The sequence below is a fragment of the Schistocerca cancellata genome, chromosome 4 (assembly GCF_023864275.1).
Source record: "Schistocerca cancellata isolate TAMUIC-IGC-003103 chromosome 4, iqSchCanc2.1, whole genome shotgun sequence".
Classification (NCBI taxonomy): domain Eukaryota; kingdom Metazoa; phylum Arthropoda; class Insecta; order Orthoptera; family Acrididae; genus Schistocerca; species Schistocerca cancellata.
Window position 1 is genome coordinate 83,837,922 of NC_064629.1, and position 72,089 is coordinate 83,910,010.

Sequence of the window (72,089 nt, forward strand, 5' to 3'; positions counted from 1 at the left end):
GAGTGTCTGGTAGGCGTTCTCTCTGTGCCATACTGCACCGTCTGTGACTGCGGACACAGAGATTGTAGATGTGAGACTAGCCGGCAAACACTATCCTGTTTCACAGGTGCGCTGACGTCAGTGCTAGCGTGGTTTTTGGTGGACCGGAATGCTGTCTTCCGTACAGAACACGATCGTACGGACATCTATTGACAGATTGTATGATTATACCGTGAATAAGACACAGGATGGGGAAATAGTGGTTTGTTGCTTTAATTTTGGACACCAGTGTATATATGCTAGTCTCAAGGTCAAATACGTTTAGACAAGATACAGCAAAACTAAAGGTAACACAAATTAGCAAGAATTGAGAACTATTTATTAAGAGAAAATATGTTGGGTTGTCCCATAAGTCCCAGCGTTTTTTAAGTGAAAATTTTAAAAGTTTTAGGTACTCATCTTTTGTTGCGTTGTCTTCTTCAAGTAGTGTTGTGTTTCTAAAATTCAAAGCTCCATGTAGTGTTTTGGTATTAAGTTCTGTAGTATTCTCGTCGACACTGTTGAGTCTTTTACCGTAGGAAACAATGGAGAGGATGTTGCGGCTGGCCAGTTTCCTCTTCCTACAACACAAATGTACACATCTATTAATATGGTTCTTTATTTACATGGACTGTAAGTTTTACTTAACTTTAATAGAGTCCATATGTTGTTGTACAAGCTCATCAATAATATTCCACATTATACTCACTGCTAATGAAGTACAAGTCCCGCTATAAACATTACTGTGGTCACTATGTACTGTCATAGTCTAAGCCTGTTCTGTAAATGAATAACAGATGCCAAACTGGAGTGCGAGTTAGTGCATCAGTGACTGGGCGAGTGACTGAGCTAATGACTGCACCCTCCAGTCAGTGGCGGCGGCATAAATACTTGCGGTCGAGAGGGCGTTGGTGGCGTGTTGCTCGTGTGTGTGTCTTTGGCCTCTCTCCTGATAGACACGCTTGATCCAGCGCCTACTATCGATCTTCGCGTTACACCTTTGCTGACCAGTGTGCCAACGACAGTTTATGCCAGCACAATTCCCTCTGTTGTCTCTTAATGAAAAGACCGTTTTTGCTGTTAGACATATATTTACTAATAGGATGATAGTTACCCAGTATATTCATTACACCACTTCCACCAGAGTTGCACAGTAGTCATATCAACAAAGCTACTTTCACATTCGTTTGACCTTCAGTACATACACATTTTAATCACGTTTTACTTCAGAAGAACTTAAAGTCTTTCACAAACTCACAGTATTAAACGATCTCTTACAATGTTATTTTCTTATATATGCCTTTAGTGAAAAATAATATTAGTGTTAAAAACATAACAGATATTAATGATTCTTTTAACTAACTTAAATGTTGCTTAAAAATGAAAATATATTTTTACGATATCGGTCACCAATAGTACAGGTAACATGACAAGAAAGTTTGTTTTGGTAAGTGGCTCAACAACATTATAATTTAAAGTAGTTTTCCTTGAAGCTGTGACTTTTCTAGTGCTCTTCGATTTATTTAACAGAGTAAAAATATGTGTCGAATTTTAGTATTGACATGGAGATGAATAATTTGCATTTTGAAGATGTTATTTACGTCGCAATTTATTTCTTCTTACTTCAATAAAACCTTAATAAAACAAAACGAAATATGGAATATTTTCTGGATTCTACGTCACTTGAGCTTTGTAGTGAGACATACATTTTAGGAAAGGTAAATACTTTTTGAATTCCGTAAAATATCTTGAATTTCAGTGTTGCATCCATGTTTTGGTAACTTTGAAGGTAATTTATGAGTTGTGGTTAATAACGGACTAGGTTAGAATCGTTGTGCATTAAATTGATTTACTATTTATTAGTATTCTTGTATTATGTTGTTTCAAGTATGATAGAAATTTTGGCTTGTTATCAAACTTGTTAAATGGGACAGACTAATTTATCTGTTGCGTCAGCAAGTACATGCGGTATTCTGGATGGCATAGAGAAAGTTTTTAGTCCAGTTACAAATGTTAATCTTTAACTCATCGCGTAAAATTGTCAGCTGGAATTCTCTATCCACAACCCTTTGACTTTTGGAGTTCGCTCACCAATCTGGCTATAAAGTGAAACGATCAATACCATGCAAAAAGTGTTACAACTTTCTGTTGTTCTCAGTCCATTGTAATGGAGCGTTAAGTCGACACAAAAGAAAATTTTTGACGGCTTCTGCTTTTTTGTTTTCAATCGAGGTAACAAGGCTACACAAGCTGCTTGAGAGATTTGTGAAATGTGAAGAAGCGATTCCTCTTAGGACGGTCCAGATCGGTTTAAGCGATTCAGAGACGGCAATTTGGAACGCAAAGACAATCGTGATCCATAACAAAATGCTCGATCGGAGCCAAACAGTGAATGCGGAACATTTCGTCCAACGAATGCAACGATTAAACAACGCTATCCAGCATAAATCAGCCGATCGGTGATCTGGCATTTTACAACAAAACGCCCTCACAACGCAAGGAAGCCATTCATCCGCTTGACCGGCCCGTGCTGCTACATCCTCCGCGTTATCCCGACTTCGCTCCTTCCGATCTCTGTCTGTTCAAATTCCACTCGTATGCACTGCATGGCGTTTCGTTCAATAGTTACGTGGAACTGAAAGCTTGGCCGGACGATTTCTTCGACCAGAAACTAGATGATATCTGCTGTCGAGACACTGAGCAGCTTGTTGAACGTTCGGAAGAAGTTTTAAACAATAACGGAGAATATATTATTGATTGATCAGTTGTTCATTTCCTTTTTACTTTTATGGAAACCTACCCATTAAGAAAAACGCCAGCACTTATGTGTCAATCGCGTACATTACGTATCTTGAATCTGAAGATGATGTGTGGCAATTCTGTTAGAAATCTGCTTGCACTGATTTGACTTTGAACACTGGCGTAGTCCTGAATCCAGTGAGTAATGTCTAATACAATAAGTGGAATAGCCAGTTGGGCTCTTCTTGGTGTCGACTGAGATAAGGTATGATGCTGTCTAGAGGCGTGGTGTTTATACTGGTGAACTAACAATGGATACACTGTGTCCGAGTGGAGCCGTGCGTCCTCTTATATCCGCGTTTGGCGGATGGGTGTTCGCTCGGGAACTACACTCCTGGAAATGGAAAGAAGAACACATTGACACCGGTGTGTCAGACCCACCATACTTGCTCCGGACACTGCGAGAGGGCTGTACAAGCAATGATCACACGCACGGCACAGCGGACACACCAGGAACCGCGGTGTTGGCCGTCGAATGGCGCTAGCTGCGCAGCATTTGTGCACCGCCGCCGTCAGTGTCAGCCAGTTTGCCGTGGCATACGGAGCTCCATCGCAGTCTTTAACACTGGTAGCATGCCGCGACAGCGTGGACGTGAACCGTATGTGCAGTTGACGGACTTTGAGCGAGGGCGTATAGTGGGCATGCGGGAGGCCGGGTGGACGTACCGCCGAATTGCTCAACACGTGGGGCGTGAGGTCTCCACAGTACATCGATGTTGTCGCCAGTGGTCGGCGGAAGGTGCACGTGCCCGTCGACGTGGGACCGGACCGCAGCGACGCACGGATGCACGCCAAGACCGTAGGATCCTACGCAGTGCCGTAGGGGACCGCAACGCCACTTCCCAGCAAATTAGGGACACTGTTGCTCCTGGGGTATCGGCGAGGACCATTCGCAATCGTCTCCATGAAGCTGGGCTACGGTCCCGCACACCGTTAGGCCGTCTTCCGCTCACGCCCCAACATCGTGCAGCCCGCCTCCAGTGGTGTCGCGACAGGCGTGAATGGAGGGACGAATGGAGACGTGTCGTCTTCAGCGATGAGAGTCGCTTCTGCCTTGGTGCCAATGATGGTCGTATGCGTGTTTGGCGCCGTGCAGGTGAGCGTTACGATCAGGACTGCATACGACCGAGGCACACAGGGCCAACACCCAGCATCATGGTGTGGGGAGCGATCTCCTACACTGGCCGTACACCACTGGTGATCGTCGAGGGGACACTGAATAGTGCACGGTACATCCAAACCGTCATCGAACCCATCGTTCTACCATTCCTAGACCGGCAAGGGAACTTGCTGTTCCAACAGGACAATGCACGTCCGCATGTATCCCGTGCCACCCAACGTGCTCTAGAAGGTGTAAGTCAACTACCCTGGCCAGCAAGATCTCAGGATCTGTCCCCCATTGAGCATGTTTGGGACTGGATGAAGCGTCGTCTCACGCGGTCTGCACGTCCAGCACGAACGCTGGTCCAACTGAGGCGCCAGGTGGAAATGGCATGGCAAGCCGTTCCACAGGACTATATCCAGCATCTCTACGATCGTCTCCATGGGAGAATAGCAGCCTGCATTGTTGCGAAAGGTGGATATACACTGTACTAGTGCCGACATTGTGCATGCTCTGTTGCCTGTGTCTATGTGCCTGTGGTTCTGTCAGTGTGATCATGTGATGTATCCGACCCCAGGAATGTGTCAATAAAGTTTCCCCTTCCTGGGACAATGAATTCACGGTGTTCTTATTTCAATTTCCAGGAGTGTATTTGCGTGACGTAAGGTGCAGGCATAACATAGTCCCTATTGCATGCGCCCTCTGCGGGGACTGACCGTAACTATGGTGCGCCTCTTTACAGCTTGGACTTGCTATGTGGCGCCCTCTCGGTGTATGGCTCGGTGCGTACCTTTCGGTGAACACAACAGGTAACGTGCGATCTTGCGTTATTTTGTCGTTAAATAAAGTCGCGTACACCTCGAAGGTGGAGCACAGTCAACAGCCTCAGTAGGTCAGACATATAACGGCAGCTGTCCAAATTAGAGACTGTGAGAACCATACGTGAGCGTTTTGTGTACTCAATGGCACATCATTTCCGCCACACCAGGTGCTAGTCCTGTATGATGATGATGATGATGATGACGATGATGATGATGATGACGAAAGCGATCTGATGATGGCGTTCTCGGAGGCTCCACTCACGGATACGTCCATCGTGATGCTGTACACAGAATCAGAACCCCTGTGAAAATAAGGCGTCGTGGCAATCACTTGCCCAGTGTTGTGGGAAGGTGCACCACTATCTGCATCCGAATCAAAGGAGCCTGCTACAATGGTCACTGTGTTGACAGTCCTTCCTGTTCGATATATTGTTCAACCGTCACTGTGTACATTTGTATTGCTGCAGTCAATCCTATTTCTCAAGTCAAAGTATTGGTTGTAGCTATACGAATCTGCACGGCCGAGAGAATCACGCTTTAAGCATGGCGGTATCGAACAGTTTACAAACTTGGCCGTTTCGCAAATGCTTCCACCTGTGGCCCAAAAGCCAATGATAATGCTCTTTTGGCCGTCACATAAATTGCTCCTTTTGGGCATTACTAGAACTGATTCGGATTTATCTCGATCACCAGTGAAGACGCACCTGGAGACCCCCCATACAGCGGTGAGATACTCGCCAGCTATACGCGTCGGACCAATAGTGATGGTCTGGGGTGGCACATGTTTTCACAGCAGGACCCCTTCGGTTGTCATCCGCGGCACCTGACAGGAAAGCGGTATGTCGAAATATTCTATGCCCCGTTTCGTTGCCATTCGTGGCAAACCATCTCGGTCTTACATTTCAGCGAGACAATGCCCGCCCGCACACGGCGAATGTTTCTACTGCTTGCCAAACTTTCCTTTGGTCGGCAAGGTGGCCGGATATCCTCCAAAATGAGAACATTTGGAGCATTGTGGTCAGGGCCCTACAACCAGCTCGGGATTTGAACAGAATCTGGCACAGTATTTCTCTGGAGGACATCCGACAACTCTGTCAATCAATGCCAAGCCGAATAACTGCTTGCATAAGGGCCGGAGGTGGACTAACGCATTACTGACTTGCGCAGTTTGTGAAGCTCGTTCTCTCGAATAAATCATCCAACTGTTCTGAATTTGTAATCATTTGCTTGGATGTGGCGTCACCTCAAATAAGACTTGCACACGGCGGCCGACCTTCCCCGGCCAACAATGCCACGCGATCATTTCATTTTCTGTGTGCACATGTACATCGTGCCTACCGATTTCCATCCCATTCGGATACTTCCTTCGTGGTACGTCGTTTCTTTTTTTGTCTTACAATGCAGATGCAAATGAACTTCTGCGTGTATCACAAGAGGTATGAGTGACAGAGCCGGCCGAAGTGGCCGTGCGGTTCTGGCGCTGCAGTCTGGAACCGTGAGACCGCTGCGGTCGCAGGTTCGAATCCTGCCTCGGGCATGGATGTGTGTGATGTCCTTAGGTTAGTTAGGTTTAACTAGTTCTAAGTTCTAGGGGACTAATGACCTCAGAAGTTGAGTCCCATAGTGCTCAGAGCCATTTGAACTATTTTTTGTACCATTAATGAGTGGCAATTGCCGCCACTGCCTTAGTTACGGAAGGCATAGGCAGCACCTTAATCGATTGCAATGGACACCTGTATGCGACTGTGGCGCAGAAGAATTCACTGACAACATCAATACAGGGTGAAAAGTATTTAAACCGACAAACTCTGGTAGTTTGTAGGGGACATCAAACTAAATATTTTTCCCTAAATGTCATTTTTTTCCTATGAGGGTTATTTAAGCCGGTGGAGGCCGTATTACGCTCTCCAGTTGTAGGCAACTGCTGTCCACCAGTGTAGTCGTGCATTCTCTCTGTTTACTAACGGAGCGATACACCTGGAGTGAGTACACTGATATGGTTGGTGCGTACTATGAAGCACACCACAACGGAAGAGCTGCACAGCGGGTTTATCGACAACAGTATCCTAATCACCGTATCCCGCATCGTACGACCTTTGCTGCTGTGTACCAATGTCTGCATGAGACCGGGTCATTTAGTAGATTACCTGGACAGGGACGCCATCGCATGGTAAGAATGCTGCAATTTGAGGAAGCTGTCTTGCAGCATGTGGGCGGGATCCTTCAATCAGCACTCGTGCCATTGCACGTAACATGGGGACCAATCAGACGAACGTAAGAACAGTCCTTCGAGAGCATTTGTTACGTCCATTTCACTTACAGCGTGTCCACAACCTGGAACAAGTTGATTATCCACCCAGAGCACAGTTTTCGCAGTGGTACCTGGAACAGTGTGAAATGCATCCTACATTTTCATCCTCTGTGTCGTTTACCGATGAAGCAACGTTCGGGCGTGATGGAATCTTCAACATGCACAATTTGCATGTTTGGAGTGAGGATAACACACATGCCATAGTTACTAGCGCTCATCAAGTGCGGTTCTTCGTTAGTGTGTGGTTCGGTGTTGTTGAGGACTGTATCTGCTACCTAGGCCATTAAATGGCAGGCACTATTACAATTTTCTCACCAGAGCATTGCCAGGATTGCTGGAAGACGTCCCGCTCCCTACAAGACAACGCATGTGGTTCCAACATGACCGGGCGGCGGCACATTTCAGTCATCGTATGCGTCGATTCCTGGACCGACGGTTCCTAGAAACGTGGATTGGCAGAGGTGGTCCTGTACCATGGCCTGCTCGATCCCCAGATATGTCCCCTCTGGACTTTTTGTGTGGGGAGAGATGTGCAACCTTGTTTACGCAACTCCTGTTGCATCAGAAGAGGATCTGGTTGCCCGGATAGTAGCAGCAGCAGGAACAATTCAGGATACTCCTGGGGTTTTTGCCCGTGTCAGACAAAACATGATCCGACGGTGTAACCTTTGTTTACGTGTCAATGGAGGCATTTTTGAAAATATACTGTAATTGAAATTGTGTTGTGTTAATGTGTTGTCTCTTGGTTATAAAAAAATGGAAAAGTGTTTGTTGGTTTAATTAATTTCCCGCCAGAGAAATCTTCCTTTACCGTTTTAAATACTCCTCATAGGAAAAAATGACATTAGGGAAAATTATTTGTATTGATGTCCCCTACAGCCTCTCAGAGTTTGTCGGTTTAAACACTTTTCACCCTGTATAAGCTGTGATTTGCTCGGCAGAAGCAACTATAGAAACCACGGTAGTGTGGACAGTAATCATTCGTTACTGTGAAAACTTTGATATTAACATACTTAACCTTTTAACCATAGCGTAAATAATTATATGAAATTTGAAGCTTACTGTACCCTACCCGTACTTTCTATATACAGGGTAAATGGAAATGACTGTTTGGCGTTATTGGCCGGGAGGCCCCTTACGGGGCAGGTCCGGCCACCTCGGTGCAGGTCTTATTACATTCGACGCCACACTGGTCGACCTGCGCGCCGGATGGGGATGAAATAATGATGAAGACAAGACAACATCCAGTCCCTGAGCGGAGAAAATCCCCGAGCCAGCCGGGAATCGAACCCGGGCCCCTTAGGACGGCAATCCGTCACGCTGACCACGCAGCTATCGGGGAGGACTACATACAAGGTGATCCAATGTTATTGTCTGAATGTTGCTTGCTACATTGTACTTATATTTTTCCCACACTGTTTATATTCTAAAATTGCAAATTTATCTCTTCAATATCCAGGAAAGACATCCTATGATCAACTTTAATCAGTCGACAGTCGAGCCAAACACCACTGCAGTGTGTTTGCATCTTCGGTAAGCTCCTTTTCGCGTTAGCCAATGCGGGGAACACAGGCCATGTGGCTGTATTGCGCTCGATTCTGATTTGTCTTCTGAAATCGCCATGAGGTAATTCGGAGATCTGCATTGTAGGAGATTGCGGTTGACATCTTTACAATTACTTTGCGTGGTAGTTAGTAGACACTGTGTTGGTCATTTCAGTCGTATGATCTAAATATTCACACAGCTATTTTATAGTCATTCTACATGCAGAATTTACAGTGAATTATAACAAAAAGTCATATCCATGCGCTTAGTTGCACAAACCCTCCCAGGTCACTCGCCTTGGAAGCTGATTTATGTGACTGAGTAATATTCATTCAATTCATTGTATATTGAATCTTATCATCCTCACCTGCGTATATATAAGTTTTTGTCTTTCTGGGGGACGTATATGGAGAACATGTAGTTTCGTCGCTTTTGCTAGAACGCCAGTTTACGCTATATGTACTGAGAATCTACATGATTCTCATGATCTGTCTGCACAGTTATGAGAACAAAACATCTATTATATTCAGTATTCCTGTTAATCATTTTACTCAGTCCATGTCATATATTTTTATTGAACTTAAAACAGCTCCTTGCTGGAATGTCGCCACCTTGTATACACTTGTTGCTACAGTCATTGGTTCAAATGGTTCAAATGGCTCTGAGCACTATGGGACTTAACATCTGTGGTCATCAGTCCCCTAGAACTTAGAACTACTTAAACCTAACTAACCTAAGGACATCACACACATCCATGCCCGAGGTAGGATTCGAACCTGCGACCGTAGCAGTCGCGCGGTTCCGGACTGAGCGCCTAGAACCGCTAGACCACCGCGGCCGGCTGTTTATTTATAATTAGAGGTTATGAAGAATGAAATAACTCAGGACTTGTGTTAATACATACAGCGTGTTCTTGCAGGCAGTAGCCATCGGCAAAGGTCTCAGTGCTTCAGGCTGCACATGTGTGTGTATGGATTGTGCAGTAGCAACTGCGGAGCTTGATTCCACACTCGTTGCTGTGCTGGGAACGTTTTCCCCAACTGGGTTCGTAAGAGACACAGAAAGTGGAGTTTCATCTTGTTTGAATGGCCTGTCCGTCACAATAGAGGGCAAAAAGGCATAGTCTGTGAAAATGTCTCTGTTAAATGGCCATATTCCAGTTACCAGAAATCCATCCTTGATGTTCACTAGCGTAGCAGCTCTAAGCAAAGATTGCTTCGCTATAAATGGAATGTCAGATTGTCACAGTGTTTGCAACAGTGTTTTTCATCCACGCGTCCGATGCAGAGTTAATATACTTCTTAAATGGGCCAAATACCGCTCTATCTAAAGGTTGCAGTTTATGAGACTTGTGCAGCGGAAAAGGAAACAGGAAAACATCGTTTTCTTTGGCTTTGTCTAACACTGGTATATCAAGGTGCGACTGATGATTCTTCAAAAGGAGAACCGGTCGCTTTCTTGTAGGCCTGGAAAGGTGAATGAATTGATGCAGGAACGAGCGAAAGTCTTCCCCCGTCATCCACCCCTGAGTTATTTGCAGACGCTGAGCTTCCTTCTGGCCTATTTCGGAGGAAATAATCCCCAACGTTCTTTCTTGAAAACAGAAAGAAAGGTGGAATTCCATTTCCAAACGCATTTACAGGCAGGGCAACAGCAGTTACGGTTCCTCTTTCCGCAGAGTTACAGCACCGACGTGTTTCAAGCCCTTCCTTGTTACAATTCTGGCAGGCGTTTGTACCGTAGTGACGGCAGCCTCTTCCACGTTATACACGTCTTGACAATGAAATTTGTGTCACTCATAAACTTCGCTCAGACTTGCCTGCCTACATTGTGCCTGTTGAAACTTGTAGCTCTGCTTACGTTCGCAGCCTCTGGTGCGCGGATGGAAAGCGTTTTCTTTCTTATAACGAATCCTCCAAGGCAGTCAGCGGAAGCTAGTTCTGCGTCACTTCAACCAATAGGAAATTTGACATTATCGTTCATGGCATATTGATATGCGAGACTTCTCACTTCTTCGTGGAAAGTCCGTAGTAGGGCTTAGCAGCTTTCTGAACGTATTCTTCAAGCTCTGTTTCCTGTTCGTCGGAGATCTGCTGAGATCGCTTATAACCATTGCTTGGCACAAGATCCCTCCAGGTTCTGAAGGTAAACAGACAAGAAAAAATTTTAAAAGGCCCGTACTCACTTTTTTGTGGGCATCGATTATGATCATGGAGATTAATTTACTTTAAATATATTGATGGATTTGCTCGTGATATTACAGCAATAATCTACAATGCCCTAGTGGGCGACGCTAACAATGCAAAATTAGCTGCCTACCTCCCTTTGTTCCTTCCATTCGCTTATAAAACCTCTGCAACGTCATATAATTGATACCTGTAGATAACCATAATTGTGTAAATTAAGAGAAAGCAAAAACACTTCGAGGCAATGTGCTACACCGTAACAATTTTCCTCTGCCCCCTTCGTAACAATTGACCCCATACTACGCCATTTTGTCTTATGGTGGAAAACATTAATCTAAAATTTTTGTTTGTAAGTTTTACGTTTGAAATCCGCAATTTTCTGCGAACTACGGAGAATTATACACAGCGTAAAAAAATTACTCCAGCATAAGAAAAAGACGTTTTCTTTCACTATCGCCTTATTACCAACTGACGGCCGATATGGAAAGGATGGGAGGAGAGCCCCAGTGCTACCATCTGGTGGAGAAACAAGGAAACTGCTCTAACGCTTAAATTTTTATTGTCAAGTACGTAACAACTTGCCTCTTGTAGCAACAAGCCCCGGTCTCCGCTACTGTTAAACCAATGTCTTTACACCATCTCAGAGATGATCATTTTCATGAATTTAAAGAGAATTAGAGTTTATATGCGAAATCAGGTCAAGATATGTGGATGTCATGCATTATTAACGTATGTTAAGAGATTTCTTAAGAAACAGCCAGATGCATTAGTAACATTGGGGCAGAAACTCCGTGGTGTACAGTCACTGTAAAGAAACTTCTAAGGAAACAGAGATTACTGCATGACAGGCGTAAAACGAATCATAGGGCTATAGATAGAGAGATGCTGAATGAAATTCGTTTGGCTGTCAAGAGAGAAAATGCGTAATGCCTTCTATTTCAACAATAGCAGACTATTGGCAAATGATCTTTCACAAAACCCGAAGATATTCTGGTCGTATGTAAAGGCTGTTAGTGGCGCCAAAATTAGTGTCCAGTTCCTAGCGAATGAGACACGAACTGAAATTGAGGATAGCAAAGAAAAAGCTGAAATGTTTAACTCCGTTTTAAAGTATTCTCGTACAAAGAAAAACCCAAGAGAATTGCCTCAATATAATCCTTGTATCAGCGAAAAGATGAATGAAATAAGTATTAGCATCAGTCGTGTTGAGAAGCAGCTGAAATCATTAAAACTGAACGAAGCCCCATGGACTGACGGAATCCCTGCCAAATTCTATAATGAATTTGCGGCTGAGTTAGCCTCTCTTCTAACTATAATCTATCGTGGATACCTCTAACAGATAACCGTGCCCAGTTCTTGGAAAAAAACACAGGTCACGCATCTACAAGAAGGGTGGTAGAAACGATCCACAACACTTCCGTCCAGTATCCTTGACATCAATTTGTTATAGAATCTTAGAAAATATTCTGATCTCAAACGTAATCAGGTATCTTGAACAGAATGATCCCTCAATGCCAACCAGTATGGATTCCGGAAGCATCGATCATATGAAATCCAGCTCGCACTTTTCTCACAAGACATACTGAAAGTTTCGATCAAGGCAGTCAGGTAGATGCAGTATTATTTGATTTCCGAAAAGTATTTCACTCAGTACCACACCCACGCTTATTGTCTAAAGAACGATCACATGGGGTATCAAGTAAAATTTGTGACTGGAGTGAGGAATTTTTCGTAGTGCGAACGCAAGATGTTATCTTGGTCGGAGAGTCATCGTCAGACGTAGAAGTAACTTCGGGTGTACCCCAGGGAAGTGTGCTGGGACCCTAGCTGTTCACGTTATATATTAATGACCTTCTAGACAATATTAATAGTAACATCAGGCTTTCTGCTGACGATGCAGTTATCTGTAATGAAGTACTGCTTGATAGAAGCTGCATAAATATTCAGTCAGATCTTGATAAGATTTCAAAGTGGTGCAAAGATTGCCAACTTCCTTTAAATTTTCAGAAACGTAAAATTATGTGCTTCACAAAACGAGTAAAGGAATGACTACAATATCAATGATTCACTACTGGAATAGGCCAATTCATAAAAAGACCTGGGTGTAACACTTCATAGGGATATGAAATGGAATGATCACATAGGTTCAGTAGCGGGTAAAGCAGGTGGTAGACTTAGGTTTATTAGTAGACTACTGGGAATCAGTATCCAAAGGAGACTGCTTACAAATCACTCGTGCGACCCATCCTTGAATATTGCTCAAGTGTGTGGGACTGGTACCAAATAGGACTAATAGGGGATATTGAACGTATACAGAGAAGGACAGCACGAATGATCACTGAATGGCGTATGGGAGTATAATAACCTAGAACAATGAACAATTTAAGAAATGGTAAGGAACGCAGTGTCAGTGTTTTGCGAATAGTGGTGGTAAGTTGTGATACTTTCGGAGGATAAACTCTCTGTGGCGCGGAGTAGCAGCGCTGTCAGAGGCGCCACGTCATGGATTACGCGGCGGCCCCTCTCGCCGAAGGGAGGGTCCCCTAGACTTAGAACTACTTAAACCTAACTAACCTAAGGACACACATCCATGCCCGAGGCAGGATTCGAACCTGCGACCGTAGCAGCCGCGTGGGTCCGGACTGATGCGCCTAAAGCCGCTCGGTCACAGCGACCGGCAGAAGGTTCGAGTCCTCCCTCGGGCATGGATGTGTGTGTTGTTCTTAGCATAGGTTAGTTTAAGTAGTGTGTACGTCTAGGGACCGATGTCCTCAGCAGTTTAGTCCGTTAGGAAAAAATTAAACTCTCTGTAGCCTGTTGTTGTATGGACTGTGAAGACTCCTTTGATTCTGTAGAAGGAGTATTAAGTTAGACTGGGGTTGAGATAACCATTTTTACATTCTTATTTGTACGTCAGAAGTGTCTCTGTGGCTGAATAGGTTGAGATGGTTTTGTGGGGGTTACAGGTTTATTAAAAATGATCTAGACACCTTCAAGTGATTATAAAAATGTTTGTGTTGAGGTAAAGTGTTACACGATTAAGTGCATGGAAACAGCAACTCAAGAAGTTTGTTTTGTTACAGTAATCTCGAGACCAACGGAGAAGGCATCTTGAGTAGTTCATGCCGCAACCACAAAACGATAGTGATAATTTCATAATTCAATAGGATTATGCTCCACTGCACTTCCAAAACGATGTTCGTAAGTTCTTGGATATCGAGCTATTACGACGATGGATCAATTGAGAATCAGTTGACAATCTCCAGTTGCTGGCATGGCTCCCACATTCCCTGGACCTGACACCGTGTGATTGTCACCTGTGGGGTTACATCACACCTCCTCTTATCCCACGACATCACTGATTTATGCGGATATATAGTATCTAACTTCAATACAAACATTTTTACAATCAGTTCGAAGCGTCTGGATCATGTTCAATAACGTGTGTACACATGATGGTCAGAAACAGTCTGAAAAGCTTGTAAAGGTATTACAGCTGAGGTTATGCTAGTGAAATAATTGTTGAAGAAAAAATTCGTTACAGTTCTACTTACTTAGCATTGAAGTTAGCCAGTAAGGTCGTCTTAAGCGCAAATTCTAGCCGCCTGTCAGAGACAGTGTCGCCAAACGTGTGCTTCATGTGGTTTCCTCAAACTAAACAAGTGTAGCTTTTGCTCACCTAGCTTAAATGTATCAATTCCGTAAAAGGCACATTTTAACTGGTAAGGAGCATGTGAACAAGTGGTAACTCACAGACTCACGTATGTTTGTGCATTACCGCATTTTATGGCGTAAAAGTGCTTGAATTTGCGTGCGCAACAACCTGACTGGCTAAATTCACTGCTAAATAACTCGGAAACTGGGCAACGTATCGAATTTTTTTCTTAACAATTATTTCTCAGCACAGCTTCTCCTGCTACACCTCTACTAACTTTTCAGACTGCTCCTGGCCACACTGTGTATCATATGTTGTCCGAATTTCTAGGGAAGCCTTGAAACCGTCATTTACTGAGATAATTTTGTTATTTGTATTTTGTTGAAGTTTATGCACAGTGAAAAATTTTTTCTTTGGCAAAAATACGTAGTTGTAGGGTGTCCTTAAAAATGGAGATTACTGTAAAACTAGTACAGAATGGAGAAAACATTATTTTTTATTTCAGTCCTTGTGCTAATGCGGAGAAGATAATCCATTGTTTTTTTAAGTGTGTTGAATTACTAAGAGTTATATTCTATGTCCTGAGGATTGGATTTTCTGTTGTATTCTGTCATTTTAATTAATATGTGTAATAATGGTCTGGGATCTGTATTTCAAGTTGTTAATGATTAGCCATTGGGGTAGCATTTGCTCAATCTCATATACACTCCTGGAAATTGAAATAAGAACACCGTGAATTCATTGTTCCAGGAAGGGGAAACTTTATTGACACATTCCTGGGATCAGATACATCACATGATCACACTGACAGAACCACAGGCACATAGACACAGGCAACAGAGCATGCACAATGTCGGCACTAGTACAGTGTATATCCACCTTTCGCAGCAATGCAGGCTGCTATTCTCCCATGGAGACGATCGTAGAGATGCTGGATATAGTCCTGTGGAACGGCTTGCCATGCCATTTCCACCTGGCGCTTCAGTTGGACCAGCGTTCGTGCTGGACGTGCAGACCGCGTGAGACGACGCTTCATCCAGTCCCAAACATGCTCAATGGGGGACAGATCCGGAGATCTTGCTGGCCAGGGTAGTTGACTTACACCTTCTAGAGCACGTTGGGTGGCACGGGATACATGCGGACGTGCATTGTCCTGTTGGAACAGCAATTTCCCTTGCCGGTCTAGGAATGGTAGAACGATGGGTTCGATGACGGTTTGGATGTACCGTGCACTATTCAGTGTCCCCTCGACGATCAACAGTGGTGTACGGCCAGTGTAGGAGATCGCTCCCCACACCTTGATGCCGGGTGTTGGCCCTGTGTGCCTCGGTCGTATGCAGTCCTGATTGTGGCGCTCACCTGCACGGCGCCAAACACGCATACGACCATCATTGGTACCAAGGCAGAAGCGACTCTCATCGCTGAAGACGACACGTCTCCATTCGTCCCTCCATTCACGCCTGTCGCGACACCACTGGAGGCGGGCTGCACGATGTTGGGGCGTGAGCGGAAGACGGCCTAACGGTGTGCGGGACCGTAGCCCAGCTTCATGGAGACGGTTGCGAATGGTCCTCGCCGATACCCCAGGAGCAACAGAGTCCCTAATTTGCTGGGAAGTGGCGGTGCGGTCCCCTACGGCACTGCGTAGGATCCTACGGTCTTGGCGTGCATCCGTGCGTCGCTGCGGTCCGGTCCCAGGTCGACGGGCACGTGCACCTTCCGCCGACCACTGGCGACAACATCGATGTACTGTGGAGACCTCACGCCCCACGTGTTGAGCAATTCGGCGGTACGTCCACCCGGCCTCCCGCATGCCCACTATACGCCCTCGCTCAAAGTCCGTCAACTGCACATACGGTTCACGTCCACGCTGTCGCGGCATGCTACCAGTGTTAAAGACTGCGATGGAGCTCCGTATGCCACGGCAAACTGGCTGACACTGACGGCGGCGGTGCACAAATGCTGCGTAGCTAGCGCCATTCGACGGCCAACACCGCGGTTCCTGGTGTGTCCGCTGTGCCGTGCGTGTGATCATTGCTTGTACAGCCCTCTCGCAGTGTCCGGAGCAAGTATGGTGGGTCTGACACACCGGTGTCAATGTGTTCTTTTTTCCATTTCCAGGAGTGTATTTGTGGGTTTGCCATATAAATTCTTACAAGTCTATAATATAGATGGCAGATTTGGAAGTCTTCTGACTTCCTACAACGGATGACTGTGTTATAGAGTAGTCAAGGGTTGACTCTGTGTAATATATTCAGTGTTTGAAAGTTGTGGAGTGGATTAAAAAATTCTAACTGCCACCTTATGTGTAAAATATGGGTAGGAAATTTGCGACAAGTTTGAGTGAGGTGACATTTCCAGATGATTATAGGGTATCGAACACATGAACTTAATCACAATTTACTTTGTTCTATTATTTATTGAATTTTAATACACAAGCAACTGGGACTTAAAAAAAATTGTGTGTGGAACAGGTCTGCAGTAGTGTTGTATAGCCTAAGCTGTGAGTTGAGTTTCGTGTGCTTCTGTCAAACTTTATGGAGTTTATCTGATGAATATTTTCATGTCAGTAACTGTTTAAATTTTATTGGCTTACTTCTCTGAACTTTGAACCTTTCTTGCATCATGTTTCAATTGGTTAAACTTTTACTTTTGGAACTTCTGTGTGGTATTGAGAGATTCTGGGATGTGTTATCTTTTGTCTTACTAGTGTGGTGCTTTATGGAGTTGACTGTGAATTATTGGGACAAATTTTTATTTGTGTCTGGAATTTGGACTTCTAAATTTTTTGTGTTCTTGTGTACTGGGTATTACATTCAGGCTATTGCTCATGCTCTGGCTGTTTTGAGGTAGTCAAGAGAGAAGTGACAGGTCTGGGTTGATGGAACAATCTGACACTGGTGTTGTTTTGTATGTTACCATTACTCAAACTAATGGTGTGTCTTGTAGTCATTCAACTAGCATGCCAATTAGTCATGTCAAGAGTACTGAATCCAGTGGTACCAGTGTAATATTCAAGGAGTGTGTGGTGTTACTATGAACGAGAGTACAGCTGTCTCTGAAGTGATCTTGCCAAATAAGTCTACTAGTATTCGCGATGCTATTATAGCTCCTGCTGTTTGTCATGTTCATTCAGTTCCAAAATTTACTTTTAATCGAGACTTCTTTAATAGGTCATTGGCTTTTATAGAGGCTAGTAAAATATCTAGTAGCAGAGATTTGGATAAGGAACTGACGAACAGAATAGAGGCTTGTGCAAGGGAGCAGAGGGTGAACCCAGAAAAATTGAGGGATCACGTTGAAGCCATTTGAAGGAAACAACAAACTAACATTAGTGAAACACAGGTGTCAATGCAGAATTTAGAACAGAATTTTTAATCCACTGGGGAAGATCTTGCAAAGAGATTTGATGTACTTACTATATGGTTAACGGAGAGTGCATTCTGATTTTGATGAGACGATTTCTAGCATGGATAATAAGCTTTCTGTTGCTGAGGAAGGTCAGATTAAATTACACGAGGTTGTGAGTGAACAGCATAAGTAAATATATGGCGATTTTCAAATTGTAATGGAAGAATGTGAAACGAATAAGACATGTTTATCAAGGAGGCTTGATGGGGTGCCTAGACAAGAATTTATTACTTAGTTTCAGGAACAAATTGTAAATCGTACTACATTTTGACAAGGTGTAGAAAAGAATTTTGAAGAGATGAAGCTCACTTCAGAGCAAGAGGTAGAAAAGAATTTTGAAGGGATGAAGCTTACTTTAGAGAAAGAGGTATCAGAAAGTAGGGATAAGTTTCAGAGGGTTAAGAAAGTAGATGACTTAGTCACTGCAGTTACACAATTAGCTGTTAACACTGAGCACATTTCAAGTGGTACTCTGTCGATGGGCGCTGGTGATTCAGGGAATGTCAGGTTATTATTGAGTTTGGCTCTGAGCACTATGGGACTGAACATCTGAGGTCACCAGTCCCCTAGAACTTAGAACTACTTAAACCTAACCAACCCAAGGACATCACACACATCCATGCCCGAGGCAGGATTCGAACCTGCGACCGTAGCAGTCGTATTGAGTTTCAAAGAAGGTCTGATGCCGGCCACGGTGGCCGAGCGTTTCTAGGCGCTACAGTCTGGAAGCGTGCGACCGCTACGGTTGCAGGTTCGAAGCCTGCCTCGGGCATGGATGTGTGTGATGTCCTTAGGTTAGTTAGGTTTAAGTAGTTCTAAGTTCTAGGGGACTGATGACCACAGATGTTAAGTCCCATAGTGCTCAGAGCCATTTTTGAAGGTCTGATGAGGTTAATAAGATAAGAAAATTAGGCCAAGAACTAAATAAGTAAGTTTCTAAAATTTAAGAAAAGTTAGTGTAGGTACTGTTGAGGGTCATTCTTGCAGAAGGGGTCATGATGATGTGGATTCTGGTGATGAACACGAGCCTAATCCTATTTCACATTATGGAAGGGGTAGACTATAATCATAGCCATTGGCATTTCAGTCGTGAAATTGTAAATTATAAAGGCATTCCTGGTTTTGATTACAGTCATTTCTTACCTGTTTGTAAGTTTCAAGTTTTCTGAAATACATATAATAATAATCATCCTCATTCTTGGTTTGAGTAATTTATTTCTTCATTTCCTCCAAATGGGTCTGCTGGCCGGAAGATCGAGTTTGAGTGTGTCTGTTTGGAAGGAGGACCTACCATCCATATTCATACTTTAGTTAGGAGTTTTGTCATTTGTTCTTACTTGCATGTTGGTCTGAGGTAGTACAAAACAAAGACAGACATTGTATATTGATGATAAAATAGTTTTAATCATTCTGAATTTACCAGTCTGACTCGTTTATTTGAACATACAGTACTGAAAAATCAATTTTTGTACAACCCTAATTGTCCATCTGATTGATTCACATTTGTCTTATGAAACTTCCTTCATGTTTCCGTGATTAAGAGAGTTTCCGAAGTTTATTACAACAGTTGGAAGATGGTGGTAGAGATGACAGTGGCTGTGGTAAGAGTAACAATCAGTTCTCCTATTCTCATCCAAGGCCACAGAGGAGTCACAATTATTATCGTGGGCAATGTGATTCATGTCATGACTGGTATGGAAATGGCAGTTAGCAGCATTGTGAAGAAGTCCCCAATCGCAAAGAGAACAACAATTTAGGAGGAGGTAGAGAAAATGATAACCATGGTCGTTGTGGCCATAGAAATTCAGGTCCAGGCATTGTTAAAGTGTAGTCAGCTGATCCACAGAACAACATATGTGTGGACAGCCCATAGGCATGTTACTCACAACTGCTGCCAGCCGCCACTTTGGGTGCTGCAAACTTGCCAAGCAGCAGATGTGAACAATTGAATATGGTGAATGTTGAAGATGTGAGGGAACTTTCGCTGCATGAAATAGGAAATTTAAATTCTTTTGTGAGTCAAATGTTATGAACAAATGTTAATAAAATTATTTTCTCCTGTGTTCTATATACAGGTAGCCAGGTTCCTACGTTGAGATAGCCAGAATTTCAGAAATGTGAAGGCCTATTGTTCTTTTACAGCAGACTGATGTGGAAAGGGCAGTTATCTGAAAAAGTATTGAGGTGAGGAGTCAAAAGGATACTGAATTTCTTCTTCAAGATTACAGGTTTTCTGTGAATTTTGTGATTGTGCCAAAATTGACTAGTTATGCAGCTTTGTGCACTTATTTTTTGTTGACTGACGAAGTAGTGATGGACTTGGGTTGTAGTGAAGTAGATCTGAAGTGTAACAGTGCTACGCTGAAGTCGAGTTTTGATGAGTTTGCAGCTCAGGAGAACAAATCAAGTCATTTCCTTAAGATTCTCACCAGAGCTTTCTTTTGAGTCGAAGCTGGTTGTGAGTGAGGGTAGAGTTCATGCAATTGTGTCACTAGATTGCCGACAAGGTGATTGTACTTTACAAGAAATTGGAATCAGGTTGACTGTGTTAAGGAAGCAGATGAGGTAATGAAATGATTTAAAAAAAAAAGATCTATACGATCACGTGTAGTAGAAGACTTTCACACTACGTCCAATGCTGGGGTACTATTCCAATGCTGGAGAGCCCTGCTAATAGTGACAATGTAAGGGGGAAATCAACTGGAGATATGAACTGAAATTTGTGTTGAGGAGGGCATTCGACTTGGGTAGTTCGTGCAACAATGTTGGCCATAGTGCTGTGGTGGTGTAATGGACAGCATTTCTGCCAAGTAAGCAAGAAGACCTGGGTTCGAGTTCCAGTTGTGACACAAATTTTAATTTATTTCTTCAGCTTCCAACATTATCGCAAAAGGAAATTTATTTCATGTTTCTTGTCAAGCCATATTCCGTACCACCAATTTATAGAGAGAGCGAAAGGAGACAGAGATTGAGAAAATGTTACAACAAGGTATAATCGAGAAGTTCTTATAACAATTCATTATTGATGGTTCCTAAGAAAGGACATGGTATTAGGTTGGTGTTGGATCTGAGGCAGATAAATGCAATTATTATGCCAGAATCAGATAGACCATTGATGTTACATCAGTTTTTGACAAGGTTAGATGAGGCTAGAGTCTTGTCTTCTACTGATTGAAGTGTAACTTTTTGGCAAATAGAATTACATCCCTCTTGTCCAAAATTTAGAGCGTTTTGTCTTATGATCCTTGTTATTAATTTCACAAGTTGCATTTCAAGCTGAATGTTAGTTTGGCTGCATTTGTTGGCGCCTATAATAGTATGCTTTCAGTGGATTTGGCAAAAAGGCTGACTACTTATGTTGAGGATTTGTGAACTGCTGAGAATAGTTGGGAAAATCATAAGGAGAGATTGGACAGATTGTTGAGTGTTAATCTAGAAAAGTCAGAGTTTGGTCAGGTGAAATTTCTTTGACATATTGCGACTGCAACAAAGGATTCTACCTAATCCAAATAAGACTGGAATGGTTCATGGTTTTCCTGTTCTCACAGTGAGAAAACAGATTCATGCAGTTTTGGGATTAGTTAATTATTATAAAATCTTTAAGAATTTGGACATTTTGACTACACCATGAGTGTCTGCATTGATGGGCAAAAATACATCTTGGAATTCGGATGCTGAAGCAAAAGTACATTTGAGGGTGTGAAACAGGCTCTTTTGGAAGCTCCTTTCCTGTCACGTCCTGTTTTGAATGGAGATTTTTGTCTAGGATCAGACATTTCTAAAACAGGTCTTGGAGCTGAATTCTTCCAACACTTTGAAGTGAATATTGATATGAAGCGTCATACTATTAATTTTGATAGCTGAGTGCTCTCTCAGTATGACTGCAACTATCATGTCTCTGAGCTTCAATCTCTGGCTATTATGTGGAGTTGTGTAAAGTTTTGTTGCTATTTGTTTGGCTGGGTGGCCAAGATCTATACAGATCGCCAACTTTTGGAGGATTTGCAAGAGTTTAACTTCACCAATATATGCATTTATGGTAAGGATAACCTCATTGCTGACGCTCTCTCAAGATCTACTCTAGTGTGGAGTAATGGGACGGTCAAAGATCACTGTGAAAACAATATCAATGTTTTGTTTTTGAAAAATATAGCACTTCACCATTTCATTATCTGTTCACATGATAATACTGCAAATGAACAATATAAGGAACCGTTATGGAAGGATGTGAAGATAAAGTGGGAAGTTCGGAATATTGTTGTAATCAGACAGTTTTACCAGATTAAAGATGAAATTTTGTTTACTCAATGCGATGTAGATAGTTGAAACTGGGTTGCAAGCATTCCTGACAAATTGGTAAGTATATTTGGTACACCCACTTGAGTTATGATGTGCTACTTCCTAAATATGGAGAAACGAATCTGCATGGGTTTGGCTTCGTGAAGATCTTGTTAAAAGTTGAAATTTGCCGATTGTGTCTCATGATGCTTCGTTGTTTACCATAATTCCATAGAAACTGGGAAATCATGTTGCAGTAGATTTGTTTGACCCTATTCTGAAAAGTAGTCAACGTCATTCTTATTTTTTTTTGTTGTTGTCACAGTTGACTAGATATCCAAGTCTGTGTCACTCACGTCACTGAGGAGAGCTAGTAGTTGGTCTATTATACAAGCAATTCTCAATCATTTTCTACCCACAGTTTGTCATGTTGATAGAATTATCGCAGAGAGTGGTCCACAGCTCAGTTCAGTAGTTTGGAAACATGCTCTAAATTACAGAAATATTTGAACAATTTAGATTTCATCATACCATCCAGAACGTAATACCTTTGAGTGTATCCTTAAATCCTTAGGAGCAAGAAATCTTATGGAACTCATCATTTCAGTAATTTCAAAACACTCAGTGAGAAGAAATGTGGAGAACGATATCTTGCATTAAATAAAATGCTTTTGTATTACATTTACTGTGTTTTGGATAATTCATACCCATTTTATATTTACAGATTAATGAAACTATATGAATAATCTAACTGTCACCTTTTATGGCCAGTCAAGAACTATGGAACGCCATATGAAGAAAGGATGAAGGCGAATGGTGAAATCATTGAGGTACTATAAAATTATGTGGCATGAAGAGGAATTTGAAGATAATACCAATGAGTATATTATGGGGTGACAAATTAGAAACAGAATAACTGAATTATGGAGAAGAAGGAGTGATGTTGGTTGTTGTTAAGCTGTTGTTTTTTTCTAATCTGTGTAATTGTTTTGTATGCTCATGAATGCTTATATGTGCTATTTTTATTTGATTTTGTATTTTAGATTATGGTTGTTCCACCAATGAGCAATGTGTTGTGATTTGCTGTTTGTTCTTTGGCAGAACATTGTAGGTGGAAGGATTTGATTATGCTAATCATAACGGTTCTCAGCGAAAGAGAAAGGTTGCAGGACAGCAGCCATAATGGAATGTAACTTGTTTGCTTCCGAAATTTTCCGCTATAGGTTGATTGGTCATGAGAAGATATTGTTGGCATGAGGCTAAAAGACAATGTCTGTAAATCTAATTGTATTTTATTTACAGAACGATTTTTCACTCTGAAGCAGAGTTCACACTGATATGAAACTTCCTGGTAGATTAAAAATGTGTGCCAGACCGAGATTCGAACTTGGGACCTTCGTTTTTCGCTGAAAGCGCTCTACCAACTGAACTTACCAAGCACGGCACACAACCTGTCCTCACAACTTACCTTCCATCAGTACCTCTTCTCCTACCTTCAAAATTCATAGATGTCCTCCAGCGAAACTTGCAGGAGAAGCAGTCCTGGAAGAAGGGATACTATGAAAATATTTCTTAGCCATAGTCTGGGGGATGTTTCTGGATACAAGAAGATTTTGTAGGGAGGAAAGGCATCCAACAAGTTAGAATAAAAGGGTTATAGGCAGTGTTGTAAACAGTTAGAAGTAGTGATGTCTGGTATTCAGTAGAGTGTAGAACTGGAGAAAGGATTGTTGTTAATTTGAAATTTCTGTGATGGTAATGGGCTACATGTAGTTTGTAGACTAATGATTACTGTGTATGTGGATCCATGTCATATCGTTACTCTGAATTTTGCTCAGTATTGCTCTATTTGATTCAGTACTTTGGAACAATAAATTATGAATAATGTTCATTTCATCTTGGCCTTGCTATTAGGTCTATCTGTATAACATAGTGTACTTGGATCTTTAGTTAGGAAGATGTGTAAATTTTGTACTTCACTTTTACGGATTCTAAGATGGTTGTCTAGTCTGAGAAATGGGAGATTCTGTAATGATTTGTGGCCAAAATAGGGGCTATATTTCATAAAAATTATATTTTGTTAATGATGTACTTACATCTATGTGTGTAAAACATGTCATTTGCAGTTTATCTCTGTCTTGCAAGAATTTAAGGCAGTTGGGCATAAAAGGATGACATCATATCTTACAGTCACAAATTTATTGTCAACTCTAACTCTAAAAAAGCATGAAACGTATCTTTTATCAAAAGAACATGAGTTGAATGTGTAGTACTTTTATTAACTTTTATCATTTTAATAGAATTTTGTCCTTTATCTACAATCTATTTGATGTTTCATGTCTCTAACTAGTTATTTTATTGGAAAACAAACCTATTCACAAATCTATAGTAACAAATTTTTTCAGTACATATTTTTACGCGTGGGCTTGTCATCACTAATTAATATCGAACACTTCTTGTGCTATCATGTGATTTTGACAGGAGATCCGAAGATTGTCTGGCAGCCAATGCTGTCAGTTCTTTAATGTTACCCAGAGTGCACCACGTGGAAGCGAGTTGACGTTGCACCCCAACAGTGCACACACATTGTCTCTCGACGCACAGAAGGAACAAGACAATGAGCACTATCCGTGTTACACTAAGATCAACCGCAGTCGAATGGCTGTCCATATTGGGCCACATTCCGCCTCAAGACCACGACGAAAAGCAGCTCTACTCCGTGAGTTTAATCGCATACAAGGCAACTGCCTATCCATCAAGATGCCGTTACCCTAGAAAGAAACTGGCTTCGATCAAAACGGCCATTCACGCAAACGGCCATGGAAGTGAACACGTCTTATTTTAACTTATCAGACTCATGAGAACGAGTCTGGGCTGAGGCTGTCTCTCCACATTGTCAGAAATTGTCCTGCATAGGTGAGAAACCCCCTGCCTCTGAGCAATTGCGCAGAACACGGACAATGTTTAGCAGAATACGCACCAATCACGGCATAAGCATGGGCTTTATTCATAGAAGAGGTAATGCTCTGTCTCCAAATTGTGATTGTGGAGAAGCCAGGAAAAACGTTCGTCACACGGCCTATCGTGTTTCTTAAGACAATTTCCTGATGACAACGAACGACGCAACTTAGACGTCTGCTTGTTAACGATATGTATTATATATAATATTGTGCTTAAAACCATACCGTCAATAAATAAATCGAACATATCTGTAATTAATCAGCCATAAAAGGTCAAATTCCTATTTAAGGTATATGTATTTTGTTTTATGACAATTACGATTTTTACACACATGACACACATGCATTTAACAGAGCAAGTGTATATCGTCGTCACTGTTTGATTCAAATTTAGTTTCCACTTAAAAGTTTGGTGTAAAACGCTGTGTGTATTTGAGTAGTTAATTTTAGCCATAAGCATAGGTAATTCTTCAAGTAAATTCTTACACTGGTATGCGAAACGTAAGGACGATAGTAGCCTTCGCATGATGTTTCACTGTCAGGTAATATAGCTTGAAGAATCTTGGACAATACATACAAGAACGTCTACAGCATACGAGAGAAGGTAAGTGAAATATACTGATCAACCAGAACATTATGAGCACCGATGTACTATCGATAGAAACCCGTTCAGGTGATAGCAGCATCACCTGGCGGGAAATGACTGCTAGTCAGGTACAGGCACGGTGCATGTAGTATCAGTGAGCATGCTGTCCGTGTTTAGAATGGGGACGGCGCGCGGTCTATCTGAGTCTGGCCGAGGACAGTACAAGTTTGCACACACAGTGCAGCAAACATTCCTAACATGGGCCTTCGCAGCCGACGACCCGTGCATGCGTCACTGTTAATACCACAACATCGGCAACTACGACTGAAATGGAGACGTGCCCTTCGGCATTGGACGTTAGCGCAGTGGCAGAGCATTGCACGGTCTAATGAATTCCCATACCTTCCTCATCGTGCCGATGGGAGGGCGTGAATCCGTCATCTTCCAGGGGAAGAGCTCCTCGACACTTGTACAGCGCGACGGTGACAAACCGGCGGCGACTCCGTTATGCTCTGGGGAACATTCACTTGGGCATCCACGGGTCCAGTGGAGCTCATGCAAGGCATCATGATGGCGAAGGAGTATCGTACGCTGGTTGCAGACCACATACATCCCTTCATGACTATCACGTTTCCCGACGACAGCCGCATTTTTCAACAAGATAATGTGCCATGTCACAAGGGCAGGAGTGTGTTGAAGTTTTTCGAGGAACACAGCGGCATGTTCTGATTGATGTCAGATCTGAATTTGATCGAACACATCTGGGATGTAATTGAGCGTGGCGTCAGAGCTCATCTCCCCCCCCCCCCCGGAAATTATTAGAATTAGGTGACTTGTGTTCGAAGGCCGCACTTTTCACGTTCGCATCCCAGGAGGTACCTCCACCAGGCGGCGCATCGGGGCAGGTGTTCCGCAGGGGAGTGTGCTCGGCCCTGTCCTCTACAGCCTTTTCACGGCCGACACACCCACCATTCCGCAGGTTCATCTCGCCCTGTATGCCGACGATACGGCGGTTTATGCTCGCTCCCGGAGCAAGGCCCTCCTCCGACAACATCTCCAGTCTGCTGTAGACTCCCTCATGGAGTATGCCAAAAAATGGCGCCTCGCCTTCAACCCAGGCAAAACGCAGGCTCTCGTCATGTGCCGGCGCCGGTGGCCCGTTAACTACCCCCCTGTCACTGTCCTTGGTACCCCTGCCCCATGGGCTGGGACCGCCAAATATCTGGGAGTCACCCTGGACAGGGCCGTCACCTGGCGTCCCCACATCGAGGACATACGGCGCAAGGCCTTGGGGCGCCTCGGTCAGCTATATCCCTTCATTAACCCATCCTCCTCCCTTCCCCGGCACCTTGGCGTCCTCCTCTACACCTCCCTGATCCGCCCCATCCTAGAGTATGCTTCCGTTGTGTGGGGTAATGCCGCCCCTAGGCACCTCCACCGTCTCCAGACGGTACAGAACCGTGCTCTACGCATTGCCCTCCGCCTCCCGTACCGTTTCCCCACCCGTGAACTTCATTTTCTTGCTGGAATCCCCCTCCTTCACGAACGCGTCTGCTCCTCTGCCATTTCCTTCTATCACCACTCCCGCCAATCTGCCAATCCTCTTATCCTTTCCCTCGGCACTCGCCTCCACCGTCTGGCCACCACCCGTTGGCCTGACCTCCTTGCCGCCTGATCACTGGTCGCCCCCTTCTCCCTACCCCTCCTCACTCCCCACGTTCCCTTCCTTTCTTCCTCCCACCTTCCCAGCCAACTGCTCCATGCCTCCGACCCCTCCATGTCGCCGTCAGAGTCGCCGACCGGCTCTGTTGGTATTCGTTTTTCTCATCTTCTTCTCTCTTTCTCTCTTCTGCATCTTCTCTTCCATCTCATCAATGACCGGCTTATCAATTGAGCCTTTCGTCTTCCTGCTTCTCTTACTGTCCCTTCTACTATCCTTTTCTCTTTTTTGAAAGAAAAAAAAAAGACCCACACCGGGCCAGCCATATGAGGCCTTTCGTTTTCCTCCACTTCTACTGTCTCTCTCCCACTCTCCTGTCTTCTTTGGGTTAAAAAAAAAAGCACCATGCACACCGCCAAGCCGTTCTCAACCGCCAAGACTCCACTCACCACACCGCCATGAGGAAGGCGAAGCGCTCCAGCGCTAGAACTTCCTTCTCACGCCGAGGGTCCACCCTCCCCTGTGCAGCGACAGCGACAGCGAGGTGACATGTGTATGCAGATGCGATGCCCACTCCCTCCAGCTTCCAGCTACCTACCGAGGCCTCATTGCTTCCATGCCACGACCCGTTGCCGCTGTTATCCGGACCGAAGGTGGACATACCGGCTATTCGGTAGGGGATCATAATGCTCTGGCTAATCACTGTAAATACTCAATGAAAAGAACAGAAATGATATTTTTCTTCAAAGACAATAATTACACTGAAGTCACCTCTACAAATAATGGCCCCCTTGACGTTACAAAAGGCAGCACACGGTTCTGTGATCGCCACAGTATGCTCCGCAACGTGCCCTCTTGGTAAGGAGTTGTTGTAGGACGCTCCATTCTCCCAACAGCGCTGACGATAACGGCTGGATGGTCGTCGGTGCATGCAGACGTGCTGCGCTAGATCTCCCCAATGCATCACACACATGTTCGATAGAAACAGCCAGTCCAGTACATTTGCCGAATATCCTATCGTTCCAACAGCTCCACCATCTGCGCTGTTCTTTTCTCGCCATGGCGATTGCCTTCTGTGTGTACAGTTTAAATAAGTATTGGGATAGGTAGCAACCTTGCCGTATCCCTTTTTGAATGCTAGCTGGTTCTTCTTCATTATAAGAGCGAACTACTTCGATTATTAGTATGTAGTTGTTATACATAACTCTTCTCTCCCTAAAGCTGATTCCTGATTGGTTGACATTGTCAAATGGCTTCTCAAGATCTACAAATGCTACGAATGGATTCTTGTATTTCTTCAGCTCTTTCTCTGTCACTTGTCTCAGTGCCAGTATTGCTTCTCTTGTTCCAAAACCATACAGGTCTTCAGATTATTGCCTCTTTATTTGTTTTTCATTCTTCTGAGAATTTTTTTGTGACTATTTTCGATGCACGGCACACCGTACTCAATGTTCGGTGTCGTTTACACGTCTTCTGATAACTCTCTACACCTGTAAATATCGCACACCAAATCATAAAGTGCCACCTGCGCTTTATTACCCAACTTTTTAAATTGTTCTCCTTGTATGCCATCAGCTCCTGGAGCTTTCCCTTCTCTAAGGTTCTGTAGTGCTTTCTCACACTCTTCTTTCATGATAGGAGCCTCTACAACATCCAGCTCTACTTCTTCTCTCTTTTCGATAGTCACATTGCTGTTCTAGGTTTTCCTTCTATCGTTTCACTATAATTTCTTCAGCGTATATTAACATTCCATCTTTGTCTTTAATGCTCATAGTTTTTGTCTTTTTTTGTTTCAAAAAATTTCTTTACATCTTTGTATGCCATGTCAATTTGTCCTGCCTTCATGCTGTTATCTATGTGTTCACAAATTGCTTTCAGATTTTCTTCATCTTGTTTTGCTCTCTTATTAATTTTGTTCCTTACGCTCTTGAACTTCTGCATTCCTTCTACGTCCTTCGAGTTTATATAATTTTTTCTTTCCTTTATCATCGTCACGACTTCCTGACTTATGCACTCTCTCCTGTCCTCCTGTTTCTTTTTTTCTAATACCACTTCTTCTGAGTTTAAAATGCTCTTCTTTATTTTACTCCTTTTCTGTTCTACCCTCCAGCGGTACTGCTTGTTTGTGCCATGTACTGATTTTGGGCTGACTCATTTTTAAGTTTAGGTACCTCCGATTGTTTTCTTTTTTTCACCTTCAATCTTTTCAACTTTAGTTCACAGTGCATCATAACTAGATTATGGTAGCTACTGACACCAGCTACAAAGTAGCTTCTGCTGTCCTTCACCTGATTCTTGAATCTTTGTCTTACCAGTATGTAGTCTATTTATGCCGTTCGTATGTCTCCTGGGGCCTTCGACGCATATCTCCTCCTTGGATTATGCTCGAATATAGTATTCGTTACGACTAATTTATGTCGTATGCAGAACTCTACAAATCTCGTCTCTCATTTCTTTGTCCCAATCCGTATTTACCAGCTATATTTCCTTCGGTTCGTTCTCCTGTTGTTTCATTCTAATCTCCAAGTAAAAGAAAGTTCTCTTTGCCCCTTGTTTTTCCTGTCAATTCCAGTCCTGTTAAATGTGGTTGCAATTGCATCCGTCATATGACGTGCGTTTCTTCTTGCCTATTGCACAATGTAGAAACATGTGCTGCTTTAGTTGTCTGATCGACCACTCCCCTCCTTCGGGCAGCAGCACCTGTGCTACGGAATGTGACCCAGAGTACAACATGGCGCAGTATCAAGTTTACTATTGTTAGCTTCCTTTTCTGATGTTACACAGTTCCGCATGGAGTGATTGTGGAATACGCATGGCTGTTGGGTTGTTTTGGGGGAGGAGACCAGACTGCGAGGTCATCGATCTCATCGGATTAGGAAAGGAAGTCGGACGTGCCATTTCGAAGGAACCATCCCGGCATTTGTCTGACGCATGGCTATACCGGTTTCTTTGGCGCTTCAGTGTATAAATATAAGGAAACAGGTTATCAGAGGTTAGACAGTCCTTAACACTTATAAACTCAAATTTATTACAATAAGTGAAACTTCAAAAGGGTTACCACTCTCATTAGTATCTGAGATGATAATGCTCGTAACTGTATCACAAAAATGTATTCCGTAACACTAACTGAAAATTCTTTTTTTTGTGAACATAAGATTTTGCAACAATATCTGGACTCCCAAAGTTCTATGGTAGTTAGAAATATTCTTGTTCTCGTTAAGTTTTTCCAACCACGTCATTCGATTGGTAAGGGGTTTTGCATCATCTTATTAATTAACTAAAACTAAAAACTAAACTCCTCCCGCACAGGCCATGAAGGCCCAAAGTTACCGAGTGGCCGCCGTGTCATCCTGATGATGATGTTTGGTTGGTGGGGCGCTCAACTGCGTGGTTATCAGCGCCCGTACAATTACCCAATCTTTTGCTCAGTCCAATTTCGCCACTATCCTGGATGATGATGAAATGATGAGGACAACACAAACACCCAGTCATCTCGAGGCAGGTGAAAATCCCTGACCCCGCCGGGAATCGAACCCGGGACCCCGTGCTCGGGAAGCGAGAACGCTACCGCGAGACCACGAGCGGCGGACCCGTGTCATGCTCAGGCCACAGGTGTCACAGGATGCGGATATGGAGGGGCGGCTGTCCCGCCCGTATGTCAGTTTACGAGACGGGAGCCGCTACTTCTCTATCAAGTAGCTCCTCAGTTTGCCTCACAATTGCTGAACTGACCGGATGCTCAGCCATCCCAGGGCGGCAGCTCTTAGCTCGGTGATCTGACGGGAACCGTTGTTACCACTGCGGCTATTAATTAACTAACCAGTTGGAAAAGCGGTGACTAACAGCGTAAAGAGCCCAATGGAAACCTCAACTTAAAAATCAGCGTATCACGAGTTATTTGACTGTACTTACGACGGCACGGGGACCTATGTGCAATTCGAAAGTCACCTATCGTCCTTGTTCTCGAATGCAAAGAGACATGAAAAATCTAACGTTATTCCTAGAAGCTAGTTGTGTACTCGTCTGAACGTCCAATTACATGAAGAACTGTTTTGTTCTGGATATGGATTTAAACACAGCACCAGTAGCCAATACTAATGAAACAAAACTTTCGTGTTTGACCGAGAATCGAACATAGCACTGATGATTACTGCTGACTAGGCACGAAGAAACGTGTAATATCTAACTTTTAGCTAATAGCAGTTAGCAAATCTGAAGCTGAAATTACTAGATAGGTTTCATAAGTTCGTAGCGTTTTTGTTTTGCATGTTGGTATTCCGGTTGGTATAGGTTCGTTTATCGATTGTATTTTTTTATTTAAAGTTCATTGTTGCTATTTGAGTCATTTGCAGATCGTGAATGGAGCTGTGGACGCAAGAAAATGGAGTGCCATGTGGAGAAATTGGAACATTTCCGACATATTCCTCTGTTTGAGTTCAATAGCGTGCCAACAGCAGCGGAGGCAGCGAGGAACATTTGCGCCACGTATGGGGATAATGCATTTGGATAGAGCGAAGAAAATGATTTTCTCGCTTTAAAGAGGATCCTTCTGACATTAGTGACTCTCCACGTTTAGGAAGACTTTCGGGCTTAGACGAAGAGCGTTTAAACGCATTAATCCACAATGATCCACTTCAGTGCACTTGAGAACTGTCAGATATGATGAACTGTGCTCATTCCACCATCGTACCACATTTGCATGCAATGGCGAAGGTTCAAATATCTGATGTATGCTCTAAGCCAATATCGCAAAAATAGAGAGTGGCCATATGTGAACTTCTGCTTGCCCGTCATCAACTGGCTTACGAACAACACAGATCATCTGTATCCCATATCGTTACTGGTGACGAGAAATGTCTTTATGCTGACGTAAAGCAAAGCAAGGAGTCGTTGAGCCTAAGCAAAGCACCAACATCCTGTACAAAGACGTGCACGCACCCACAAAAGATAATGTTACGCATCTGGTGGAACAGCGACGGTGTGGCGAACTACCAACTGCTTCCCAGAGGTGTAATCATCACGGCTGACGTTTATTGTCGACAACTTGTGACGTCACGATAAGTTTCGTTACATAGTTAAAAATCAGTGTTATAATATGTTGCTATCAGCTGATAGACATTATCAGTGTAAATTCAATTACTTTACGTAATTAATGAACAGAGAAATAATCTCAGCCCCAAATTACATGCATGTAGAAACAATTATGGGTCAAAGTCTTTTATTCTCATTACAATATGCACGTCCTGTGTGTCCCTATTTACATTCCCCACCTCTCCTTAAAGTACGTGGTCAGGTGTGAATGTTTTCAGTGTGGTAGCAGACGAACCAGAGATGTGGTGGGTCTCAGAATCTTCTACCAACTTTTTTACACAGTCAGTGGAAGGCAAAGAGCAGGAACAGGGAGGTTCGACCAGAGTGCGAAACTCTAAAAAAAATACGTTTTCTTAGCTGAGGTTGGTCATGGGCTTCCCCCACCACCTCGCACTGCTCGGGAGAAACAGCCGCACAACGGTCACGGGGAGTTTTTTTTTGGAAGACAGGTAAGCGACCAGACGTTCCTTCAGAACGCTGCGTCAACATCACGACAAAGGTATTTGAATGTTTAAATATGTTTAATGTTAACAGTTTATTTATCAGAGGCTTTTTCGCGATTGATTAATTAAGAACCATTTATTGATTTTTGTTCAATTTATCCGGTAAAAGAATAATCTTCTCCGTTCGAGATTTCCGTTACGACCCGCCACATGGTGAATAGTTTCAAACTGCAACCGCCGAGAAAGCTAATAAAGGGAGTTGGAGTTGTAGTGTAGTGTAACGACGTAAGTTTTGTATAAATGATTTTCATTTGACATGTGACCATGTGCAGACTTCGTCACCAACGTCAGTTACAAAACACTTCAAAATTATTTAAACTCTTTTTAAAGTTGTCTCTGAATGGTTCTTGAACGAAACTGTAATTAAAACATCATCCTTTGAGTCGTATGCGCAGAATTACGCCACTCAGTTCAATTGGTTTGCGCAAACTTTTTTCTTTTGTTTGTCGTTTGTTTCTTCTCAGAAATTATATTAATGCAAGTCATCTGCTTTAATAAATATTAAAATTGTTGTGGCGTTGCAAGACAGCCACGCCTCTCGGAAGTAGCCGAAATGCACGCGTTACACACGCCGGCTGGCGTGAGGTCTGAAACAGGATACTTAATGAATGCTAATAAGAAAAGAACGTAATGTCTGCGGTACTACTTAACTTTAATCCATCATTGTGGTACATCGCTCTTGACGATACATGAGACTCTTTAAATACAAGCACTGTAAGGCTAATGGCGCCTTGCTAGGTCGTAGCCATGGACTTAGCTGAAGGCTATTCTAACTATCTCTCGACAAATGAGAGAAAGGCTTCGTCAGTGTAGTCGCTAGCAAAGTCGTCGTACAACTGGGGCGAGTGCTCGTACGTCTCTCTAGACCTGCCGTGTGGTGGCGCTCGGTCTGCAATTACTGACAGTGGCGACACGCGGGTCCGACATGTACTAATGGACCGCGGCCGATTTAAAACTACCACCTAGCAAGTGTGGTGTCTGGCGGTGACACCACATTCCTCTCCCGCAAATAGGCGAACGGTCGTGTTATAAGGCATCCGCCCGCCATGGGGAGGGCCCCATGTTGACGTATGCGATGAGGTGGGGAGCCTAACAACAGACGAGGCTGTGCCACCCGCACCCGGCCATTCGGTCCGAGGGGAGCTAGGAAACGCCTGGAAACCTAGTCCAGGGTGCACGTCAACATGCGATGTATGCGCCCGTAAAGAGACAGGAGGGGCCGAAGGGTCGACCTCCATTGCGTCGGGGTATCCGACGCGCGATGACGCCATGTGGTCCGGAGCGGGCAAGAGTTCCATGGCGGAGGACAGCTGGTCACGGGAAGCGATCGGCGGCGCGTGACCCAGGGAGGCGCTTGGCGGCTGCAGCGAAGCGTCCACTGCGGGCGGCGCCGCAGCGAAGCGTCCACTGCGGGCGGCGCCGGCGGGAGAACAGGCGGCGGCGGCGGCGGCGCGTCGCCATGGGGCAAAATGGAAGGCATCGTCGGTAACACCTGGGGATGAGGCGAGCCAGTAGATGGGTTCCCAGGGCGCTGACCGGACGGCACCGTCGCTGAAAGCAGACGGGGAGCGGCAGAACCCGTGCGACGACATAGGCGCAGGTGATTGAGATGCCGACGCACCTCACCAGAGGCCCCCAAAACCAGATACATCGCGCGGCCGAGGCAGCGAAGGATGCGCCCTGCGAGCCAACGCCGTGAACCGCGATAGTTGCGATAGAATACAACGTCGCCTGGAGCAAAAACAGGAGTCTGCCGCTGCACAGGAACCTGATGCGGCGAATGCAGCAAAGACATCAAGGTTCGATGAGGACGACCATGGAGCAACTCAGCCGGCGAGCGACCATCTCGGGACTGAGAGCGATACGAAGACAAAAAGAGCAACAACGCGTCCTCCCGAGAATGCGACTCTTTCAATTTCAACATCTGTGACTTGAAAGTCCGGACCAATCGTTCAGCGGCACCGTTGGACGGAAGCGAAAACGGCGCGGATGTCAGATGTTGAATACCATTGGCCTTGCAGAATGACTGAAATTCTGCGGACATGAATTGTGGGCCATTGTCGGAAACAATAGTCTGTGGAAGACCTTCAATGCAAAATATAGCTGATAACGCTTGGATGGTGGCAGATGACGTCGTGGAAGACATCCGGACAACAAAAGGAAAATTACTGAAGGAATCGACAACAACCAACCATCGAGCATTCCAGAATGGACCAGCAAAATCGATGTGTAAGCGTCGCCAAGGGGAAGTGGCTTTCGGCCATGCAAAGAATTTCCGCGGTGGCGCGGATTGTTGTTCGGCACACGCCATGCAAGAAGAGCACATATTCGTAATCGCAGCGTCGATTCCGAACCAAGTACAGTGCCGACGAGCAAGTTGTTTCGTACGCTCTATACCCCAATGTCCTTGGTGGAGAAGCTTTAAGACAGAGGACTGTAACGAACGTGGGACCACGACCCTAGACTGATCATTATCAGAACGCAACAACAAAACACCACGTCGTACACAAAGTCTCTCCTTGTGAGCAAAAAATCGGCGAACCAACGGATCCTCGATCCGTGACTTCGACAAGGGCCATTGCGTAGCAACAAAATGCAAAACGGTAGCAAGGACCGGGTCGGCAGCTGTGGCTGTAGCTACACGACGAAAATCAATCGGAAACGATTCGACCACGTCATCAGTTTCCGCATCAATGAACATGCAAGCAAGTTCGGAAGAATCGAACGCTCTATCCTCAGCAACAGGCAAACGGGACAACGCATCGGCGTTTCCGTGCTTAGCAGTGGACCGATACAAGATATCGTAGCGGTACTGCGAGAGGAAAAGAGACCAGCGAATGAATTTCTGCGCTGTACGTGGAGGTACAGGCTTGGTCGGATGAAAAAGCGATGTCAAAGGTTTGTGGTCTGTGATGATGGTAAAGTGACGACCATACAAGAAATCATGAAACTTTGTAACACCAAACACGAGAGCCAAAGCTTCTTTCTCTATCTGGGAATAATTTCTTTGCGCAGACTACAGCAATTTGGACGCAAAGGCAATAGGGCGATCATGCGAACCATCTTTGTGCGCAAGCACAGCACCGATCCCGAAATCCGATGCATCTACCATCAACAAAAGGGGTTTCTGGGGATCGAATGGCGTAAGGCAAGTATTTGAAAGCAACGCCGATTTCAACTGGCGAAAGGCGCGTTCGCATTCCGTCGACCAGACGAACGGAACACCCTTACGGCGTAAGCGATGAAGCGGAGCTGAAATGGAAGAGGCATGCGGAATATATGGATTATAATAGTTCATTTTTCCCAACACACTCTGTAACTGCTTCAAATTCTGCGGCGAAGGCAAGTCCTGTATGGCACGGAGGTCCTCTGGACTCGGATGTATGCCTTGAGCATTGATTACATGTCCCAGATATGGTAAGTCACGAGCAAAAAACACACATTTGTCCTTCCTCAAGCGAAGACCATTCTGTCGCAAGACCTGAAATAATGTCCGTAGATTGCGTAAATGGTCTTCTGCTGTCTTTCCGGAGATCACAATATCGTCCAGATAGTTTGCTGCAGTAGGGACCGACGCACAAACAGTTTGTAAATATTGCTGAAACAAGGCAGGGGCGGATGCACACCCGAATGGCAGCCGTTTGAATCTGTACAAACCAAGATGTGTGTTAACCACCAAGACGCGCTGGGATTCGTCGTCCACCGGTATTTGCAAGTACGCATCTGCTAGGTCCAACTTTGAAAAATATTTTCCCGGGCACAGTTTGTCAAAAAGATCTTCCGGGCGGGGCAAAGGAAAAGTAGCAGTCACTAGTTGTGGATTCACTGTGGCCTTGAAGTCCACACAAATTCTCAGTTTTCCGGAAGGTTTTTTGCAAAATTACCAAGGGCGAGGCCCAGAGAGAAGCCTGCACACGTTCAATTACACCTTGTGCTTCTAAATCTTTTGATGTTCTTGCGACCTCATCACGCAATGCGTGGGGAACATTGCGCGCTCTGAAAAATTTCGGTTGCGCGTTTACTATTAGTTCCAAATGTGCTTCATAATTCTTAGCGCAACCAAGGCCCGGTGCAAAAATGTCTGCAAATTCTTCACATAGACGAGAAACACTGTCGGAAGGCACAGTCTGGTTCACTGATAGGACCTGATTTACGATAGACAAGTTAAACAACTGAAATAAATCTAAACCAAACAAGTTCACTGCAGCAGAAGAACGAAGAACGTAAAAGGACACAAGTTTTGTTTGTCCCTTGTATGTTGCAAGAAGGCTGCACTGTCCTAACACAGGGATATGCTGTCCTGAATAACTAGTTAGCTGAACATTTGCGGCACGCAACGGAGGTGCGCCCAGTTGTTTGTACGTGGCGTGATTGAGCAATGAAACTGCAGCTCCGGTATCGAGCTGGAACCTTATCACTTGTCCGGCAAAGTCCAAATCTACAAAAAGTTTATTGTCCTGCTGACGACAAGAGCGACTGTTTTGTGCAACTTGAACAAACACTGGTACAGAATCACTTGCGACGTGACGGGATTTCCGTCGACGTCGATGCACACTTTTTGTGGGACGAACACAGTCACTGTTAGAGAGAGTAACACTGGGCGGAGTGGCATTAACTACATGAATGTCCATGGGCGAAGGTTCCCGAGCCTGAGTGTCCTTGATTCGATTCCGGCGCGAAGCAAAGGGCCTGGAATGGTTGGTAGTGTCCGATCTAAGCTTTTTCTGGCAAACACTTTGAACATGTCCTTTTTTATTACAGAAAAAGCAAATAGCCTGGCGTGACGGGCAATTCTCACGCGATTGTCTAGTTGCACACCGCGGGCATGATTTCAGCACTGCATTTGCTTGCTTTCGCGGGACACGTGGCTGTGCGGACGTGCGTGAAGGCTGTTTACAGTTACGTGCAGCTCGCCTGGCGGGCCGGTTAATGTGACACACAGCTGGCGAAGTTTCAAATGATTCCTGAGCAAAGTCAAGTGTGTCTTGCCTATCCAATATGTCTATCACTTGTTGAAGGGAGGGATTGACTAGTTTCAAAATCTGTTCCCTTATGCGAACATCAGAAACGTTCTGTGCAATTGCATCACGCACCATAGTATCTGAATAAGGGAGTCCACATTCACACTCAAAAGCACAATCCCTTGTTAGGCCTTGCAATGCTGCAACCCACTCCCTATTAGTCTGACCGGCCGTACGTTTTGTACGAAAGAACATATACCTTTTGGCAACGACATTTACTGTTTCTTTGAAATAGGCATCTAAAGCAGACAAAATTTCTTCGTATGACAGAGTTGCTACGTCGTGTCGGAGAAACAATTTCACTATCACATGGTACGTCTGCACCCCGACGGATGCTAACAAAAAAGGCTGCCGCTCGTTACCTTGAATTCTGTAGGCGGCGAGATGGAATCCAAATTGGCGTGACCACTCCGTCCAGCTATCCTCGTCCGCGTGAAACGGACGAAACTGGGGTGCAACTGCGTGTTGTGGCTGCGGTAGCGATGAAGCGGCGGCCGCATTTTTTTGCAGTGCACGTTGACCCTGGACGAGCTGTCCAAGGGCATCCAATAACGCCTGCGTCTGCTGATTCTGCAAGCGATAAAATTCGGACAGTACATCTGGAGATGTGGCGAAGCCATGACACAAGCAAATTAATACAAACTCTATTGGCTCGTCGCCAACTGTTGTGGCGTAGCAAGACAGCCACGCCACTCGGAAGTAGCCGAAATGCACGCGTTACACACGCCGGCTGGCGTGAGGTCTGAAACAGGATACTTAATGAATGCTATAAAGAAAAGTACGTAGCGGCGGTACTACTTAACTTTAATCCATCATTGTGGTACATCGCTCTTGACGATACAAATGAGACTCTTTAAATACAAGCACTGTAAGGCTAATGGCGCCTTGCTAGGTCGTAGCCATGGACTTAGCTGAAGGCTATTCTAACTATCTCTCGGCAAATGAGAGAAAGGCTTCGTCAGTGTAGTCGCTAGCAAAGTCGTCGTACAACTGGGGCGAGTGCTCGTACGTCTCTCTAGACCTGCCGTGTGGTGGCGCTCGGTCTGCAATTACTGACAGTGGCGACACGCGGGTCCGACATGTACTAATGGACCGCGGCCGATTTAAAGCTACCATCTAGCAAGTGTGGTGTCTGGCGGTGACACCACAAAAACCACACTGAATAAACTTTTAAGACTCAAACTCGCGATGAACGTTGTCAAAAATTAATAATCTTATCAAATAAATCAGTAATACTTCTTCCTTAATACAATTCTTCGTAAATAAATTCTCGGAACACGTATTTAAACTTTTGTAGTATACACTAGTTTATTATCTTCATATATACTACATATAGACGTGAACATGAGCCTTGACAAGATAGGACTGAACATTTACAACATGATTAAACTTTCTATGACGTCATTGTTGTAGAAACATTACAAATTCTTATTTTTTCAGTTTTTAGAAGCACGACGCAACAACTGGGTTTCAGGATCTTCTGTTGCTCTTTGGCTGTCGACCCACGACGTATAGTGGCCAGCAATTTTCTCTCTGGTCCCGGCAGTGAAGATGCTGTCTCCGTTCGTTGCGCCGCCCTCTCCGTACACGAAAAATAAAAATAAATACAAAACTTTAGATAATTCACACATATTACAAATATTTCGAAATACATAAACAAAACACTAAATTAAACTTATATTCACCTGCAAACTGGGCTGACACTGGTGAATGGGTGACGCTTCAATTTCGCGTCCCACTACAGCAGCCAGTTTTTGCGATTGCTGAACATTTGTGCTAGCTTGTGTCGATGTTTAACAACTTATTGAAAATTTAGTGACGAGTGTAGCTTTTATAAGACGAATCGTTTCGTATTCAAGCCCTTAGCGCTGGAGATACCAGCCACGAGTCCTGCTCTATGCCAGCCACTGTACATAGAAAATCTGCATAGAGAAGTAGTTACGATATTTGCATTTCGGTGATAACATAGCGCATAGTAGTGTAGTGACCACGTGCTCTCCAAGATTTTCCTTCCCCCCACAGGACGATGGAAATCAAAGGCAACACGGCTTGTAATTCAAAGATAGTTAAATAATCTTTGTCCATAGTTAAATGAAAATTCAAAGCAGAATTAGTGAAATGTGTATTCAAAAGATTATTAAGAAGTAACTTCGTAAATTTTTGTCTAATGTTGGTTAAAATAAAATTAACTTTGTTTTTCAAAGTAATTTCCGTTCTCGGCTTGCTCATTTAAACCATACCTAAGAAAAGAGAATCATATTAATCACGCTGCCCCTTTACTAAAATTATTGGCACAAGACTAGATTCTATGTAGGACGTAGTTTTCTCTGACCACCCTCAAAATTACAATCGCGTTATCCGTTGCGACCTCAAATTCAATCGATAAGATTGTACTTTGAACTTTGATGGGCCTAAACATCAATTCTAAAGCGGGCAGAATGGTCAGAGAAGGTTACGCTGCCGAGAGAGAAAAAGTGTGCATAAGATCCTTCTCCACAGCAGGCTTATATAAAAATGAATAAAAGTAATCCCTGCTGATAAAATTAAGCAAACTCCCTTCTCAGCCGGCCACAAACAGGGAGAATTAACGAGATTTACGATCTAAATACCAGTCGTTGGGAGCTTGCAAACTGAGTCGTCTTGCAGAAGCAATCGAAGAACAACGATCAGGAAATCTGAGTGAAGTGATGCTTCTCCACGGTAACGGCCGCCCGCATTCTACTAGATTTACAAAAAACTCTAACAGGAGTTGGGTTGTGAAGTCATTCCGCACCCACATTATTCAGCTGACCTTGCGCCCTCAAATTTTCACCTTTGCCGCTCTCTATCGATCAAGATACGTATTTTCCGGATGAAAATGCGCTCCGAACACGGCCCGACGAGCTCTTCGCCTCAAAATCACGCGATTTCCACAGTTGCGGAATCGGAAAGTTACCCCAGCGTTGTCAGACTGTTATAAGTAGTGAAGCGTAATATATTATTGGTGACTAAAATCCCTCTACGAAGTCACGCACCAACCCAATACATGAAGAAAATTTTTGTACTGGACTGGGACTGCTGTCCAGCAACTATTGTCACTCTCAACTAAGAGCAAAAGATTTTAAATTTGGTTTCATTTGCTCGTATAGTAACCAACTTAGAATAAGTGAAGTAAGATGCTGAAACCCGTAATGACGAGACGAATGAATAATTTTTGCCTTTCCGAGCCATTCGAAATTGATCCCTGTCGTTGTTGTGTAGCATCGAATGGACATTGAATCTCAATTTCTTTCAACAATTGCGACATCTGTGCATGCCTGAGCTACAATTAATGGAACTATGTGTTTTCTACTGATAGGGTGTCGAACTCCGCACATATGGTCACTGTTCACTACACACGAAGATACGTTAACTACCTAAATCATTTTCACCAGTAGCTAGCAGTGGTACGTTTGAACCTGAAATGATGTGGGGGTGGAAACTCACCTGTCGTTACTGCTGACAATGCACGAAGATACGTTAAAAATCAAAACAATTTTTCACCAGTATTGACGCATGGTAGAGCTTGAAAAGATATAATGAAAATTTTTGCACCGGGCCGGAATAGAAATCCATACAGGCGCACTCGTAACGTTATGGTCATCGGGCGCAATGCGCAGTGCGCGCGGGCGCTATTTGAGAAACACTCCTGGAAATTGAAATAAGAACACCGTGAATTCATTGTCCCAGGAAGGGGAAACTTTATTGACACATTCCTGGGGTCAGATACATCACATGATCACACTGACAGAACCACAGGCACATAGACACAGGCAACAGAGCATGCACAATGTCGGCACTAGTACAGTGTATATCCACCTTTCGCAGCAATGCAGGCTGCAATTCTCCCATGGAGACGATCGTAGAGATGCTGGATGTAGTCCTGTGGAACGGCTTGCCATGCCATTTCCACCTGGCGCCTCAGTTGGACCAGCGTTCGTGCTGGACGTGCAGACCGCGTGAGACGACGCTTCATCCAGTCCCAAACATGCTCAATGGGGGACAGATCCGGAGATCTTGCTGGCCAGGGTAGTTGACTTACACCTTCTAGAGCACGTTGGGTGGCACGGGATACATGCGGACGTGCATTGTCCTGTTGGAACAGCACGTTCCCTTGCCGGTCTAGGAATGGTAGAACGATGGGTTCGATGACGGTTTGGATGTACCGTGCACTATTCAGTGTCCCCTCGACGATCACCAGTGGTGTACGGCCAGTGTAGGAGATCGCTCCCCACACCATGATGCCGGGTGTTGGCCCTGTGTGCCTCGGTCGTATGCAGTCCTGATTGTGGCGCTCACCTGCACGGCGCCAAACACGCATACGACCATCATTGGCACCAAGGCAGAAGCGACTCTCATCGCTGAAGACGACACGTCTCCATTCGTCCCTCCATTCACGCCTGTCGCGACACCACTGGAGGCGGGCTGCACGATGTTGGGGCGTGAGCGGAAGACGGCCTAACGGTGTGCGGGACCGTAGCCCAGCTTCATGGAGACGGTTGCGAATGGTCCTCGCCGATACCCCAGGAGCAACAGTGTCCCTAATTTGCTGGGAAGTGGCGGTGCGGTCCCCTACGGCACTGCGTAGGATCCTACGGTCTTGGCGTGCATCCGTGCGTCGCTGCGGTCCGGTCCCAGGTCGACGGGCACGTGCACCTTCCGCCGACCACTGGCGACAACATCGATGTACTGTGGAGACCTCACGCCCCACGTGTTGAGCAATTCGGCGGTACGTCCACCCGGCCTCCCGCATGCCCACTATACGCCCTCGCTCAAAGTCCGTCAACTGCACATACGGTTCACGTCCACGCTGTCGCGGCATGCTACCAGTGTTAAAGACTGCGATGGAGCTCCGTATGCCACGGCAAACTGGCTGACACTGACGGCGGCGGTGCACAAATGCTGCGCAGCTAGCGCCATTCGACGGCCAACACCGCGGTTCCTGGTGTGTCCGCTGTGCCGTGCGTGTGATCATTGCTTGTACAGCCCTCTCGCAGTGTCCGGAGCAAGTATGGTGGGTCTGACGCACCGGTGTCAATGTGTTCTTTTTTCCATTTCCAGGAGTGTAGATAGCGCCAAGCGATAGGCACGAGGGCGCTGCCACTAATCATTAGACCGCTGGCAGTGAGATGCAAGCATCCCCTCTCCGGAGGCCCAGCGGCTGCTGTACTTAATGCTCTGACCCCACTTTGTGTGTTTGCCAGTAGAATATCATTTACAGACTTTCATAGAATCCAGGGCTCGATATCTTCTGAATAGACGTTGTATCGAAGAGTGACAGATTTATAAATCTTTTGTATCTGTATATGTTTCAGCATTCAAAGTTACTGGTAGCAACTGACGTGGCAACGCGAGCAAAAAAGTTAAACACTACTTTTTCTGTTTGATGTTAACTGTAGAATAAATTAATGTTTCAATTCTCTGTTCATGAACAACGTCTGCTCCTTGCTCCTGTATCCACTAAAGAACAACACAGCGTGCAAAGGAAGACATAAGATATTGACGACGAGGAAAAGGATGTGGAACAAGGAGCTTTGGACACCAGATCAGGACAATTTTTTTCTTTCTGTTGAATTATTTTTTGGTGTGTGCGTATATTAAGCTAAAATACATAAGTTGTAATATTTAAGTTGAGATATTTAATGAATCGTGGTAAACCAGAGAGAGCAACATGTAAGTACCGAGCAGCGTCTAAGATCTCTGGTTCAGTTTCAGAGTCAACAAATAGAAGAACTGCTATCAGCAGTTTATTGCGTCGTACACGCACAAGCAGTTCATGCCAGAAGCTAAAGGAGGAATTCAGTTCCCGCCTCCGCCCTTCCGACAGTTCGATGAGACTAAGCAAACATGGAAAGAATAAATAAACGGGCATCAACATTTAGACGGTTACCAAATCACAGGCGAATCACGTCGTGCATTTTTCTTTTCATGTGTAGGAGTATACATCTACTGCCTGCCTCACCTCTCCAAATTCCCGAAAGCGGTTTACTCCCCAGGTGGAAACAGAAAACCTTTTTTCACAACACGTAGTGGACTACTGCTTTCAGAGAATACACTTCAAACTGTGGATTACATAGCGAACTTGTGAACTGTCAGTGCCTTTACGAATGGATACCGGAGCTTCTGTCACGTCGCTTGAGCTAGAGACATATGAAAAAACTGGGCAACCACCTTCTCAAACATGAAGTCTGCATCTCACCGCCTATGACGGAGACAGCATTTCAGTGCTTGGAACGTGCCGTTTATGTGCAAAATACTAAAACACCAGTACGGAAGTCTGCGGTCCGCTCACGCACGAACCTAAATATTTTCGGCACGGATGCGTCTGATTCATTCGGATTAGACATACACAACAATGTGTATCCCATTGACACAAAAGCTTCCCATGCCGCAATTCAACGACTCTGTGACAAGTATCAACATTTGTTCGACGGTATTCTAGAACATGCAGAAGATTTTCACGCTCTCGTTACACTGAAATCTAATGCGCGACCCACACTCTCTGTGCCGAATGCATTACGCGACGACGTGGCTACAGAAATTCACAGACTGATATCCGTTAGTGTCTTAAAACCCATTTCAGTAAGTCAGTGGGTATCACCCTTGTATTGTATGGAACTGCGGACCTAGAAACGACGGAGAAGTTTCGTCCCCGCCGTAGCTCGTAGTGGTACTCAACCCCACAACAGGCTGCAGCAGTTCACTCACCCCACCGCCGCCCCACACCGAACCCAGGGTTACTGTGCAGTTCGGCCCCGGTGGACTCCCCCGGGAACGTCTCGCACCAGACGTGTGTAACCCCAAATGTTTGCGTGGTAGGGTAATTATGGTGTACGCGTACGTGGAGACAGTGTTTGCGCAGCAATCGCCGACATAGTGTAACTGAGGCGGAATAACGGGAAGGGACCGTCACGCCTTCCCGTCCGAAAAGCAGTACGTTAGACCGCACGGCTAACCGGGCGGGTTGAGTATCACCGTTAGCCAAATGTGAAGATTCGTCTTTGTGCGGATTTCAAACGCACAGTAAATTCACAGTCATTGATTCCTACCCGCTCTCACGTACAGAGGAAATTTTCAAAAAAATGGTTCAAACGGCTCTGAGCACTATGGGACTCAACTGCTGTGGTCATAAGTCCCCTAGAACTTAGAACTACTTAAACCTAACTAACCTAAGGACAGCACACAACACCCAGCCATCACGAGGCAGAGAAAATCCCTGACCCCGCCGGGAATCGAACCCGGGAACCCGGGCGTGAGGAAATTTTCGATCGACTAGGAAGAGGACAGTTCTTCTCAAAAACAGATCTTGCAGAAATCTATCTCCAATTACCAGAGTACGAAGACACAAAGAAAATTTTTGTTGTGAGTAATCATGTCAGGTTGTTCGAATATGTACGCCTGCCTTTCGGAAGTGCTTCCGCGCCTGAGTTGTTTCAAAAATTTCTGTAATTGGTAACGTCCGAGGTGCCTTCGTGTTTTAATTGTCTCGAAGACATAATCGTCTCTTGACAACCACCTGAACAACACCTTAAAATTTTGGACTGCCTTTTAAAAGCTTAAACTGAGGTGGGTGTCAAATGTAACTTGCAGAAGTGTTCTATTTTCGACACAACGATTGAGTACTGAGGACATGTCATTGACGACAATGGTGCGCCGGCCGCGGTGGTCTAGCGGTTCTGCCGCTGCAGTCCGGAACCGCGGGACTGCTACGGTCGCAGGTTCGAATCCTGCCTCGGACATGGGTGTGTGTGATGTTCTTAGGTTAGTTAGGTTTAAGTAGTTCTAAGTTCTAGGGGACTTATGACCTAAGATGTTGAGTCCCATAGTGCTCAGAGCCATTTGAACCATTTGACAATGGTGCTCGTCCTTCGACGATACATTTGCAAGCACTTCATCAGTTGCCATCTCCTAACAACTTACGTGAACTGTAAGCTGTTCTTGGAAAACTGACTTTTGAAGTTCATTCCTTTGCAAATTGCCACGCATGTGAACCGCCTCAGACGTAAAAATGGTCTCTTCCATTGGAAAAAGACAGTGACGAAGCTTTTCGAAGACTAAAAAATGCTTTGCTTCGTCAAGCTTGTCTCACGTACTACGATCCACTCAAACCACTTGTGCTTGCAGTCGATGGCATCGGGGCGGTTTTATCCCACAAAACTGGCGAAACAGAACGCCCCATCGCGTTTGCTTCCAAAACTTTGAACAATGCTCAGATTAATTATAGTCAGCTGGAGAAGGAAGCCCTGCCTGTAACATATGCTGTCACCAAATTTCATCATTATCAGTAAGGCAGAAAATTTTCCTGGTCACGGACCGTACGCCCAGCCCCAGATCTACGATATTTCCGAACCTGGGGGAAGAACTTAATAGTGGCGCGCCCTCCTCCTCCCCCCCCCCCCCCACCCCTCTTCCCTCGAGCGTTTGAGATAGGACTTCAAAATTTAAAAAAAAATCGATTTTTCAAAAACATTTTTATTTTGTCGTGCACATCTTTCTGAACATTTTTATATATAAGATATAGATGTTCGAGAAAATGTATGACATATTATTTGGTCTCAATTGTGCCGAAGTGCAGTGCCACGTCTCTTTACAAAGTATTCTTCTATCGCACGTCACTGCATTTCGCTCTGTGGAATTCAAACGTGTGTATTTTGTAATGGAAGCAATCAAACCTATATTCAGGACAGTGGAAATGAAAGTGTCCTGTGGTGCCTCTCCTGCTTCCAGTCGGCTGGATCGACATCCTAACCCCTTTAAAAAAACTCACAATTAATATTGGGTGGGATTATTTGTGACCGGGAGAATAAGGACTCTTCAGAATATATCCACTCTTTATTGCCTATTAGCTAATAACTTTCTCTTTTGTGTGACATAAAATTTAATACTGGAAAAATAAAAGCAGTAAAGACAAGAAACAAGCAAGATTGTACACATTTCTTCAATCTTTAGGTCCAAACATTTTTTCTTTTTAATCTTGCTGCTAGCCGCTGTGGCCGAGCGGTTCTAGGCGCTTCAGTCCGGAACCGCGCTGCTGCTACGGTCGCAGGTTCGAAATCTGCCTCGGGCATGACTGTGTGTGATGTCCTTAGGTTAGTTAGGTTTAAGTAGTTCTAAGTCTAGGGGACTAATGACCTCAGATGTTAAGTCCCATAGTGCTTAGAGCCATTTGAACCAGCTTTTCTAATCTTGCTACAGCTTTACACGGCGTGCTTTCCTTTCTGCTAAAGAATCTATGACTTCATCGAAGTTCGTCAAATGCTTTGTTACATGAAACATCAAAATGTCGTTGTGTAATACTGAAAAAGCTGTTAATACAAATAGTACCAAAGACAGGAGTGGTTTCTCGATTTGATTACGTCTATTTTGTCACTGTCTGCTAGATAACACGTAATAGTCCTTTCTAATATTGCAGTAATTGTAACACACGCCAAATGTGCGAGACTGTTTTGGCACAAATGGTAATATTTATCTATCTAATTTACGTAAATAACGCGACAGAATATAATTCACGAAGTAGCAATATCAGATGCCTATTAGGCCTACTACAAGCGAAAAGTTTTATGTTAGGAAATAGTTTCACATTTCATGCATATGTTCCAGTTTCTCAAGCATGGGGTCGAAAAGTAGAAGTAGTGGTAGTACGAAATTTTTATATAAATTTGGAATGGTCGTATTCTTCCAAACAATTTGTGTGATGTCCCCGTTTCTTCTCCTTTTCTCGTTCCAACAAGCAATTTTGTCCACCACTGTCAAAACTTATTCCGCAGTGATCACTAACCCTGCCAGAATCATCGGTTCAGTTATCTCGTGTTTATTCTCCGGTTAGGCGTCAACGTGTTCGTATAACGCATTTTCCTCACTATTCCAAGAATAGATGGCTTGGTTCAAATGGCTCTGAGCACTATGGGACTCAACATCTTAGGTCATAAGTCCCCTAGTACTTAGAACTACTTAAAGCTAACTAACCTAAGAACATCACACACATCCATGCCCGAGGCAGGATTCGAACCTGCGACCGTAGCAGTCCCGCGGTTCCGGACTGCAGCGCCAGAACCGCACGGCCACCGCGGCCGGCTCCAAGAATAGAACTTAAGCGGCTGCTAACTGGGGACTATACAATGACCGTTAGTAGGGAAGTGATCTGGCAAATCTTTTCTGTCAAAATTTCATTTTCTTGGATACACCTAGAAGATACACTACTGGTCATTAAAATTGCTACACCAAGAAGAAATGCAGATGATAAACTCTCGTTCATATTTGGTGTTTCTGAAGGGGACGCTAACCAGCGCGCGGTACTTGCATGTTGTTAGACCCGTTCTTTTGCCGTTCTTGCAGCAGGAAGGTGTCGTGTAGTCCCACACTCTGCCCGTGGAACCGAATGTGCTCTGCAAGACGTGCAGCTACTTCCCTGGCCAACACAATCTCCGGACTTGTATACAAATGGATATGTGTGGGATATGACGGAACGAGAAGTGACTCGTCCGACTCTCAGCCAACAACTCTTACAGAAGTACGTGAACAGGTCGAGTAGGCGTGGCATAACGCACCCCAGGACAGAAGTCGCCATCTGTATGGTCGACTGGATACCAGAGTCAGCGCCTGCATTCAAAAAAATAGTTCTGAGCACTATGGGACTCAACTGCTGAGGTCATTAGTCCCCTAGAACTTAGAACTAGTTAAACCTAACTAACCTAAGGACATCACAAACATCCATGCCCGAGGCAGGATTCGAATCTGCGACCGTAGCGGTCTTGCGGTTCCAGGCTGCAGCGCCTTTAACCGCACGGCCACTTCGGCCGGCTCAGCGCCTGCATTGCTGCCTGTGGAAGTTACACTACTGTCAGCGTAGGTAGACACCTGGTACCTAATGTAAACATTTCACGTATTCCATATGCACTGTTGCAACAGTGAATATTGATGGGGACTGAGGGGGGGGGGGGGGGGACGTGGAAGGCTATACAGCTGTTTAGTGTCAGGTCCCACCCAGGTGGTGTGGACTCAGCCATTAACCAGTGTATGTTGTAATGTTGCATTCAACGGAGAGTCTATCAGATGAGGATATGTGCTATCATGCTGAAAAGTATCCGAACGAGCTGAATTGCGTTCCACCTGATTTGAATGCAGACCCTACATAACGTAAAGCTCTTGCGAGCTCTGTAATCTGCTTTCGGTACAGTCCTTTGTCTACAAAAAATAGTTAGCACAAGTGATCACTAGATATCACTGCTATATATGGCAATAAGTCCAAATGTAAATTAATACCACGATAATACAGTGTGTTTCAAACTGAATATACGGGTTTTAATGCTTTGTAGCACATACTACATTCACGTTACAATTGTAAATACACTACCGGCCATTAAAATTGCTACACCAAGAAGAAATGCAGATGATGAACAGGTATTCATTAGACAGATATATTATACCTGAACTGACGTGTGATTACATTTTCACGTAATTTGGGTGCATAGATCCTGAGGAATCAGTACCCAGAACAATCACCTCTGGCCGTAATAACGGCCTCGATACGCCTGGGCATTGAGTCAAACAGAGCTTGGATGGCGTGTACAGGTACAGCTGCCCATGCAGCTTCAACACGATACCACAGTTCATCAAGAGTAGTGACTGGCGTATTGTGACGAACAAGTTGCTCAGCCACCATTGACCAGACGTTTTCAATTGGTGAGAGATCTGGGGAAAGTGCTGGCCAGGGCAGCAGTCGAACATTTTCTGTATCCAGAAAGGCCCGTACAGCACCTGCAACATGCGGTCGTGCATCATCCTGCTGAAATGAAGGGTTTCGCAAGGACCGAATGAAGCGTAGAGCCACATCTGAAATGTAACGTCCACTGTTCAAAGTGCCGTCACTGCGAACAAGAGGTGACCGAGAACTGTAACCAATGGCACCCCATACCATCAAGCCGGGTGATACGCCAGTATGACGATGACGACTACACGCTTCCAATGTGCCTTCACCGCAATGTCGCCAAACACGGATACGACCATCATGATGCTGTAAACAGAACCTGGATTCATCCGAAAAAACACGTTTTCCCATTCGTGCACCCAGGTTCGTCGTTGAGTACGCCATCGCAGGCGCTTCTGCCTGTGATACAGCTTCAAGGGTAACCGCAGCCATGGTCTCCGAGCTGATAGTCCATGCTGCTGCAAACGTCGTCGAACTGTTCGTGCAGATGGTTGTTGTCTTGCAAACGTCCCTATCTGTTGACTCAGGGATCGAGACGTGGCTGCACGATCCGTTACAGTCATGCGGATAAGATGCCTGTCATCTCGACTGCTAGTGATACGAGGCCGTTGGGATCCAGCACGGCGTTCCGTATTACCCTCCTGAACCCACCGATTCCATATTCTGCTTACAGTCATTGGATCTCGACCAACGCGAGCAGCAATGTCGTGATACGATAAACCACAATCGCGATAGGCTACAATCCGACCTTTATCAAAGTCGGAAACGTGGTGGTACGCATTTCTCCTCCTTACACGAGGCGTCACAACAACGTTTCACCAGGCAACGCCGGTCAACTGCTGTTTGTGTATGAGAAATCGGTTGGAAACTTTCCTCATGTCAGCACGTTGTTGGTGTCGCCACCGGTGCCAACCTTGTGTGAATGCTCTGAAAAGCTATTCATTTCCATATCACAGCATCTTCTTCCTGTCGGTTAAATTTCGCGTCTGTAGCACGTCATATTCGTATGTAATCTCTTACGTGTTATTCTTGCTAGTCGTTTATTTCCACTCTGGCAGTCTGAATCTATGGATTGCGGTAATAATTATAACAACGCTTATCATTCGTACACCACATAAACAAAGAGCGGTTGACGTTCACCCGTTTTGGTTTATTCGGCTCAGCTCGCATAGCCCTTTGTCCTTTTGTCTGCGGGTAAGTTATTTCTAGTTGCGACGGGGATTCCCCTAACAGAGACAATGCTCATTCAAAAATTAACTTATGATTCGTTCAGATATCAACTTGAATGTGTTCAGAAATGCTCAAAAATCAACGGGGATGCGTTTCAGAATCATGTGAACAATCGATACACCAACGTGCGGTGGAATGGTTGAAATGGCTCTGAGCACTATGGAACTTAACATCTGAGGTCATCAGTCCCCTAGAACTTAGAACTACTTAAACCGAACTAACCTAAGGACATCACACACATCCATACCCAACCTGCGACCGTAGCAGTCGCGAGGTTCCGGACTGAAGCGCCTAGAACCGCTCGGCCACAACAGCCGGCTGCGCTGGATGCTGGGCGCTTTGTGAAACAAGGTTTTGTTCTTCAAGAATATGAATTTAGGGGCCCCCGAAATTGCAACTCTGGGCAGATACCCCGGGTTGCGAGCCAACCTCCGCCTCCCCCCCCCCCCCTGGCCACAACCTTCCCCCGGCCACCCTCCTCAATCATCCCAGATCCGGGCCTGCATAAACCTTTGACTGCACTGTTTCATCCGTCGAAACACGTTCCCGACCGCAAGACACAGAAGCTTCAACGTTGGTTGCTATTGATGTCAAATTACCCTTACGAAATTCCGTATCTCCCGTGCGCGGAACACACACACACACACACACACACACACACTAACGGTCGCAGCCTTTTTTACCTGTCGGCACAGATGCAGCACTCGATGCATCGGAAGCTTCTTCTTTATATATTGATTCTTCTGATTTGTAAGCAAATGGTTCAAATGGCTCTGAGCACTATGGGACTTAACTTCTAAGGTCATCGGTCCCCTAGAACTTAGAACGACTTAAACCTAACTAACCTAAGGACTTCACACACATCCATGCCCGAGGCAGGATTCGAACCTGCGACCGCAGCGGTCGCGCGGTTCCAAACTGTAGCGCCTAGAACCGCTCGGCCACCCCGGCCGGCGATTTGTAAGCCTCGAATTCTTTTCCTACTGATTCACGGCGGCTCGCACAAGCTACAGAGCATGACCAGTCACTACGACTGCTAGAAAGTTACATTCGTAGGGGTTGGCCACGCTCTCAGAAATGTATTCCCGATGCCTTAGTGAGAAGATACTTCGTGCGCGGCAACAGTTTATCTCTTCTGAGTGAGCCGCGAGGGATCAGCCGAGCGGTGTGAGGCGCTGCAGTCACGGACTGTGCTGCTGGTCCCCGCGGAGGTTCGAGTCCTCCCTCGGGCATGGGTGTGTGTGTTTGTCCTTAGGATAATTTAGGTTACGTAGTGTGTACGCTTAGGGACTGATGACCTTAGCAGTTAAGTCCCATAGGATTTCACACACATTTGAACATTTTTTTCTTCTGAGTGATATGATACTACTTCACACGCCTAACGAACAGGTAAGAGTGTTAATCCGGGTATCGTTGCAACGTTGTAACTGCAGGTGTTAAGGCTTCTGCGAAGCGGTCATTAAGGAACAGTTAGCAATAAGCAGCTGGTGCGCCAACATTGTACGTGGCTTAGTTTACATAAGCAAGTAGAACGCGTCACGGTAAAATGTTGAGCTTCTGCAGACAATCAGGTCGCTCCGTGTAAGGAATTTTTCTCCGTGCCACATACTGATACTCCATGGCAACGCATCCATATAGACTTTGCTAGCACATTTTGGCAAGCGCGTCGGTTGATTATCGTCGATGCTCACAGCAAATACCTTTTGTTCCAACGCATTCGACGAATGCCGTCAGCGTTTCGAAGAACAATTGTTTTTGACAATGGACCTCCTTTTTCTTCCAACGAATTTACATAATTTTGCATACGCAATGGAACACAGCATGTCAGAACAGCACCATTCTCACCAGTCTTACGGCGAGGCCGAACGTTTCGTTCTAACGTTCGAGACGCAAATGTCAAAACGTAGAGCTTTACGTTCACGAAGATGCCTTACTGATGTTTCTGAGTTTATATCGTACTTTGCCTGCTCCTAACATTTCGTCGGCAGAACGTTTGCACGGGAGTCTCTAGTGGATCTTGCTTCATTTGCTTCGTCCTTAGCGCTCTTCTCCAGCTTCAGACTTCACCACGTGGATTTAGTAACGCTGCTGTAGATGAAACTGTTTCAGATTTCTTCATTGCACGATGTCAGGCAGCCGTGACGCAGCTTACACAGCCGGCGGCCGTCTCACTGATGCCGCCGATGCCGTAGGTCACCTCTCTCGTAGACATCGACGCCGTCACCGTCGGCGCTCTGTGCAACATCCTCCGAGCTCCTACCTATTGTAAGAGGGTTGCGCAGAAAGTAATGCACCATTTTTTTTCTTTAACAATTCTTTATTGAACATAATGAGAATTACACACTTGAAAGAATGGTGTTTTATCTACACGCTCTATTTTTCCACGTAATCTCCATCCCGTTCTATTGCCTTCCTCCAGCGCGAAACGAGGGTGTGTATGCCCTGACGGTACCAATCCTTGTCCTTGTGGTGGAGCCAGCGCTTCACTGTGTGAACCACCTCCTCACAGTCCTCAAAATGTCTTCCACGAATGGCATCCATTAATGGCCCGAACAAGTAGAAGTCCGAGGGGGCTAGGTCAGGGCTGTAGGATGGATGGGGTAACACTCCCCAACCCGGTTTTTCGATGCGTTCAACAGTTCTCAGACTTGTGTGGGGCCGAGCGTGTTGCAGCTGGGTTTCTGTGGCGCTGAAGTCGCCGGAAGCGCATCTTGAGTTTTGTTAATGTTTTGACATACGCTTCTCAATTAATGGTACGGGCTCTAGGCATCACATCAATGAGAATCACATCTTCAAAGTCCCAGAACACGGTGATCATGACCTTACCGGTGGAAGCAGTTGCTTTTAATTTTTACCTCTTTGGGGAGTGGGAATGGCCCCATTCCATAGACTATCGTTTTGTTTTGGGCTCACAATGGTGAACCCAGGGTTCATCACCTGTCACAATTTGGGACAAGAAGGCTTCCCTCTTAGCTTCAAAACGCTGCAACAAATCAAGGCAAATGTTTTTTCAGGATGTCCAATTACACACCTTTCAGCCGCCTACTTTCTAACCTTATCTTTTTGGTAACAAGTTTCAGAATTTTACCACGCCCTCTTCAGGCCCCCGACCGACGTGTAGGAAGATTCTACCTCGGTTGTGGGCCAGCAATACTGGTATTAGCAGATGACTATTTGTAATAGCGATCACTTCAACCGTCATCAGCCGACTGAGACTACATGATTTTTTGTGCGATTTGTGATCCACTGTTAGACACTGCAGGATCCATCTTGCACACACTTTTGATTATCCAAGAATGCAGGTAATTGCAACCACACTTCCCTTACTGAATGACAGGTGCAGCGGCAACTGCAGAGTCGTAATGCGTCTGCCCTCACGAATGACAACATCAGTTCGCTGCAGCATGTCAGGTATGTTAGCTGCGAATGGTCTCCCTGACCGCTGCAAATCGTGGAGATCCGCAAAACCGCCTTCTGATGACCTCACCCTCCATGCCCAGGGACTAACTGTACTTCATATGTTAAAAAATGACGAAATTCCTCCAGCTGTATTAAGGTGTTGGTTTTATTGGAAACTAGTTCCGATGTTGCTACAACATTATCTTCATGCCCTAAATACAACATACCATACATTAACAACCAATGCAATGACAGTAATTTGTGAGTTATTATACAAAACTGTTCTGTTATAAACATATTACATAATAAATAATTTTAATGACACTAATTATATTTTTGGTCATTTCCGTTAAAATTCCATCACTCTGGACATTAGCCATTTACGTAGTATCACTAAATACAAATGAAGCTGTATATGCACAATCGTTTTACTATAAGTTAATGTCAGGTATTAAAAAATAGGAGTATATAAAAGCTTAAGCGACACGCTGTTATTCTAATGGATAATAATATAGGCGTGGAACATTGTAAATCTTTCTTTTATTAAGTAATGAACTATAAAAAGGAGAACATACGCATTGCCAATCAGACATATGTTAAGTAAATTTCATTGTTTACTAGTAGTGAACGGTGGGTAAGGTGGACTAGAGTTACGTTTGCAAAATTCTGTACTGTCGTCATACTAAAGTAACAGTGGCGTAATTTACTTAGACAATTTCGTTGCTAACACCACGAAAGAAATGCTAAGGGACCGAAAAAAGGTGTGAAACCCAGTTGATACGAGGTAGTCAAGAGTGTAAAACACATACAATCAATTTAAAAAAACTATTCAGTACAATAAAATTATAAGTTAACAGGTTGCTGAAATAATTTATATGACGGTGTCTCATCGAAAGCTATGACCAGGGTCTAAAATAATCGATTTCAGTAAGTTTACATGGTCAAAAGCATGATCAGGTATATGGCAATGCTCTAAATAGAAGCAATGTAGGTAATGTCAGTCGAAATAAACGGTGATATATGTAACCTATTTGTTGTTCCTCTAATAAATACACACAAACATAGCCACTCAGTAAAATACACGATGTGTAACTCTTGTATTAAGTATGTGATCTCGTCGAGTGTCAATTCGAGTTAATTACGATCAATGATGCACTTAATTTCTATGTACTATGGGCAAATAATCTACCTGACCAATCACTACTAAAACATGGGGGCTCATTTATTTTACTTATTTTTATAATGCAGTTGTTGTATACAACTGACAGTTAAAGCATATCGGCTATCCACTGATTTACAAGAAACGAGTATGAAAGTTGGAAGCACAATTATTTTGACTATGACTAATTTACTGATTAAGATAACCTGACTCTAATGACGGAAGTTGGTAATGTACCAAGAATAAAATCTGCCTAAGGAGGGCAAGTTACTCATCGAAGTGACAACATATTGAACTCTATAGTAGATATAAGCGGCTATAAACACGTGAACTACCATCTTATAATCAGTATTAAACAGAACAATCTCTACATGGGGGGGGGGGGGGGGGGGGACAGTTCAAGTATCGTCAAGCAAGTTGACATTAAACCTAAAAGTAAGTTAAGTCATTCTAAAGCGATGTAACAGTAACACGCGTAAGAGGACGGAGAAACGATCGTGCTTCGTTGTTATTGCGTGTAGGACGTCTAAGAAGAGAACGGAGAAACGGTTGCGCTTCATTATTACGACGTGTAGGATGTCTAAGTAGATAACATTTTACAAGTAAATCACCATACTTGTTGACAGTAACCGTATGTGTCTGACACAAGTAGTCAGTAGTGAGATAGGCGTGTTCCATGCGGAAGGCAGGTAGTAACTGAGACAACTTCAGCACCAAAGATACGGTATCGTGGAAGCATTCCACTTATCGAAAATCAGAATATTCGATGCAAACATACGAAATTCTTACAGATACAACGCAAACTACTCTGCATCAACTTGTAACATTTATCGTACATATGTTCTGAACGTAATCTTATCATTGGGTGACAAACGTAGGGAAACCTTCCATACGCATGAACATGCAGTAAAAAGGACGTATATTACATACTGAAAGTATTATTAAAATGTTGTCATATAAAATGCTTAGTCATATGACTGATTGCAAAGCGCATAGGTTGTGTATCGAAGTAATCATATATCTACATATAAGAAATGCAATAGTCTTACATGTTTATATTTGAAAGATGTACCAATAGTTCACAACTTTCTTTTTCGATATATTCAGACAAGTAACTCTACATGTATAAAATTAGAACAATAGGTGCAAGACTTCATCGTTGAATGATGTGAAATAATAAGTCATTAATGTAACATAAACCTAAAATGTTGGTTATGTGGGTTCTTAGTTACATAAGAGATTCCGAAAATTGTCTAAAAATGCCTTATTCTTCGATTCAAGCTGATCATTTAGAAGGGTCAGTGGTTCTTTCTGTGACGCAATATAAATTTCAAGGTCTTCCAACAGGTCCATAATCCCTCCTTTGTCTACAAAATGCAGTATTTTAAAATTCTTGTCAATACTTGTGACATGGTGGTTCTCCGTTAATAGATATCGTTTAAATGTTGAATGTTTTATAGTGTGCAATGCTGTGTGTTCGCGGTACCTTTCTTTAAAACTTCTTACTGTCTGGCCTATATATATGCATTCACAATCGTCACAGGTAATCTTACAGATCCCGAATGTGCAAGTAATCTGGTAATCTGTGTCTGTTTCTAAAACTTATTTGAATGCCGATTTTTGTTAAAGGATCGTCCGTTTCAGTTATCGATATACAAAGATTAAATATGCCTTACCAGGCGATGGGACTAACCCTCAAGTTCTCATCTAATAAGATCAAGCTGATGAAGACAACAGCTGCCATCGCATACAACAAACGATGCATGGCGGAAGGCGTGACTTCAAGCTATGCGGAAGTGAAGATAAGTACACGTTGTGTAATAGGACAGAAAGTAAAAATAAACAGTCAAAAACTATGGATGAGATTAGAACTCAGAAATTTATACCATAAATATTAGCTACTTTCGTAACAAGTGTACATTGATTACTTGAAATTAAGTACAGTTTTGAGTATTGAGCAATTCGATAGGGCTATGATATGTATCAACGAAACAGTTAATAATACTAAGATTACTATAGAAAATAACCAAATAAAGAAGCTTTATACGTCAAAACGTAAGAAGGGTTAACTGCAGAAAGCAGAATATATACATACTGGACATATTTTTATAGCAGAGCAGTTGATGACAGCGATATTATTTTTAGTAATGAAGAACTACGTGTATTACAGAATGGCAATAAATATGCAATCAATAAGAAAATACACTCAAAAGATATCAAAACCCTTCTGGTTGAAGTTAAGAGAACTCTTAACAATGCTGAGATTAATAAAGCACAACAGAACCTTTTAATGAGTAAAATAGCTGAATCCATTAGGAAACAGTTCTCCAATAGTAGAAAAATGAATAAAGATAAGACCAATACAGATAACAAACTAATCTGTAACATTAATCGTAAATTAAAAGAACATTAGGCCATGGTTGTTAAAGCTGATAAGAGAAATTCTTTAGTAGTATTAAAAATAAGTGAATATGTCAATAAAGTTAAGGAATTTTTTGGAAGTAATAACATTATACGACTTAATCATGACCCCACTAAATGGTTTACGAAACAGGTTAAGGAGACATTGAAGACAACATCACTTTTATGTGGCGAAAAAACTAGTAGGTCGTTACAGGTAATGAACCCACACTCCCCATGTTTACGAGCACAACCTAAGATACATAAATTAAATATGCCCATAAGGCCTATTGTTAACTATATAGATAGCCCAGCTTATATACTTAGCAATAAACTAAATAATCTTTTAACCAAAAACTATATCTTTGAACAACAATTTTCTGTAAAGAATAGGTATGACCTAGTAGAGAAGGTTAAACAGATCTGAATACCTGAAGGTTACAAGTGGGTGTCACTAGATGTTGTTAATTTATATACTAATGTCCCTGTAAAAGAGGTACTTTTACTTATCAGGAGAAATTTTATGAAACATAAATGTATGTCGATAACAGAAATTGATGAGTTTCTGAGATTAATAGAAGTAGTACTGTCTTACAATTACTTCTCTTTCAATGGAGAAATATTCAAACAATTAGATGGGTTATCCATGGGATGATGCTTCTCAGGAACACTGGCAAATATTTTCATTAATTATCTTGAAACTGAGTTATTCACGAAGCAACAAGATATAATACAGACGATACTATACTATTACCGCTATGTAGATGACACTATATTATTATATAGAGATGAGGGTAACAATCTAGACAGGATTACTGAAACGTTCAGTGGATTACACCACAACATACAGTTCACACATGAAAAAGAACAGAACAGAAGAATTTACGATCTTGCCATTATATTAATGAACGACGAAGGAAACCACAAGTTTACGATTTACAAGAATCGGACTACCACAGATGCAATCATACCACACAGTTTTGCACACCATCACAAATATATGATGTGCTTCTTCTATAATGCGATTAGCAGACTAGTAAAAATTCCCTTAGAGCTGGAAGAGATTGAACATGAAAAACACATTCTTAAAGACATTGATTATTATAATGGTTTCAGACCCGAAATAGTTGACCGTATTCATTCCAAGATTATAAATAAATATTCTGATCACTTGAAAGAAATAACACTCGAACGTAACACAAAGAAAAAGATAATATACACCAGTATGAACTTCATTGGCCCAATTGCTCATAACATTGCACGATCCATTAAGAAAATCGGCATTAAAATAAGTTTCAGAAACACATAGATGATCTATATTACTTACACATTCGGTTGAACAACCCGAACCGCTCCCAAAAGAAGGGATCTATAAGATTACCTGTGACGATTGTGAATGCATATATATAGGCCAGACAGGAAGAAGTTTTAAAGAAAGGTACCGCGAACACACAGCATTGCACACTATAAAACATTCAACATTTAAACGATATCTATTAACCGAGAACCACCATGTCACAAGTATTGACAAGAATTTTAAAATAGTGCATTTTGTAGACAAAGGAGGGACTATGGAACGGTTGGAAGACCATGAAATTTATATTGCGTTACGGAAAGAACCATTGACTCTTCTAAATGATCAGGTTAAATCGAAGAATAAGGCATTTTTAGATAATTTTCGGAATCTCTTATGTAACTAAGAACCCACATAACCCACATTTTAGGTTTGTTACTTTTATGACTTATTATTTTACATCTTTCAACGAGGAAGTCTTGCACCTATTTATCTAATTTTTTACGTGTACAATTACTTGTCTGCATACAGGGTGTTACAAAAAGGTACGGCCAATCTTTCAGGAAACATTCCTCACACACAAATAAAGAAAAGATGTTATGTGGACATGTGTCCGGAAACGCTTAATTTCCACGTTAGAGCTCATTTTAGTTTCATCCACCTACGCTCAGTGGAGCACGTTATCATGATTTCATACGGGATACTCTACCTGTGCTGCTAGAACATGTGCCTTTACAAGTACGACACAACATGTGGTTCATGCACGTAGGAGCTCCTGCACATTTCAGTCGAAGTGTTCGTACGCTTCTCAACAACAGATTCGGTGAACGATGGATTGGTAGAGGCGGACCAATTCCATGACCTCCACGCTCTCCTGACCTCAACCCTCTTGACTTTCATTTATTGGGGCATTTGAAAGCTCTTGTCTACGCAACCGCGGTACCAAATGTAGAGACTCTTCGTGCTCGTATTGTGGACGGCTGTGATACAATACTCCATTCTCCAGGGCTGCATCAGCGCATCAGGGATTCCATGCCACGGAGGGTGGATGCATGTATCCTCACTAACGGAGGACATTTTGAACATTTCCTGTAACAAAGTGTTTGAAGTCACGCTGGTACGTTCTGTTGCTGTGTGTTTCCATTCCATGATTAATGCGATTTGAAGGGAAGTAATAAAATGAGCTCTAACATGGAAAGTAAGTGTTTACCGACACATGTCCACATAACATATTTTCTTTCTTTGTGTGTGAGGAATGTTTCCTGAAAGTTTGGCCGTACCTTTTTGTAGCACCCTGTATATCGAAAAAGAAAGTTGCGATCTAATGGTACATCTTTCAAATATAAACACGTAAGACTATTGCATTTCTTATATGTAGATATATGACTACTTCGATACATAACCTATGCGCTTTGCAATCAGTCATATGACTAAGCATTTTATATGACAACATTTTAATAAGTAGATAAAAAAAGTATCTTCCATCCCGTCCTTCATCACTTTCAATATGTAATATACGTCCTTTTTACTGCATGTTCATGCGTATGAAAGGTTTCATTACGTTTGTCAGCCAATGATAAGATTACGTTCAGAATATATGTACGATAAATGTTACAAGTTGATGCAGAGTAGTTTGCGTTGTATCTGTAAGAATTTCGTATGTTTGCATCGAATATTCTGATTCTCGATAAGTGGAGTACTTCCACGATACCGTATCTTTGGTGCTGAAGTTATCTCAGTTACTACCTGCCTTCCGCATGGAACACGCGTATCTCACTACTGACTACTTGTGTCAGACACATACGGTTACTGTCAACAAGTATGGTCATTTACTTGTAAAATGTTGTCTACTTAGACATCCTACACGTCGTAATAATGAAGCACAACCGTTTCTGCGTTCTCTTCTTAGACGTCCTACACGCAATAACAACGAAGCACGATCGTTTCTCCGCCCTCTTACGCGTGTTACTGTTACATCACTTTAGAATGAGTTAACTTCCTTTTAGGTTTAATGTCAACTTGCTTGACGATACTTGAACGGTCCCCCCCCCCCCCCCCCATGTAGAGATTGTTCTGTTTAATACTGATTATAAGATGGTAGTTCACGTGTTTATAGCCGCTTATATCTACTATAGAGTTCAATATGTTGTCACTTCGATGAGTAACTTGCCCTCCTTAGACAGATTTTATACTTGGTACATTATCAACTTCCGTCATTAGAGTCAGGTTATCTTAATCAGTAAATTGGTCAAAGTCAAAATAATTGTGCTTCCAACTTTCATACTCGTTTCTTGTAAATCAGTGGATAGCCGATATGCTTTAACTATCAGTTGTGTACAACAATTGAATTATAAAAATAAGTAAAATAAATGAGTCCCCATGTTTTAGTAGTGATTGGTGTGGTAGACTATTAGCCCATAGTAAATAGAGATTAAGCGCTTCATTGATCGTAATTAACTCGAATTGACACTCGACGAGATCACATACTTAATACAAGAGTTACACATCGTGTATTTTACTGATTGGCTATGTTTGTGTGTATTTATTAGAGGAACAACAAATAGGTTACATATATCACCGTTTATTTCGACTGACATTACCTACATTGCTTCTATTTAGAGCATTGCCATATACCTGATCATGCTTTTGACCATGTAAACTTACTGCAATCGATTATTTTAGACCCTGGTCATAGCCTTCGATGAGACACCGTCATAGAAATTATTTCAGCAACCTGTTAACTTATAATTCTGTTGTACTGAATAGTTTTTTAAATTGATTGTATGTATTTTACACTATTGACTACCTTGTATCAACTGGGTTTCACTCCATTTTTTCGGTCCCTTACCATTTCTTTCGTGGTGTCAGGAACGAAGTTATCTAAGTAAATGACGCCACTGTTACTTTAGTATGACGACAGTACAGAATTTTGCAAACATAACTCTAGTCTACCTTACCCACCATTCACTACTAGTAAACAATGAAATTTACCTAACATATGTCTGACTGGCAATGCGTATGTTCTCCTTTTTATAATTCATCACTTAAAAAAAAAAAGATTTACAATGTTCCACGCCTATATTATTATCCATTAGAATAACAGCTTGTCTCTTAAGCTTTTATATACTCCCATGTTTTTAATACCTGATATTAATTTATAATAAAACGATTGTGCATATACAGCTCCATTTTATTTAGTGATACCACGTAAATGGCTAATGTCCAGAGTGATGGAATTTTAACGGAAATGACCAAAAATATAATTAGTTTCATTAGAATTATCCATTACGTAATACTGTTAAAATAGAAATTACTGTTATTGCGTTGGTAGTTTATGTATGGTATGTTGTATTTAGGGCCTGAAGATGTAACAAAATCGAAACTAGTTGCCAATACGCTACAGTCTGGAACCGCCGACCGCTACGGACGCAGGTTCGAATCCTGCCTCAGGCATGGATGTGTGTGATGTCCTTAGGTAAGTTAGGTTTAAGTAGTTCTAAGTTCTAGGGGACTGATGACTACAACAGTTAAGTCCCATACTGCTCAGGGCCATTTGAACCGTTTTGAACTAGTTGCCAATAAAACCAACACCTTAATACAGATGGAGGAATTTCGTCATTTTTTAACATATGTTATACTAGCTGACGTCCCAAATCATCCGTTTCAATTATGGATATACGAAGATTAACTGTACTTCTGTAGACAGCAGATGCTCCATAAACTTTTCACTAGCGTTTGTGAAGGTTCCCCACTGTTTCTTTCCCCCAGTGAGAAACTCAATGTCAGCACTTTGCGTATCACGTACATAACCATACAGAAGCCATTTTGAAACTGTCCTGCAGATACGCTATCTGTCGGAAGTGTCGGGAACTTGACGCGCTCACTCGGGAGACTTCAAATAATACATACGTAACGTTTCGCATTCTTAGCATTGTTTCTGAGTGAGAAAAAAAATGCGGTGCATTACTTTCTGGGCAACCCTCGTAATATTTCTGGCTTGACAGCCGACATATTCAGGTAAAAGAAGCTCTTCTTAGAGCGGTTGAGAAGGCAACCGTGGTAAGATGACGTTATATGGTGTGAGGTGCCGATGACAGATGGTCGGTTCGGTACGGGTATTGTTAAAAGACCATCTAAATTTTGGTCCTTTCCCGCGATTCGCTGCTGCGTCCGGATGTTGCGGGCCAAAATGATAACCTTCTGTTATTAATATAAGAAAAAAGTAACAGCGTATTTACTTGGATTTCATATTAAAGCATCTGTCTATAGCGTGCTATCATTCCATTATTTCACACGTATTAATAACCAGCAGAATAACAAACATCTGCTAAGCTAAAACACAGACGAAGCACTTCGTATCGCGCCTAACTTGGATGATGGGCGAATGTTTCGGCTGTAAAATCAGAACTGGTTCGGCAGTCACGGAGGACAGACATGTTCCAGAATGAGATTTTCACTCTGCAGTGGAGTGTGCGCTGATATGAAACTTCCTGGCAGATTAAAACTGTGTGCCCGACCGAGACTCGAACTCGGGACCTTTGCCTTTCGCGGGCAAGTGCTCTACCAACTGAGCTACCGAAGCACGACTCACAGCCGGTACTCACAGCTTTACTTCTGCCAGTACATGTTGTCTGCCGCGGTCGGTATCAGTTAAGACTTTATTAGCAATTTCTGGTTATTTTGACATGCAGTTGAGAACAGAGTGATTGTAATTACGGTAATACGCGGTCTATTATTCTGTTGAAGAATGGAAATTATTTGTGACTCTAGAGTGGAATGTAATCGTGCAATTTCTCGTGTTCTTCTAATAAAAAGCCAATGGCATCCCGTATAAAATATTCGTTCCACGTTAAGTTTATTACAACCTCAAGATAACGGATTCACGACCTACGTGCTGTTTTCTGCGCAGGGGACAACTACTATAGAAGACTGCAGGTCGGTGAACATTTATTAGAACTTACGCATTCCACTCAGAGCCGTGGAAGCAAATAGGCACCTCGCGTCTTCTGTAATCTTAGTACACATGAGATAAGTGACACGTCATCTGTGGTAACATTGATTGACTGATTTGGTGGAAGAGACCAAAAAGAGAGGTCATCGGTCTCGTCGGGTTATGGAAGAATGGGGAAGGAAGTCGGCCGTGCTCTTTGAAAGGAACCATCCGGGCATTTGGCTGTAGTGATTTCGGGAAATCACGGAAAACCCAAATCAGGATGGCCAGACGAGGGATTGAACCGACCAGTGTGCTAACAACTGCGCCACCTCGCTCCGTCTCTGTGGTAACACAGAGGACTTATGAAGGAGTGCAATTTCGTGGGACTGGGTTTATCACACGCACAACATGCATATCTCCCTCTCTTTTTCAGTTTGCCGTGCTGTGTCGTCGGATGCGTCTCCACCTGGTGTTACGAGGCAGCTACTTTGGCTCTCACAAGACGCATTGTCGGGACGCGGGTTGGTCTGCTGCCACATCTCTATCCACGGCACAGGCTTGCCCCCGTACCTTCCAAACTGGGTGGGGAAGGATGCGGTATCGGCCGCGGCCCGGGCGGGCGCACTTCCAAATATGAGCATCGCCAGTTAGGCAGCCGCGTTTCCTACAGTCACCACGGCGGCACGAAGTCGCTGCCACGAACGATTACGCCGCGTCTCGTCTCCGGAGCTCCATCGACGGGTCTGCTTAAGCTGGAACATTCGTGCACTGACTATTTAGTGTGTTTGTCAGTAGAATAACTGTTACAGACTTTCGCAGAGGCCAGACCTCGACATCTTCTGGAGATACGTCGTATCGAAGAATGACAGAATTATATACCTTTTGTTTCTGTATATACACACATCAAAAAAAGTTTTGCATCACCTCGGTTCCGAGAGTTCCGGAACCTGGACAAAAAATTGGAATAGAGATCAGCATAAACATCATTTCCGCCCTTTTTATTGCTCATGAAAACCACACATTGCATGTTGTACCACTATGCAGAGGTGGCTCCATGACCACCAGCGGCCTACGTCGGCCACACATATGCCACCCCAAAACATTAGGGATACTTGCTCTTGCTCCACTCGCTGGACACTGTGTCGAAGGCGTTCAGCTTGACCGGGTTGCCTTCAAACACGTCTCCGACGATTGTCTAGTTGAAAGCATATGCGACACTCATCGGTGAAGAGACCGTGATGCCAGATCTGAGCGGTTCATTCGGCATGTTGTGGGGCCCATCTGTACCGCGCTGCATGGTGTCGTGGTTGCAAAGATAGATGTAGGGAGTGAAGTTGCGCATCATGCAGCCTATTGCGCACAGTTTGAGTCGTAACACGACGGACGTCCTGTGACTGCACGAAAAGCATTATTCAACATGGTTGCGTTGTTGCCAGGGGTCCTCCGAGATATAATCCGTAGCAGTAGTAGCCCTTGGGCGGCCTGAGCGAGGCATGTCATTGAAGTTCCAGTCTCTCTGTATCTCCTCCATGTCCGAACAACATCGCTTTGGTTCACTCCGAGACGCCTCGACACTTCCCTTGTTGAGAGCCCTTCCTGGCACAAAGTAACAATGCGGAGCTGGCCGGAGTGGCCTTGCGGTTCTAGGCGCTACAGCCTGGAACCGAGCGACCGCTACGGTCACAGGTTCGAATCCTGCCTCGGGCATGGATGTGTGTAATGTCCTTAGGTTAGTTAGGATTAATTAGGTCTAAGTTCTAGGCGACTGATGACCTCAGAAGTAAGTCGCATAGTGCTCAGAGCCCTTTGAACCATTTGAACAATGCGGACGCTATCGAACCGCGGTATTGACCGTCTAGGTATGGTTGAACAACAGACAACACGAGCCGTGTACCTCCATCCTGGTACAATGGCTGGAACTGATCGGCTGTCAGACCCCTCCGTCTAATAGGCGCTTCTCATACATGGTTGTTTACATCTTTGGGCGGGGTTAGTGACATCTTGGTTCAAATGGCTCTGAGCACTATGGGACTTAACATCTATGGTCATCAGTCCCCTAGAACTTAGAACTACTTAAACCTAACTAACCTATGGACAGCACACAACACCCAGCCATCACGAGGCAGAGAAAATCCCTGACCCCGCCGGGAATCGAACCCGGGAACCCGATGCGAGCGAGATGCGGGCGAGTGACATCTCTCAAGAGTGAAAGGGAATGTGTCTGTGAAACAATATCCACGGTCAACGTCTATCTTCAGGAAACGGGGTGATGCAAAACTTTTTTGGATGTGTGTATTTCAACCTTCAAAGCTACTGCTAGCAGCTGACACCGCAAAGACAGCAACAAAGTTACGTATTGATTTTATTACTTGATATTACACTGCAGCGCCAAAGAAACTGTTACAGGAATGCGTATTCAAATACAGAGATATGTTGTTGTTGTGGTCTTCAGTCCTGAGACTGGTTTGATGCAGCTCTCCATGCTTCTCTATCCTGTGCAAGCTTCTTCATCTCCCAGTACTTACTGCAGCCTACATCCTTCTGAATCTGCTTAGTGTATTCATCTCTTGGTCTCCCTCTACGATTTTTACCCTCCACGCTGCCCTCCAATACTAAATTGGTGATCCCTTGATGCCTCAGAACATGTCCTACCAACGGATCCCTCCTCCTAGTCAAGTTGTGCCACAAACTCCTCTTCTCCCCAATTCGATTCAATACCTCCTCATTAGTTATGTGATCTACCCATCTAATCTTCAGCATTCTTCTGTAGCACCACATTTCGAAAGCTTATAGTCTCTTCTTGTCTAAGCTACTGTATTTATGTCCATGTTTCGCTTCCATACATGGCTACACTCCATACAAATACTTTCAGAAACGATTTTCTGACACTTAAATCAATACTCGATGTTAATAAATTTCTCTTCTTCAGAAACGCTTTCGTTGCCATTGCCAGTCTACATTTTATATCCTCTCTACTTCGACCATCATCAGTTATTTTGCTCCCCCCAAATAGTAAAACTCCTTTACTACTTTAAGTGTCTCATTTCCTAATCCAATTCCCTCAGCATCACCTGACGTAATACGACTACATTCCATTATCCTCGTTTTGATTTTGTTGATGTTCATCTTATACCCTCCTCCCAAGACACTGTCCATTCTGTTCAACTGCTCTTGCAAGTCCTCTGCCGTCTCTGACAGAATTACAATGTCATCGGCTAAACTCAAAGTTTTTATTTCTTCTCTATGGATTTTAATGCCTACTCCGAACTTTTCTTTTTTTTCCTTTACTGCTTGCTCAATATACAGATTGAATAGCATTGGGGATAGGCTACAACCCTGTCTCACTCCCTTCCCAACTACTGCTTCCCTTTCATGCCCCTCGACTCTTATAACTGCCATCTGCTTTCTGTAAAAATTGTAAATAGCATTTCGCTCCTTGTATTTTACCCCCGCCACCTTCAGAATTTGAAAGAGAGTATTCCAGGCAACATTGTCAAAAGCTTTCTCTAAGTCTACAAATGCTAGAAACGTAGGTTTGCCTTTCCTTAATCTTTCTTCTAAGATAACTCGTAGGGTCAGTATTGCCTTACGTGTTCCAACATTTCTACGGAATCCAAACTGATCTTCCCCGAGGTCGGCTTCTACCAGTCTTTCCATTCGTCTGTAAAGAATTCGCGTAAGCATTTTGCAGCTGTGACTTATTAAACTGATAGTTCGGTAATTTTCACATTTGACAACACCTGCTTTCTTTGGGATTGGAATTATTATATTCTTCTTGAAGTCTGAGGGAATTTCGCCTGTCTCATACATCTTGCTCACCAGATGGCAGAGTTTTGTCATGACTGGCTCTCCCAAGGCTGTCAGTAGTTCTAATGGAATGTTGTCTACTCCTGGGGCCTTTTTTCGACTTAGGTCTTTCAGTGCTCTGTCAAACTCTTCACGCAGTATCATATCTCCCATTTCATCTACACCCTCTTCCATTTCCGTAATATTGTCTTCAAGTACATCGCCCTTGTATAGATCCTCTATATACTCCTTCCACCTTTCAGCTTTCCCTTCCTTCTTTGCTTAGAACTGGGTTTCCATCTGACCTCTTGATACTCATACAAGTGGTTCTCTTTTCTCCATAGGTCTCTTTAATTTTCCTGTAGGCAGTATCTATCTTACCCCTAGTGAGATAAGCCTCTACATCCTTACATTTGTCCTCTAGCCATCCCTGCTTAGCCATTTTGCACTTCCTGTCGATCTCATTTTTGAGACGTTTGTATTCCTTTTTGCCTGCTTCATTTTCTACATTTTTGTATTTTCTCCTTTCATCAATTAAATTCAGTATCTCTTCTGTTACCCAAGGATATCTACTGTATTTCTTTCCCCCATTCCTGTCAATTGTTCCCTTATGCTCTCCCTGAAACTCTGTACAACCTCTGGTCTAGTCAGTTTATCCAGTTCCCATCTCCTTAAATTCCCAACTTTTTGCAGTTTCTTTAGTTTTAATCTACAGTTCATAACCAATAGATTGTGGTCAGAGTCCATATCTGCCCCTGGAAATGTCTTACAATTTAAAACCTGGTTCCTAAATCTCTGTCTTACCATTATATAATCTATCTGAAACCTTCTAGTATCTCCAGGGTTGTTCCATGTGTACAACCTTCTTTCATGATTCTTGAACCAAGTGTTAGCTATGATTAAGTTATGCTCTGTGCAAAATTCTACCAGGTGGCTTCCTCTTTCATTTCTTAGCGCTAATCCATTTTCTCCTACTACGTTTCCTTCTCTTTCTTTTCCTACTATTGAATTCCAGTCACCCATGACTGTTAAATTTTCGTCTCCCTTCACTACCTGAATAATTTCTTTTATCTCATCATACATTTCATCAATTTCTTCATCATCTGCAGAGCTAGTTGGCATATAAACTTGTACTATTGTAGTAGGCGTGAGCTTTGTGTCTATCTTGGCCACAATAATGTGTTCACTATGCTGTTTGTAGTAGCTTACCCGCACTCCTATTTTCCTATTCATTATTAAACCTACTCCTGCATTACCCTTATTTGATTTTGTATTTATAACCCTGTATTCACCTGACCAAAAGTCTTGTTCCTCCTGCCACCGAACTTCACTAATTCCCACTGTATCTAACTTTAACCTATCCATTTCCCTTTTTAAATTTTCTAACCTACCTGCCCGATTAAGGGATCTGACATTGCACGCTCCGATCCGTAGAACGCCAGTTTTCTTTCTCCTGATAACGACGTCCTCTTGAATAGTCCCCGCCCGGAGATCCGAATGGGGGACTATTTTACCTCCGGAATATTTTACCCGAGAGGATGCCATCATCATTTAATCATACAGTAAAGCTGCATGCCCTCGGGAAAAATTACGGCTGTAGTTTCCCCTTGCTTTCAGCCGTTCGCAGTACCACAACAGCAAGGCCGTTTTCGTTAGTGTTACAAGGCAAGACCAGTCAATAATCCAGACTGTTGCCCCTGCAACTACTGAAAAGGCTGCTGCCCCTCTTCAGGAACCACACGTTTGTCTGGCCTCTCAACAGATACCCCTCCGTTGTGGTTGCACTTACGGTACGGCTATCTGTATCGTTGAAGCACGCAAGCCTCCCCACCAACGGCAAGGTCCATGGTTCATGGGGGAGGGGGGGGGGGGCAGAGATATGTAAACAGGCAGAACACGGTGCTACGGTCAGCAACGCCTATATAAGACAAGATGAGTCTGACGCAGTTGTTAGATCGATTACTGCTGCGAATCCGGAAAAATTCAAATCTCCTGCTGCGGCTGGAAAAAGGTCCTGCAAGAATGGGACCAACGACGAATGAAGAGAATGGTTCAGCGTTACAGAAGTGCAACCCTTCTGCAGATTGCTGCAGATCTCAATGCTGGCCATCAACAAGTGTCAGAGTGCGAACTATTCAGCGAAACATCATCACTTTGGGTGCCTAAGGCTCGCTAGTGTACCCTTGATGACTGCATGACACAAAGCTTTACGCCTCGCCTTGGCCCGTCAACACCGAAATTGGACTGTTGATGGCTGGAAACATGTTGCCTGGTCGGGCGATACTTGTTTCATATTGTATCGAGTGGATGTAATTGTACAGGTATGGATACAACCTAATAATACATGGACTCTGCATGACAGCAGGGGATTGTTCAATCTGGTGAAGGCTTTGTAATGGTGTGGGGCGTGTGCGGTTGGAGCGATATGGGACCCCTGGTAGGTCTAGAAACGACTCTGACACGTGACACCTACTCAAGCACCCTGTCTGATCGCCGGCATCCATTCGTGTCCATTGTGCATTCCGACCGACTTGGGCAGTTCGAACAGGAAAATGCGACACCTCACATGTCCAGAATTGCTACAGAGTGGCTCCAGGAACACATTTCTGAATGTAAACACTTCCGCTGGCCACCAAACTCCCAAGACATGAACATTCTTGAGCATATCTGGGATGCCTTGCAACGTGCTGTTCAGAAGAGATCTCCATCCTCTCGTACTCTTATGGTTTTATGGACAGCCCTGCATAATTCATGGTGTCAATTCTTTCCAGCACTACTTCAGACATTTGTCGAGTTCATGCCACGTCGTGTTGCGGCACTTCTGTCCGCTCGCCGGAGCCCTACATGATATTAGGCAGGTGCTCCAGTTTCTTTGGCTCTTCAGTGTAGATGTAGAATAAATTAACTTCTGAATTCTCTTTTCATGAACATCTCTTCCTCCTCCCGTATCCACTAAAAAACCACACAGCATTCAAAGGAAGACCTAACACAAACAACATACCACATAAACATCAACCATCACTATATTTCAATGAGTGGTGACCATGACGTTACGAGTAACATGATATAAATTCGTGCGGTTTTTTTTATCGTAATAAATGCCTTTGTTTCCTTCCCTCACACATTTTTAAAAGTTTTGTTTTTGGTCGTTTATTACTTTGACTGCACTAACGTTTTCCATCGGTTAGTTGAAATTTTTACTGTTATATACCATTGTCTTAAAACGGTTTTTACTCTCAAATACTGCTGTTTAAATAGTTGGCTAAAATTAGCACACTGAACAGTCTCGTATTTTCTGTCCTTCCAAGGTTAATACCAACGGTCTGAAGCCTTGCAGCTACAACCTTGTTGCTATAAATTCTGAACTGCAGTTACTGGGAGTTTTTGCAGTGCAGTTGTAACGACCGATATCGGTGTTACAAGCATTACCTCCAAAGAAGCCATAGTTGCCGACGGTTCCTTGTGAGTGCAATAACTGTCATCGGTCCCTTCCTTCCACATTCTTAAGGTTTGTATTTATTGAGGTATTTGCAATTTGGATGCGCCACGTAACATTGCTCTTTACGGAAGGGTAAAATTTATTTACTTAGTTATTTCGACTTGCGTAACTATCTTTGTTCAAAATATAGCATTTTGGAGTGTAGCAGCTGCGGCCTCGTTACAGTTTCATTACTTTATAACAGTTTTGAACATACACAGCCGGCAAAAATAATACACCCTTTTAGATGTTTGCAATTCACTCAAGCTATATTGTTGCAACAATGCATACGGAATATATAAAACGATTACATCTACAGATGAATAGCACAAGCCCTTTTGAAGCACCGTGTGTCGACCCGTGCTGAAGCACCCGTATTACTACACGGTGCAGCCACCACGGCCACCCAGTCGACCGTCCGGATGGCGAGCACTGTCCTCAGATACGTTGTGCCACGCTTGCTCGAACTGTTCTCGTAGTTCTGTAAGACTTGTTGGATGGCGAGTTACAAGAGTCACTACTCGTCCCATCATATCCCACACGTGTTCGATTGGAGACAAGTCCACATATCGAGCTAGCCAGGGAAGTTGCTGCACGTGTTGCAAAGCACGTTGAGTTTCACGGGCAGTGTGTGGGCGAACCTTATCCTGTCAGAACAACGCATCATCTTCCTGCCGCAAGAACGTAAAAGAACGGGACTTCAATATTCCGCACGTGCCGAGCTCTGATTTGCGTCCC